We start from the raw sequence: 72,089 nt of genomic DNA, 5'->3' as shown, positions 1-72,089 counted from the left end.
GTGCGAAGAAGCTTTCAAGGGGGCAGATTTTCTTGTGTGGCCGCAATGAGTGTGCGCAGGCATATGCGAGTATAAAAAACCTACAACCACATGCATGAGGGTCAGGTACAGCAGGCTCAGGCTCAGATGAACATGTGCATGGACATTTAGCCTTTGGCTTTGTCCTGTCCGTCATCCAGAGAGCCGAGCCTCTGTGGGATCTCTTAGTTCGCTTGTACGTTAAGGGAGTGTGAATGTCCATTCCTACCCCACCCATGTCAGATTCAAACATAATTTGAAAACAACTGGCTCATGGTGAGATGATTGATTCATTTATTAAAGTCTATTTCTGTGTATCTATAGGATCATTATGGTCATCTAGTCAAAGCTCCTGCATAACATAGATTAATGGCCAAATTCTCCACTGAGGCCAATAGAATTACACCGGCAAAGAATCGGGCCATGAATTGTTGCTGCTGGGCCAGTACTGATGTTCCTGGCATTAGCTGGCTTCTTAGGACACTGATGTTCCCCACTTTCTCTACTCAGATAAGGGAGAGGCTTGTACACACTACCACTTAGGTCAGTATAATTTATGTCGATCAGGGGTGTGAATAAGCCACACACACACACACCTCCCCCGAACGACATAAGTAACACTGACCTAAGTGGACTGCGATATGTCGGCGGGAGAGCGTCTCGTGTAGACTAGCCTGTAGAGGAAGATTCAGCAATGACCTCTGTTATGGTGTGAAGAGAAAGGTCTACATGCCATAAGCCAATTGGAATCAAGTGGCGAGCCAAGTGCTCAGAACCTCTGAAAGTCAGGTCCCATGAGGTTTCAAATGGGGTCTAAAAACTGACCAAATTCTGGCCAAATTCTCCACTGAGGCCAATAGAATTACACCGGCAAAGAATCGGGCCATGAATTGTTGCTGCTGGGCCAGTACTGATGTTCCTGGCATTAGCTGGCTTCTTAGGACACTGATGTTCCCCACTTTCTCTACTCAGATAAGGGAGAGGCTTGTACACACTACCACTTAGGTCAGTATAATTTATGTCGATCAGGGGTGTGAATAAGCCACACACACACACACCTCCCCCGAACGACATAAGTAACACTGACCTAAGTGGACTGCGATATGTCGGCGGGAGAGCGTCTCGTGTAGACTAGCCTGTAGAGGAAGATTCAGCAATGACCTCTGTTATGGTGTGAAGAGAAAGGTCTACATGCCATAAGCCAATTGGAATCAAGTGGCGAGCCAAGTGCTCAGAACCTCTGAAAGTCAGGTCCCATGAGGTTTCAAATGGGGTCTAAAAACTGACCCACCTAAAGCCAGATGCCATCATGGAAGATTTGGGGCCATAATGTTTCAGGTAACCATACGTGTTGGAATAGAAGTGGGGTTGGAATAGAAACAACAGGCCCAGCTCTCCCATTTGAGTCCTCCTTTACTCTGCAAAGTCCCACTACAGCTCATGTGGCTGCTTGCTCGTGTTCAGCAGGGCCTGACTGTGAAAAAGTGACAAAACAGGCTCCGTAGACATGGGAGATGGAAGAGGCCTAGGTCGTCCAGTCCAACCCTGATATCCTAGCTTGAAATCTCTAGTCCTAGACCATTCTTGCCTCCTTGAATACAATTAACCCCCCCCACACACACACACAGTCCCACTCCCGCCTTCAAGGATTACTGGATGCTTATCAGCATTTGCAATCCAAAGATTTCTGCTCAATGAGCAACTGGAGGGAGCCGGGTGGAGGGAGGGCTGTCTGGGTGCTGGGAGTTCTTTAAGACAAAAAAAGGCAGAGCGGAGGGAAGAATGGAGCATCCTGTCTTTTCAGAGAGGAACAGAAGACAAACTCTCGGCCTTCCACTCCTCCTTTCATATCGGTTAACGTGCCTCTGAGGATTTTGTTCAGATCATATCTTAAAGACGGCGTATTCAGTCAGGCCTGTAATGATAGGAACTGAATGTGCTTTTGGTTTCCCCGTTGAATGGATCCCCCTCATAAATGAAGATTTTGAATGGGAGATTTGACCACAGCATAGGATAGCCTAGCTCTACGGTATTTATATTGGTATTACACATTATCAGGCTTTGAGACAAGAAGTTACATAGAAAAATCCTTTTGTCCAGGACCACATAATCTGTTTTTTTGTTCAAGAGGCCAAGATAATTGGAATTTAGAAACACCACCTTAATGCTTTTCCAGTGGTCATGGACTTAATTCTGAGGAGAATAACTCCCTGCAGTTATTGCTATAAAGCAATGCAACAATTCAGATAAACCTTTTCAGGCTCTGATGCCTTCGGGCCCACCCAGGCTCCAAGAGAACAAAGCTGTCCTGCCACAAGCTGGGAGGGTTGAGAATCACATGATCAGAACCACATGGTCTACTGCCAACCGCAAGGGATCAACCGCAATTGGATCATTATGGAAATATTAAGGGGGCTTCCCCCACCCACCTACCCAGCATTGTAGGTCGAATCCAATTAGATGAGGACAGATGCTGCTTAGGGACGCTGGTCTCTTTAGCCTCATTACAACTCACATTCATATTGTCCCTTTCATTTTTATGAAATTTAAAAGGGTTGGGGGCGGAGGAGGGGGTTGGCCCCTTTGTTTCCTACCCAGATAAAGGATCCAGGGAGGAAAGGGAATTGTGTGTCAGCCTAAGGCTTAAAGAGAGGCAGTGGCAAACATGACTGGCCGGGGCAGACCTCCACCCTTCTGATTTCACATGGTGTTTGCTTGTTCTCTGTGCTGCTCTCAAAGATTTCAGTCGTGCTATGAAGCCCACAGACTGTACTTTGTAGCACAGCCCTCCCACCGCATAGAGCAAGGTAAAGTCTGGCTGCAGTTAGGGGAAAATATCATGCCATAAGGTCTGGCCATCATCAGAAAAGTGAGTGTTAACAATGACACCCATCCTGGTCAAAATGGGCGAGATTCACTGGCCAGTCCACTCAGGTGGCCCAAAGAGCATAAATCATTTGCATCTGTCTAGCTGGGGATTCTCCAAGTCTGGAGAAGTTCCCAACCAGTCTAAGAGCCAGTGTGGTCAATTCCTATGCACTCCCACTGCAACCTGAGTGCAGGCAGCGTGGTGGATATGTGGAGGGCAGGCCAGGGTTGTCACTGGAGTATAGCAATTCAGCTACTCCCAACTGGCAGACAGTCCCTTGGGCAGAGGGCAGACAGTCCTATGACCAACCAAGCAGAGAACCAGGAAGCTGTTAAGTGGCTTCCTGGCATGGTCCTCTCTGCTACACTCAGTGGATCTCAGATTCAGCAAAGAAATCTATCCCGATATCTTCTCCATCTGGGTCTTGTCAATTAGTACCACTAGCTATGCCGACAAACCCCCTTGCAAAGCTAAGGGGGGATGGAGCTGAATTACATTCTCTCTTACATATTATCAACAAAGTTCTGGCTGCAGAACACTCATTAAGGAAAGGAAGGAGTGAGAGCCACAGAAAGACAATGGACTTCAAAAAAGGCAGACTGTAACAAATTAAAGAACTGGTGCATAAGGTCCCGGGGGCGGGGGGGGGGGGGAATCCAAGGGATAAAGGAGTTCAAGAGAGCTGGCAGTTTCTCAAAAGAGACAATATTAATGGCCCAACTGCAAACTATCTTGAGGCGAAGGAAAGATAGGATGACGAACGAATAAGAGGCCAGTATGGCTCCATCAGGCTCAATAATGACCTCAAATCAAAAAGGAATTCTACAAAAAGTGGACACACAGGCAAATTGCTAAGGAAGAGTAACAAAGAATAGCATAAGCATGTAGGGACAAAATCAGAAAGTCTATGGCACAAAATGAGTTACACCAAGGCCGTAAGAACAGGTTCTAGAAATACATTAGGAGCAAGAGAAAGATGAAGAAAAGTGTAGACCCATTAGTTACCAGGAAAGGAAAGGTAAGAATGGATGACATCCAAGAAGGCGGAGGTGTTGAATGACTATTTGGCTTCGGTCCTCAATAAAAAGGTAAAAATTGTGACCAGATACTTAACACAATTAATATTAAAAACAAGGAGGAAGGAACGCAAGCCAAAATAGGGAAAGAACAGGTTAAAGAAATGTAGATAAGTTTGATGTATTCAAGTCAGCAGGACCTGATGAAATTTACCTTAAGTACTTAAGAAACTTGCTGAACCATTAGAAATTCTTTTCTGAAAACTCATGGAGCATGGATGAGGCCCAAGAGGACCGGAGAACAGCAAACGTAGCACCTATCTTTAAAAAGGGGAGCAAAGAGAACTGGGGGATTATAGACCCTTCAGCCTAACGTCAGTACCTGGAAAGCTACTGGAACAAACTATTAAACAATCAATTTGTAAGCACCTACAGGTTAATATGATTATAAGGAATAGCCAACACAGATTTGTCAAGAACAAAAAATGCCAAACCAATCTAATCTCCTTCTTTGATAGGGTTACTGACCTAGTAGATGGGGGAAGCTGTAGACAAATTTGCAGATGACACTATGCTGGAAGGACAGGATTAGAATTCAAAACAACCTTGACAAATTGGAGAATTGGTCTGAAATCGACAAGATGAAATTCAATAAAGACAAGTGCAAAGTACTGTATTAAGGAAGGAAAAAATCAAATGTACAAATACAAAATAGGAGTTAACTGGCTAGGCAACAGTATTGCTGAAAAGGATCAGGGGTTTACCGCGGCTCACAAATTCCACATGAGTCAACAATGGGATGCAGTTGCAAAAAAAGCTAATGTCATTCTAGGTGTATTAACAGGAGTGTCATATGTAAGACACCGGAGATCATTGTCCCGCTTTACTTGGCACTGGTGAGGCCTCAGCTGGAGAACTGTGTCCAGTTCCGGGTGCCACAGGTTAGGAAACATGTGAACAAACTGGAGAGAGTTCAAAGGAGAGCAACAAAAACGATGAAAGGTTTAGAAAACCCAACCTATAAGGAAAGGTTCAAAAAATGGGGCGTGTTTAGTCTTGAGAAAAGAAGAGTGAGGGAGGACCTGATAAAAGTCTTCAAATATGGTGAGGCTTGTTATAAAAAGGATGCTCGTCAATTGTTCTCCATGTCCACTAACGATCGGACAAGGAATAATGGACTTAATCTGAAGCAAACGAGATTTAGGTTGGATATTAGAAAAAAAAACTTTCTAACTATAAGGGTAGTTAATCTCTGGAATAGGCTTTCAAAGGAGGTCGTGGAATCCACATCATTGGAGGTTTCAGAGAACAGATTGGGCAAGCACCTGTCAAGGATGGTTTAGGTTTACGTGGTCCTGCCAGAGGACTGATCTGATGACATCTCAGGTCCCTTCTGGCCCTACATGTCTATGATTCTCTGTTTACCCGTGATAATTGGCTGAGCAATAACCATCTGTTTTTAAGGCTCCTATGGAAGGGGCTCTTAAGCACCACACAAGTCCATTTATTCCTTATCCAAGATTCCTTGACATGAAGGCCCCTTTACACCACTCTGGAAGCATTTACACCCACTGTTTACCATGCTGACAAAACAAAAGGGACGTATGGTCTGTGTAAATGCTTCCAGGGAGGTGTAAAAGGGGCCTATGTGTTAATGAGAATCTGGCCCTTGGTGTTCAGCATGTCCATGTTTGATCTTAGCTGTCCAAGCTGGTTTTGGTCCCCAGCCGTCTCTCATCGACCCCATTGGAAGATGGCCACGTGGGGCATTGTCACAGGAGAAAGCTATAGCACTGCGGTTCTCAAACCTTCAGCCCTAGTGTCCCGCATCTGACAGCCATACTTTGGTGTTCCACCTTCCCCGCAGTCATTCGAATGAACTGATTTTTTTCCGTAGAACCAACCCACACACTCGGTATCACTGTCTGAATACTGCTGCTCTTGATCTGAATATCCTGGCCTTGATGTGACAAACATGCAGGAGGCAGATTGGGTCCTGCTCAGCTTTCAGATCCCAGGCTGACTTTCCAGGCCTGGCTCTTAGAAAAGGCACTTGCTGCCCTGCAAACAGAGCAGGAAGACATGGACAGAGACTAAATCCACAGCTACACAATGTCACAGTCACACTCCAGCGTATGAAGTAGGCGGAAGTTTGGCCATTGACTTCCGCACTGCCAAGATGTGTCCCTATAACTACATTTTAATGCAGTCACTTTAGACCTGTGATGGGACCAACCCCATTTCCCCCCAGGAGTTCAATATGCAGCATGGAAAGGCGCAGAGGGTGCGCCTCCCCTTCTGTAATCAAGGCTCCGTGAAAGGAGAGGAAGGATGGTCCAGTGGTGATGGGACGTGGGAGACTTACCACCAATTCCCTGCCCTGCCACAGACTTACTGTGTGATGTTGGGCAAGTCACTTAGTCTCTCTGCCACCCGTAACATGGGGATAATAGCACTTCCCCACCTCCAGGGGCGCTGTCAGGACAAATCCATGACAGACTGTGAGGTGCTCAGCTGCTATGGTGATGGGAGGCATCGAAGTATCTAAGTACATGAGATAGACACAGGTAGCCCAATGCACTGCATCACGCCATTCCGATCCATTGAACCAGGGTCAGATGACATCAAGAGCACTTGCTGCACATGCACAAGGCTTAAGAAGGCCCATGAGCATTTCCCCCAGGGCATTAGCTTCATGGAGGTTTAAGTGTGTCGACTCGAGGAAGGAGTCCCTAAGCCGTGCATGAAAAGGGTCCCTTCAATGCTTTAATCAGGCCTTGTAATGAGACAGACACATGGCCATGCCGATTTAGGCTACAGTTTGCCAAGCTTATATAGACATTACAGCCTAATCCAAACTAGATCCTGATCATGTGGATTACCAGGGATCGCTAGTGGGTCTATTTTGTATCCTCTAAATTACAGTAACCTGATAGGTCCTGATCCTATAATTGGATCCACACAGGCAGACTTTCATATGCCCTGATCCAGCAAAGCACTGAAGCATGCTGGTCATTCACTAATGTCAATGACTCACGGGCTTTTCTGGATCTGGGCCACGGTCGCATGGAATCCCAGCGAAGTCAGATGGGCTCCACACCCATAGGGAATTACCCACACGGCTTCACTGGGGAGCGAGAGGGAGACAAGACCTGTAGCTACTCACTATTCTGCACTGCCACATATATTCATGCCTTGCTTGATCAATACTTTCCCTAGGTGGTAGCTGCGCTTTTGTGCAAGCCACAGGGGGGAGGAGGGAGGCAGAAATTAAATTTACCACAAGCCGCAGCTTGTAAATAAAAGAACTCTATGAACATCTACAAAAAGAAAAGGAGGACTTGTGGCACCTTAGAGACTAACAAATTTATTAGAGCATGAGCTTTCGTGAGCTACAGCTCACTTCATCGGATGCATCCTGTGGAATATTTGTTAGTCTCTAAGGTGCCACAAGTCCTCCTTTTCTTTTTATGGATACAGACTAACACAGCTGCTACTCTGAAACATGAACATCTACAGATTCTCTGATCCCATCGTGTCCAATATGTTAAACACCATATTAATACAAACGTTTCCTGAAAAGAAACAGTGCCTATTGTCTGTGCTTTGCCAAGAACATTTTCATATCAGGTCACGCTCTGACATCAGTTCGCTGCCTGACGATAACAGCAACTGTCTAGAAACTTAAATTAACTTCATCAGAAACAAAACTGTCCGGGAGAGGAACTCAAATGCCTTCAACTGGGATGGCGACTTGGCTCTCCTGCCTCAGCTGAATGTCTGTATTGTGTATGCACAGCCTTATCTTGAAGCTGGGACGATGTATATGAGCACACAGCCCAGGGGACACCTGCAGACCGAGGCTCAGCCTGCACCAAATAAGATCTCTCCCCTGGTCTGATAAAATACTACCTGTCTGCATCTCTTCCTACTTTCAACTGCTGCTGGGTGAAAGCAAACCTGCCTTAGATACTGTACCGAGCAGAGGCTCCCCCATTTTTAGTTTGGAGCAAGGCTATTGTTGGGACTAAGGAAATGGCTTGCGACTCAGAAGATCTGGGGTCAATGCTCAGCTCTGCCACAGACTGCCTGGGTGACCTTGGGAAAGTTACTTCTACCTCTCCAGGCCTCAGTTCCCCCACTACAAAATGGGGATGATAATATTTCTCTCTCCCACCCTTTGTCTTGCCGGTTCAGGCTGCAAGCCCTTCCGGGACTGTCTCAGACCATGTGTGGGTCTAGAGCCTCACACAATGGGGTCCCACTCCCAGTCTCACTTGGGAGCTCCAGGCACTATCATAATTAGGGCCCTACCAAATTCATAGCCATGAAAAACGTGTCGCGGACCGTGAAATCTGGTCTTTGGTGTGCTTTTACCCTATACTATACAGATTTCACAGGGGAGACCAGCGTTTCTCAAACTGGGGGTCCTGCCCCAAAAGGGAGTTGCAGGGGAGTCACAAGGTTATTTTAAGGGGGGGGGGGGTCACGGTATTGCCACCCTTACTTCTGCACTGCCATCAGAGCTGGGCAGCCAGAGAGCAGTGGCTGCTGCCTGGGTGCCCAGCTCTGAAGGCAGCACCCTGCCAGCAGCGGTGTAGAAGTAAGGGGGGCAATACCATGCCATGCCAACCTTACTTCTGCGCTGCGGCTGGCGGTGGCTCTGCCTTCAGAGCTGGGCTCCCGGCCAGCAGCCGCCGCTCTGCAGCCACCCCGCTCTGACGGCAGAGCCACCGCCAACAGCATTGCAGAAGTAAGGGTAGCAGTACCGCAACCCCCCCCACACAATAACCTTGCAAACCCCACACACACACACACACACACACACACACACACACGCTCCCTTTTGGGTCAGGACCCCTCCAATTACAACAGCGTGAAATTTCAGATTTAATTATCTGAAATCATGAAATTTACGATTTTTAAAATCCTATGACCGTGAAATTGACCAAAATGGACCATGAATTTGGTAGGGCCCTAATCATAATGCAAGTAGTTTTCAGAGACATTTCTACTGCCGTAGTATCTGTATTATATAAAAAGACCCTAGGTCCAAACAACAGTCCTTTCCCACCAGCCCCTGCCCGGGGTTCACGTCCTGTTCATACAGGGGTGGAAGGGGAGACTCATCTAACCCTCATGGGAAGCTCCCCTGTGGGGCCCCTAAATAAAACCAGTACCCACACTGGACCTCCAGCTCAGACCAATACTGCACTGCCCCAGGCCTTTTACTTCACCCCTCCCTGGGGCTTTCTACACCCTGCCTCCTGACAAGCTCTCCTGTATGAACTCTAACTGTCTTGACAAAGCAGCACTACGAGCCTATCCCTCCTTCCAGGGCCGGCCTTAGACCAAATGGTGCCTAAGGAGAGGAGCGTCTTCGGCATCCTCCTTCCTTTTGTTAAATTTTCGAATACCTTATATTTTATTGCATTTGTAGCCCATTTCACACCTTTGATGCACGATTTGCATTCATGATTTATCCCTGTCATAGAAGAAGATAAATTTGCATGCTAGGATCTGTAAATCTGTATGTATTCTTGCCATATATAAGCAAATAAAAAAAATTGTTTCCTCTGAGCTTACAGAAACTTTTTAATTTTAAGAATAATTGAAATGTAGTAACATCAAGGAACTGAACTGGGCACCAACATTAGACCAGTGGACCAGTATTAAATCAAGTTACAGTAGGTGACAGCCTCAGAATGTTAACCCCGGTCCTTTAGTTCCAAGGGGTGTTTTTCTTGACTTTGCCCTCGCGATCTGAAGCACAGTGTCAGAGAGACCCAAAGGCTGGCCAATGGCATTTTCAAGTGATAAAATAGCAAGCCATGTCAGTCTCTTGTTGGCCATCATCAATCAAAGATATGTTTTAATGAGCCTGAGCTTCGAAAAGCTATGCTCACCACTTGCGATTGTGACCGGCAGCGTGAGCAGAATCCGCAAAGCTATCCACACATTAGGAAAAGTGTCCTTCAGCTCTGCATCATGAATTGGAGAACTTGGAATGGAGAGTGCTTCCTGTGTTGCAAAATGTGATGGATGTTGTCCAATTCAACAGACGTCTTTACGTCTTTATCATTGACGCCCAAACATTCTCCATGTGTCGATGTCTGGTGAAGGTCCGTACAATTGTTCAAGGGTGTTTTCCTGTCCTCCAGCACCTTTCTAAGGTCAGACAACAACCCTCAGGTCTTTTTGTGGTGCTTCATTTGTCCAAACCTTTCTTTGATGGACACTCAAGCCGTGTCAATGAACGAGCAAAAAACTCCCTCTTGAATTTTTTTTCTGAGCTTCCCATTACCTCATCTCTGCCCTCCTAACCACACTGTCTCTTCTTCCAATGAATATGAGTTTTCTTGAAGATAGGCTCAACTCCTAAGTTTTCCACCATTTCTTTTGCAGCAGTGATGGCATGTACAAATCTGTTGTCTCTATAGGCCACAACGAGATCAAATCAGCTTCTTATCTAAGTAGAAGTGGGCGTGATGTCCATCCACTGAGTTTGTAATTCCTTGCTTACAATGTTTCCTTGGAACAAGGTATTGGGCCAAACCACAACTGAGACCAGAAATTTGAAGTCAGTGATCTGATTTGCCAGGCTTTGCACCTCGTGTCAGATTCCAGCCTCGGCTTTATTTGACTGCACCAGTTCCATCAGGGTATTGTAAACCTCAGTCACTTGGTACCTCACTGGCCTTATGCTGTTAGTGTGGCTCTCCCAGCGAGTGTCACTTAATGGCATTATGGTCAGATTTGTAACATTGTCCGTGAGGATCTTCCACCTGATAGTTGATGCTGGAAACAGGATATATATCCTTTGCAGTACTCCGAAGAGAGATACTGACTCTAAAGAAGATGACGCTGCATCTGACACAGCCAGATTGAGGGAATGGCAGCCACAAGGTATGAAGAAATCTCTTGGATACAGTGCAAGGATCCTTGCCTGGACGCCGCTGTTTCTTCCCTTCGTGTTCTCCCCGTTGTCATGGCCTTGGCCACAGCAGTCCTGAAGCTTTATTTTATTCCCTTTCAAAACGTTCAGAAACCATTCTGTGAGGCCTTCTCCAGTACAGTCATCCACAGGCCGGAACCAGATAAAGTGCTCCTCTGCTTGGAGACAGCCATCCTCGTCATCAACAAATCTTACTGTAAATGACATCTTTTCACTGTGACTAATGTCGGGAGTGCAGGCCATTATTACGGCGTAGCACTTTGCTTTGCCGAGCCACATCAATATGTTATCAGGCACCTTCCTTGCCATAAGGTCAGTCAATTCGTTTTGAATTGTTTTGCTGCAGTGTTGGTCCCTAGCTTCTTTATGAACTTTTTGACATCGGTGCTCACGCATGACAGTGTCATGTTTCCCAAGGAGCTCTGCCAAACTGAGGAAATTACCATTATGTTCAGTGAACAACTTATCCGATGAGCCCCTGCAAGCCACATTATTCTTTGCAAGGAAGAGGGTGATTGAGATTGGACGCCCAAGCACGTTCCTCCAATGCTGGGTTTCTACATTAATAATGCGCTGGTTTTCTGCGGCTATGCATGTATTCAGCTGGAGCCCGGACTCGACCTCCGTCCATTTGGAGCAGGCTGTAAAATGGCTGGGTGACTTTTTTGCTTCAGAGCATCAGCTAAGTTATGCCAGTAATTGTACCCGGACAGCGCTGGCATCCTTGTCAAATATTTTGCAACAAAACCAGAACACTTTGTCAGTTGAATTCAAGTAATCTAGCCAATGCCGTGTCAGTGTCTCACCATTCTCGAGCACTCTTTCACAGTGTGACTTTTTGAGAAGTGTCACTTCTGCTCATTTACTGGAACCGTCATAGCGTCGATTTTTCCCAGCCCATTCCAGATTGTACAGTCAATATAGGCAGAGTTTAGGATCACCGGCCATAAAGCAGGATCTGATGTAACAATTCGTGGCGTCCAATTTTTCTCACTGCTGTTTCTGTCATCATGCTGATTCTTCTTTATCGTTTCTCTTTTTACATGACCTTTTCATGTAAGCCAGATTTTTCTTTGTCATTACTCTCCTTTTTCTTGTAAGCCACATTCTCCTTTATCATCACTCCCCTTTACACCACCAGGAAAACTGGACGATTCTCCATCACTTTCCTCACATTTCCATTCCTCTCCAGGTATATCTGCTAATAGGACTTCCATCATTTACACTTCGCCCCTCAATTTCTTCTCCACTGGGACGATCACTACTGCTTAAAGCCCAGTCTATGTTGTTCCGTTTCAGATGGATCTTGGTTCCTGTGAATACTCACAGTGCAGAGCAGATCCGGTAAGTTCCCTTGCAGAGTTTCCTTCCCATTATTTCTTTGGGAAGGTGGAACACAGGGTCTTCCTTCCTCTTCACCAAGGAATGAGCTGTGGGTCCCTGACCCCCCTCCCCAGATTCTCAACCCCCTCCCAGCCCATTTGTCCATTTCACCCACTTGTCATGTCCTCTCTGATGAGCCATTGAGGGCTCTTTGTTAACTGGCTGTACAGCGCCTAGCACAATTGGATCCTACCCCCAATGGAATTCCTAGGCGCTCCCATGGTACAAAACAATAAATAACAATGGCCAGTTCTGGAATAACTTACCCATAGAAATGTCTTCCTAAGCCCTGAAGCATGAGGTTTTGCATCCCTGACAAAAATTCTCCCAATGGGCAATTTCTATGGAACTTGTCACTGAAATGTCAGAGTGTCTCAGGGGTGGGAGCTTGTTTACATGGCAATTTAGGGGGAAGCCAGCATGTAAAATCAGCAACGCACTAGCTTGCCATGCACTAAGTTGCTGTGTAGACCCTGCTACCACACACTGAAAGTTCCCATCATGCACTTGGAAATGGCAGTCTGTCAACGTGCACTAGAGAACTCTTGCATCTACACTGCAATGAACGACTTGCAGCCTGGCCACAGCTAGCCCGGGTCAGCTGACACAGTCTTGCGGGGCTCAGGCTGCAGGGTTATAAAGCAGTGTAGGTGATCGGGCTGGGACCGGAGGCTGGTCTCTGTGGGTATGTCTACACTGCAGTTAAACACCCCTGGCTAGCCTGTGTTGCCCAACTTGGGCTGGTGGGCTGCCGGGCTATAAAACTGCAGTATAGACATTCCAGCTTGCGCTGCAGTCCGAGCGCCCTCCCACTTCGCAGTGTCCTAGAGCCCAGATGTTTACACTGCAATTAAACAGCCCCACAAATGAGCCCCAGGAGCCCAGCCATGTGTTTCGATTGCAGCATAGACATACCCAGAGTGCGCAATAGCAGGGTCCACATGGCCAGGGAGTGCACGGCAAGCCCTATACCCTAGCAGCTCCCCAGTGCTGTACATCAGTAATATTATCCCCATTTTACAGACGAGAAAGCCAAAGCACAGAAAGGTGAGGTGACCTGCCCACGGCCACACAGAATCAGAGAATACAACCCAGATCTCCTGACTCCTATTCCTGGGCCTTCAGCACAGCCTCTCATCCCTTCTCCCCTACCAGTCCATCCCCCCACCCCACACAGATCTTCTATGGTAAATCTATAGAGTGTCCTAACCCTGTCTTGGGAAGTTGGCTGGTATTTGGGGACTCTCTCCATGACCTGTGAAGGTCCATGTGAGAGCATGAGCCACACGTAGCACTGCGAAATGTCCCAGCACATGCACTGCACTCAGACTGGACACGGCCCTAGGGCTGAGTGACTTCAGTGCTGCCCCAGTGCCGTCAACACCCTCCACCATCGGGCTGAGGTGCATTATCCTCCTCTACAACGGTGAGCAGCATTAAGGAGCCCTCTGTCAAAACACTGGCAGGTTGAAAGTAAAAGGGGTGCTGTGACACTTGCCTCCCCCTTGGGCCCTGTCCAAATTCTGCTGCTCGGTTGAGTTCTGTCACTCTAGGGGAAGGCCTGGGCACTTGAGGGCAGCACTAATTGGCTCCTAGATACTCCAGTGCTAGGTGCGATGGAGAACCAGAGATGGGGAGATGGTTCCTAAGCAAGCCACGTAAGTCAAGGCAAACCCCAGGAGAGTGTGTTGTCCTACAGTCTCAGTGAGGGCAGTTATTGGTATCATAGCTCCTAAGACTGAGCAACAAAATGAGTGATTGGGCAACAAAATGGCAGATGAAATTCAATGTTGATAAATGCAAAGTAATGCACGTTGGAAAACATCATCTCAACTATACATATAAAATGATGGGGTCTAAATTAGCTGTTACCACTCAAGAAAGAGATCTTGGAATCATTGTGGATAATTCTCTGAAAACATCCACTCAATGTGCAGCGGCCGTCAAAAAAGCTAAGAGAATGTTGGGAACCATTAAGAAAGGGATAGATAAGAAGACAGAAAATATCATATTGCCTCTATATAAATCCAGGGTATGTCCACATCTTGAATACTGCATGCAGATGTGGTCGCCCCATCTCAAAAAAGATCTATTGAAATTGGAAAAGGTTCAGAAAAGGGCAACAAAAATGATTAGGGGTATGGAACGGCTTCCGTATGAGGAGAGATTAATAAGGCTGGGACTTTTCAGCTTGGAAAAGAGACAACTAAGGGGGGATATGATAGAGGTCTATAAAATCATGGCTGGTGTGGAGAAAGTAAATACGGAAGTGTTATTTACTCCTTCTCATAACATAAGAACTAGGGGTCACCAAATGAAATTAACAGGCATCACATTTAAAACAAACAAAAGGAAGTATTTCTTCACACAACACACAGTCAACCCGTGGAACACTTTGCCGGAGGATGTTGTGAAGGCCAAGACTACTACAGGGTTCAAAAAAAAAAGAACTAGATAAGTTCATGGAGGACAGGTCCATCAATGACTATTAGCCATGATGGGCAGGGATGGTGTCCCTAGCCACTATTTGCCAGAAACTGGGAATGGCTCACTTGATGATTACCTGTTCTGTTCATTCCCTCTGATGCACCCAGCATTGGCCACCATTGGAAGACAGGCTTCTGAGCTGGATGGACCTTTGGTCTGACGCAGTGTGGCAATTCTTATGTTTTAGGAGCCACAAACAAAGACCAGGACCCCGGTGTGCTAGGCTCTGTACTACGGTATGACCAGGCAGGTTATCCTGCAGCCCCTGGTGGTGGGATGGATGATTGGTTGGTTGAAGAATGGGTTTCTTTTGGCCCTTGAGCTCCCTCCTGGGGACCAGAGACTGGGCCTCTGCCTGATTGCTGCTTGTCTCCCCTAGTTAATGTAGGTGATCCAGGGAGGAAGCAGCTTCCCCCTGAGCAGTTGTGGGAGTTAGGGAAGGAGAATCAGGACTCCAGGATTCCTCCTGGCCTCCATTCTTCAAACTCCAAGCTGGGGCTGGGCAGGCAATTGCCAGCTCAGGGATTCCCAGGCTGGCCCTGCCACTGCCCTTACCTCCACTTCATGTGCTATGGAGCCGCCAGCGGGATGGGGGTGCGGGGTTGCAGGGGCTGCATGGTGCATTCCTGGTGAGAGATGCAGAAAGGGGGCGCTCTCTAATGCCCCACTTCACCCACTGAGGCCCCTCTCCCTGTGCACAGCCACAACTCACTGCGTGGCTTACACTGTGCAAGAAACCCTAACCTAGCCCTCAGTTCCACAGTGAATTTCATCCATAGACAGTGAACTTCATTGTCATAAACGAACTATTCGCTTAGTTCTGGCACAGCATATGTCTACACTGCAATGTGAGCCCAGGGTTTGAACTCAGGCTGAGCCCAAACCCCCTTTCCGTCTACACACAAATCGTGCTAAGCCAGGGCTTGGGCCCAGGGGCCCAGGACTCTGCAGAAGGTCGGACTCGGGCCCGCATAACGCAGTGTAGACACTGGAGGCCCAGGTTGGGACCTAAGGTTCAACAATTCCTGACCTCGGGTATGTCTACACAGCAAGGAAAACCCTGTGGCTGGCCCATGCCAGGTGACTCAGGCTCACGGGGCCTGGGCTGCGGGCTGTTTCATTGCTATGTAGACGTTCTGACTCAGGCTGGAGCCCGAGCTCTGGGACTCTCCCACCTTGCAGGGTCCTAGAACCCAGGCTCCAGCCCGAGCCCAGCAATGAAACAGCCCCACAGCCCAAGCCCCACAAGCCCTAGTCGACTGGCACGGGCCAGCCGCACGTGTCTAGTTGTTGTGTAGACAAACCACTAGAGGCCTCAATCAAGATCAAAGGTACTCTGTGCTAGGTGATGTACAGATAAACATTCAGGGGCAATAATGTCCTGAAGAACTTTCAATCTAAATAGAAAAAAAGGAATCAAACAAACGAATCCATAAGTAGATTCATCAGACACCTGATCACGTACACCATGATCCACTGGATCGACGGTTGCCTACAAAGAGGGAACTGAAGCACGGACAGATTAAGAGACTTTCTCAAGGTCACAGAGAGAGGCATTGAACCTACGTATCCTGACTTGCACGCCTGTGCCTTAACCCCAATGCTCTCCTTCCTGCCAAGGTGTAAAATGCTTAGCAAAGCTTGGCACTGCAGAGAAGGAAATCCAAAACAATTCTAAATCGGCGATCTTCCACCCTGAGACTTGTCAGTCATTTCTACTTTCAGAGTCCAGCACACGGCTCTCTCCTGGGATCTGAGTCAGGCATCCCGCATTGTCCCGACCTAGACACCTGCTGCCCTAGGAATTGTAGGCCCGATCCGCAGTTGGTGTAAATTAGCCTTTACTCCACTTAAGTTAATGGAGCAACATCCCCCTCCCCCAGTTGAGGGTCTAAATATCCCTTTGCTCAGGCACACGCCACGTTTGTGCTGGTAGCTGACAAAGGGAAGTGGCACACGGCAGGAGGGCTTCAGGCAGCAGCAAAATAGATAGAACCAGACCTCGAGAAATGCCAGACATTTCACTGCAGCTCAGAGTCAAACCTTATGTAGCTCTTATCTGCTCCGGGCTGGGCTGCATTCAAAATCTCCTTGACTGGGGGTGAGGGGTGCGACGCCCTCCCATGCTGATGCGCTAGCCCACTGATCCTTCAATGTCAGAGGCTGAGTGTCTATAAGAAAACACACCCCGGCCCCGGCCCTAGCTGATGTTTGCGGTGTAGTGGATGCTGCATGGGATTGGTTCAAATTTAACCAGGGATCCATAGTGACCAGGCGTTATTACGGCATGACGGCTGTTCGATCTCAGTCCAAGTACTTCCTCCAGCCATCTCCGGGACACAAGACCACTCCCCACAGCTGGCACCCTGGAGGAAGGTCTCAGCTTGCCACGGAATGACCCGCTGCAGACGCCCCTCTAAAGGTGATCAGGGTTAAAGTGCGTTGGTGGGGCTTGAAGTCTGAGTGAGGTTGACCTGTTTGTTGCACCTTGTTCTGTAGGTCAGAGGAGTTGTCCTGTTTCCAGGGCTGTCAGTCCAGCGTCCTGTATACTCACCACCATTTTTTGTTAAACCCCTCGTGCTTTGTCGATTTTTAAGTCGTGTAAAAACTTGGCTATGTTTCATTAAAGCCACTGTCAACAGGTGCTTCAGGTTCGCTGTAATTTGCCCTCTTAGTGACAACGGGCAATTATGTTACTGTATCTGCAGAACATCTGTGGCGTCACAGTTGTGATTTTCTTGCTTCAGACTGGGCTGTCTCCCTACACAGCTGTGCTGACAGCTGGAATACCTGCCAGGTGCTGCCTTTTCAGCAACTAAAACTCATTGCTGCCCCCTGCCGGACAGAGGTGTAATCAAAATGAAAGCCTTGACGTTACTGAGCCAAAGAGCCATTGTCCAAAGAATAAAAGATTTGGTTTTGTTGTTGCCACTCACAATTAGTTTCTATATGCTCAATCGGACCGTGTATATAAAATTCATTCAGAACATGGGACACTTCTCTGCTAAGGAAAGCACACTTCAGGGATCAAGGTGGTGGTTTTGTCCTTGACAAATCATTTCCAGGGCTGTTGAGAAGTGCACTGGACCCCTGAAAGCAACACAACTAATATTCTTTATCTATTCACTTCTAAAGCAAAGCTTCTCCTTATTGTCACAGACCCAGGAGGTACCGACGTAGAGGTCTAACATCGTAGGTGGAGAGGAAGAAGATGTCTCTGCTTTGGTTACACTCAGGTCATATTTTGAAGGTTTTCTCTGCCGCCATAACAGGTAGAGACTTATTTTTAAATGAAAACTGAGAGTGGAGAGGCCTGTGCGTGTCACCACAGAGTTAGTCCTTCAGCCCTCCCCATAGGAGTGCACCCTACACTTTGGGAAGCCCCTTTTACCAGACAGGCTCATTGTTGCTCAGCTGTGTGTCACAGACCCCAGCTTAGCAGGTGAGAGCCTCCCTTAGCTCAGGCGGCAGGGGCCTGCCTGCCTTTTGGCGCAGGTAGATGTGAGTTCTGTCCCCGCTGTCCCCATGATGTTCTAAGTGACCTGGGAGTGCAGCCCAGAGATAACCATGATGAACCTGCTCTAGGGGGCCACAGATTTGTTCCAACCCTTATTCACCTGCTGCCTCACAGGGGGTTCTGAGGCTTCATTCATTAGTATTTGCAAAGCTCTCTGAGAACCTAGGACTAAAGTTACTATAGGAGGGGCAGGCCCATCTTTTTGTTGCATTTGTACAGCACCTAGCACCATGGGGGCCTGGTCTGTGACCCCTCAGTGCTACGATAATAGATAAAATGAAGCCACACAGTGGTGGCTTCAATGACCTCACCCTTGTCCAGCCCCGTTAAGAAGAGCCTGCAGCGCACATCTGCAGGCTCTCCAGGTGCTGCTCACCCTGTCCTGGAGAACAACACTAGTTCCATTGTATCCAGACATCTCAGGGCCTACAGAAGGGCGGCTGCAAGAATTCCCCCATCAGGCAGAATAATCAAAGAAATCACAAGGCAGAATTTTAAGGGTACTTTAAAATGTTTCCAAAGCTCCATAGATATGAATTGGGGAGTTGTGTGATGCCCCCATGGGGGCTATCCCCATTTTAGTGATCAGTCCACCAGGGAATGCAGCCAGATGCCATGTATCAAAACTGGAAGATCAGAGCACTAGCCTGGGGGCAGAGACAGAGGGAGGTGCTGGAAACTTCCATCACTCATTTTAGGCTAGCTCTGTCTGGGAGGCTATATGTTTGTCTTTAAATCTGTAGCAGGGAGCCAGGCAGACAGAAAGTTAGGAAAAGTTAGCCCCTCTCCTCCAACCAACTCCTATCCATCTCCCCCTACCACATTTACTCTTGTTTAAAGCTGTTAAAAAAGTCACACCTTTAGTTAAACTTGTACAAGTCTGCATGGAGACTAGGCCTTGGGGTGGGCAAACTATGCGTCCAGCCCATCAGAGAAGCTGGATATGAGTCAACAGTGTGCCCTTGTTGCCAAGAAGGCTAAGGGCATTTTGGGATGTATAAGTAGGGGCATTGCCAGCAGATCGAGGGACGTGATCGTTCTATCCTATTCGACATTGGTGAGGCCTCATCTTGAGTGCTCTGTCCAGTTTTGGGCCCCACACTACAAAAAGGATGTGGAAAAATTGGAAAGCGTCCAGCAGAGGGCAACGAAAATGATTAGGAGACTGGAACACATGACTTATGAGGAGAGGCTGAGGGAACTGGGATTATTTAGTCTGCAGAAGAGAAGAATGAGGAGGGATTTGATAGCTGCTTTCAACTACCTGAAAGGGGGTTCCAAAGAGGATGGATCTAGACTGTTCTCAGTGGTAGCTTATGACAGAACAAGGAGTAACGGTCTCAAGTTGCAGTGGGGGAGATTTAGATTGGATATTAGGAAAAACTTTTTCACTAGGAGGGTGGTGAAACACTGGAATGCGTTACCTAGGGAGGTGGTGGAATTGCCTTCCTTAGAAGTTTTTAAGGTCAGGCTTGACAAAGCCCTGGCTGGAATGATTTAGTTGGGGATTGGTCCTGCTTTGAGCAGGGGGTTGAACTAGATGACCTCCCTTCCAACCCTGATATTCTATGATTCTATGATTCAGACTTTTTAGTCCAGTCCTCAAGCTCCATTGCCCCGCTCTGCCCGCCCAGCGCTCTCGCCGGGGAGCAGGGTAGGAGGCTTGCCCCACTCCCCCTGCCCAGCGCTCCCACCGGGGAGCAGGGTCAGGGGCTTACCCCTCTCCACCTGCCTGGAGCTCCCGCCGAGGAGCGGGGTCGGGGGCTTGCCCCACTCCACCCACCCAGCGCTCCACCCAAGGAGTGGGGTTGGGGGCTTGATGAGGTGGGTGGGCCTGGATGAGGTGGATGGGTCTGGCACAGCGTGTCTTTTCTGATTTTAAAAAAACATGTTGCCGTCACAGCTCTTTTGAAAACGAGGCCCTGCAGGGATGCTGCCGGAATGACGTTATTTCGTCTTTGCAGGAAGTACATATAGTGCAGTGCACTGAAAAGGTTTAGCTAACGTACCATTTGCGTTCAGGCAGGAGCAAAATTGTGTCGTAAAATCAACGAACAGCTCAGTAACGTAATTTTCTAACAGTGCATCGTTCAACAGAATTATTTTAGTCGTGTTGATTTGGAAACAAATTTCTGCCAAAGCATATCTGAAGCTGATATCAGATCAATACCAATATCAGCTCACATCAATATCGTATCCAAGCACAGTTGCAGCTCACTGACATACTTTGCACTGCAGGAAAATTCATTGTCCCCCTTAATAACAAATGATTCTACGTCTTATGGCAAGTTTTTATCGCCATGTTTTGCACCATAGTGCGGCGGATGACAATTGCAACCAGCAGCGGGAAGTTTGCCATTTTCATTCTTCAGATTGGTATGTACTATATACAGAACGATACACACCATAGTGCATTGTTGGTACCATACGAAACTACGTTCTTGAGACTGAGACCGTTCGGCACCTCGCATACGCGAGTGGAAATAGAGTCTGAAGTTTCATTTGAGCCTTCAAAAATATCAATCACACCCTTCTTAAGCCCCTTATCCTTGGTGAAATAGGTCACAGCAATGGGAAAGTATTTTAGCTTTCCCTGTTTTGATGCATCGAGAGAGAGTGAAAAAGGTTTTCCCTCCTATATCTCCAGCATAACTGATTCTACTGCACACGGGCACGACACGGTATGCACAATTGCTTTGCTTTTTGTTCTTCCACAGTGTAAGTTCGTCACAGTTTTGGAGTCTGGAAAGACCTTTATATAGAGCAGGGATCGGCAACCTTTGGCACGCAGCCCGTCAGGGAAATCCGCTGGCGGGCCGGGATGGTTTGTTTACCTGACGCATCCGCAGGTCCAGCCGATCGCAGCTCCCCCTGCCCGCGGTTCGCCGCTCCAGGCCAACGGGGGCGGCGGGAAGCGGCGTGAGCCGAGGGATGTGCTTTTTACTGTAAATGAAATGTGGCATAGATTGCGTCTTGCTGAGGTTGTATCACTGTGGGGTTTATTAAAGGCAGGCTTAAACTTTTCCATTTCAAGCCACACGTCTCAGAAAGAACAAAATCTTTTAACTTTGTCACAAACGGAGTTGATTGTTCATTTGCCACCGCCATTTCCACGTGTAACGGAATGATTTGCAGGCCGGGGGAGGGTCCTCTCCTTGCGGGATTTTATGTCCTCTTCCCTGAAATCCCACGAGCCATGAATCGCCTGTCACATCAGCTGATGATAGATATGTCAAAACGAGACACCAGGAAATGAACTCATGGCGATCCGGGGAAGTCCCGGATGACTGGAAAAAGGCTAAGGTAGAGCCCATCTTTAAAAAAGGGAAGAAGGAGGATCCTGGGAACTACAGGACAGCCAGTGATCAGGAACAGTCAGCATGGATTCACCAAGGGCAAGTCATGCCTGACTAATCTAATTGCCTTCTATGACGAGATAACTGGTTCTGTGGATGAAGGGAAAGCAGTGGACGTGGTGTTCCTTGACTTTAGCAAAGCTTTTGACACGGTCTCCCACAGTATTCTTGTCAGCAAGTTAAGGAAGTATGGGCTGGATGAATGCACTACAAGGTGGGTAGAAAATTGGCAAGATTGTCAGGCTCAACGGGTAGTGATCAATGGCTCCATGTCTAGTTGGCAGCCAGTATCAAGCGGAGTGCCCCAAGGGTCGGTCCTGGGGCCGGTTTTGTTCAATATCTTCATTAATGATCTGGAGGATGGTGTGGATTGCACCCTCAGCAAGTTTGCAGACGACACTAAACTGGGAGGAGTGGTAGATACGCTGGAGGGTAGGGATAGGATACAGAGGGACCTAGACAAATTGGAGGATTGGGCCAAAAGAAATCTGATGAGGTTCAACAGGGACAAGTGCAGAGTCCTGCACTTAGGACGGAAGAATCCCATGCACCGCTACAGACTAGGGACCGAATGGCTCAGCAGCAGTTCTGCAGAAAAGGACCTACGGGTTACAGTGGACGAGAAGCTGGATATGAGTCAACAGTGTGCCCTTGTTGCCAAGAAGGCCAATGGCATTTTGGGAGATATAAGTAGGGGCATTGCCAGCAGATCGAGGGACGTGATCATTCCCCTCTATTCGACATTGGTGAGGCCTCATCTGGAGTTCTGTGTCCAGTTTTGGGCCCCACACTACAAGAAGGATGTGGAAAAATTGGCGAGAATCCAGCGGAGGGCAACAAAAATGATTAGGGGACTGGAACACATGAGGAGAGGCTGAGGGAACTGGGATTGTTTAGTCTGTGGAAGAGAAGAATGAGGGGGGATTTGATAGCTGCTTTCAACTACCTGAAAGGGAGTTCCAAAGAGGATGGCTCTAGACTGTTCTCAGTGGTAGCAGATGACAGGACAAGGAGTAATGGTCTCAAGTTGCCGTGGGGGAGATTTAGGTTGGATATTAGGAAAAACTTTTTCACTAGGAGGGTGGTGAAACACTGGAATGCGTTACCTAGGGAGGTGGTGGAATCTCCTTCCTTAGAAGTTTTTAAGGTCAGGCTTGACAAAGCCCTGGCTGGGATGATTTAATTGGGGATCGGTCCTGCTTTGAGCAGGGGGTTGGACTAGATGACCTCCTGAGGTCCCTTCTAACCCTGATATTCTATGATTCTATGATAAGTGCTAGGCTTAGCTACGTGCCATTTGCAGTTCAACGAATGAACAGGGCATATTTTAACGTAAAATAGCACAAAAACGTAGAATGTACATTTCAGTACTGAACAATATATTGCACTAAGCAGTAAGGTTGTTAGTGTTGCTTATGCATTTCACTTAAAACCGGACATCAGGGCTTGTCAAATGGCAGCCGGACATAGACGCCAAAAACCGGATTGTCCAGTAAAACCCAGATGGGTGGCAACCCCCCCATGGGCCACTTCCTCCCTCCGAGCTCCTTATACTGCTCCCTTGAAGCCTGTGCTTGACACAGCCTCTCCTCCAGTTCCCAGGCTTCTGGCTTCCCCTCAGGGTCTCCCGGCTCCTTCTTTCCCTGGGGAATGCCATCCCCGTAGGGCTGCCTTGCTGTGCCTGGCCCCTGTCCAGGGCCCGCCACAGGGTGTAATTCCAGCCCTGTGGCCTTCTTCAGTCAGCCTCTCCCAGACCGAAGGAACTCCCTGCCTCCTCTCTCCTGGGTCTCCCCTTTGTTCTGGGCCTTCTTCATCTGGTCCCCCTTTCAGGGCTTAGCCCCCTTTTCAAAGCCCTCACCTAGTCCTGCCCTGCTGCCCAGGGACAGTTCCTTCATCTGCAGCCCACCTTTCCTGACTCTTTTCCGGAGCTACTTCTCAGGAGAGGGTCCCCAAAGCCAACCTTCCTCCTGGGCCTCCTTCTCTTCTCTGGCCTGAAGCTGTACCCTAATAGTAGCCACCCTGCTCTCCCGAGCTGGGTCTCATCCCAAATTGGTCCTGACCCCTCCTCCAGGGGCAACCGGATGCACTTACTAAGCTCTCCCATGCCTCTAAACCCCTACAGAGCTGGAGTGGGATTTACAACCCATCCCAGTGCCTCAGTTCTCCATCCGCGAAGTGGGAGAGCAGCCCTGCCCTACCCCACAGGGGTGTTGTGAGGAGAAATACATGAAAGATTGTAAGCGATGAGATATTGTACCGTAGGGTATGTCTATACTGCGATCAGAGGTGTCATTGCAGCACATGTAGACATACCCATGCTAGCCTCCATCTAGCTAGCTCGGGTACCGATAGCTATCAAGCTGTGGCAGCACGGGGGTTCAGCGAGGGCTGCACCTAGAGCCCTGGGTACTTACACAGGCGGCTAGCCCATGCTGAAGTCCGTGCTGCTGCGGCTTCCCTGCTATTGGTACCTGAGCTAGCCAGACTAACTCTAGCTCGGATCTGTCTCCCCACACTGCAGTCACGCCTCCGACTGCAGTACCGATGTCCACACAGAGCTAGAGAAAGCCACTCCTGCCCCTGCTTCAGCGTGCCTCTCCTCCCTTGTCCTTACCGAAATCAGCAGGGTTGTGCTGGTGCCCCTTAACCCAGCCATGGAACAAAGAGAGACCTCTCCCCAGCAAATCTCCCCTAGGCTGTGATCCAGCTTCCGCTGGGCTCACTGGCAAAACTTCCACTGAGGCAGATGCAGGCCTCAGACACTCTCCTTGTGTGGCCCACGTGTTACTTCAGCAGCTCTCAAAGATCTCTGTGGAACTGGGCCAGCCATGACTGTCTCATCCACCTGCACAGGGATCGATTTTTGAAAACATGAAAATCACAGACTCCGGTGGTGGCCCAGGCTTCTTCGGTTGGGGGGAGGCTGTGCCATGAATGGCACAGACCCACGGTGTGTGAGACAAGGTGCAGAGCCAGAAGCCCACCCCCAGCTCATCAGTATTCCCAGTGCAAGATGGGTCAAGAGAGCAAAACTGTCAAAGACTGTCCCTGAAGATTGAGGCTGTTCAGAGCGCCACAGAAGCCAAGCTCACAGGACTCCTCCAGTCCCCATTTCTCCAGGAGCTTCCCATCCCATCCTCGAACACCAGGCGTGAAATCCTGGCCCTCCTGAAGTCAATAGCAAAACTCCCCTGGATGTCAATCAGGCTGGGGTTTCACCCCCACTGTTTATTTAGGCATGGGCATTTGTTTTATACATCGCCTGCCCCAGGATCTAAATACTCGCATAGGCCTTTAAAAAGACCCAAAACTAGAGAATCCCTATCCTCAACACACTGCCCTACCCAACCAGACCTCGCTGCTGCAGACACAGAGCACCCACTCAGCTGACCCAGCACAACACCAATGCCTCATCACACTCCATCCACCCCCTTGGCCAAAGCCTAGGATGAGCTTCCTGGTGCACCTTGTGAAAAGGTGGGTTCTGTTGGCTCAGGGGCAGGTGAAGTCAAGGACAGACATCACCTGGGATGAAATCCTGTCCCACTGAATTCAATGGCAAAGCTCCCACCCTCATCAATGGAGCAGGATTTCGCCCCCGAACTTGGTCCCCTCCTGTTCAAATTTATGGGCAAACAGGTCAGGTGCCTAGCTAAGGTCAGTGGACATGATCCTCTTTATACTGGGGGGGGGGGGGGGGGCAGGGATCAGATAAGTGAGGTTTGGATAATCCTGGTTGCGCTGAATCTCGCTATTGGGTGCAATGCCCCTCTCCCCCAGCCCTAGATTGCCTGGATGTGAGTAGCCAGAGCGTTCCTCGCAGTTCTCCAGTGTCCCTTCATATATGGCAGCTTGGCTAATGTCTAAAGCGGTCCCTGTGGGAAGTTTTGTCTCTGAGATTCACACACTGTAGGATTCCAGCATTGCGAAGGCATTGGTAAGCGCCTCCTTGCCTGCAGCTAGACATAACTCAGTCTGACAAGCGCTCTGAGGCAGTGCACCTTCATTAGCTGGTTTAGAATTACAGGTTTCACACCTCCCGAGACACGGCTTCAGATGCTGGATTCTAAATTCAAGTGGGCGACCTCCAGAATTCTGCAGCACAGAATGGTTCCTGCCTGTTGCTGGCTTTGCCGTTAAGACGCCTACAGTCCGTGCTTTCCTACCACTTTATCTGAAATAAGTGAGATGCCATGGTGATGGGCACAACATAAGAAATTAGATAGGCAGATCCACTGAGCCTTCGACCAGCCTCCCCATCACACAGTTTATTACAGTATCAATACAGCAGGACAGATCAAGGTACAGTCCATCTACTAGCAAATTTCCTTTTTCTTTGTCTATTTTCACTGCATAACTGGAACCACCAGGAAAGATTTTGTAAGTAAGCAGTGCATGCTCCCTGGTCTGGAGTAAAAGGACAAAGGAACAGGAGAGGGTGTAATAATTTCTAGCCCACACAAATTGAATGAGTGCATCTACATACATATTATCTGCAGGAATGTGTGTGCCTAACTCCCTCCCTGGTAAGTTTTAAAATGTTACAGAGCTGAGTCAAAGGGTGATTCATCATATTGCCTTTGTAACCACATCACGGATCCAGGTTAACTGAAATATATTTTGCTAGCATCAATCAAACCTCAACAGCCGATCTGTTTCCCCGGAGATAAGAATGTCATGCATTGGCTATAAATGTAAATGAATAATTGAAATAAATGGGAGTTTGCCTGAGTGGGGACTAAATAAAATCTGAGGATCAGATTGTATTCCTGTGCGGGCAGGGGGCAGGCCAGTTCATGTGTTTCTTGTGCATTCTTCTGCCTGGAGGGATATGAGCACCACGGGAAAGTGAGTCTGGTCCAGTGATTAGGGCACTCATCTAGGCAGGGGGCGATCTGAGCCCTGCTCTGACACACACTTCATGTGTGACCTCTGGAAAGGCACTTACTTTCTCTATGCCTCAGTTCCCCAACAGCACAAGGAGGATAACAGCCCCTCATGCGGTCCTGGGAGGGGAAACGCCTTAAAGATTGTGAGGTGCTCAGATACAACTGTGAGAGGGGCCATGTATGTAGTAAGGTAGATCGCCAAAGGTAATTAATTCTTTAATTCAAGCAAATACTCATAGGGGTTTTGTATTTATTTATTTTGCGGTCTCTGCTCAGCTCTCCCTGAGCCTGAACTCACTCCAACGATATCAGTGGAAAAACTCCCTATGACTTCAGTCGATTTGCATTGGGCCAGCTACAGAGACCCATGATCAGTCTTTACAGGAACGCCTTTGACTTGACTGGCTGCAGCCTGAAGCCAGTTTTGGAAGTGGCCATATGAGGCTTTATATTCTTTGCACATTTATTATGGATACTTTTTGGTTCCACGTCTCAACATGTGTTTACCTACAACGCCTTGAAGGGTGTTCTTGCTGTTCCAGGTTTGTTCTGCATTGAAAAAACCAGGAAAAAGTTAAAAAGTGGAAAGAAGGAAAACACAGACTGGCTGATCTTTCCTGACTCACTTCAGAAGTGCTCTCCGTCTGTTCAGAACGCTTCCTGGAGCCAACCAGCCTATCCCCCAGAACTTGGCCTGAATCCAGCTTGCTTTACTCATCCACAATGACAAGACTGCTCCCATAAGCGAAATGAGCAGGGTTTGACCCTGTCACAGATTTTATCGGGCCAGAAGGGACCACTATATGATCATCTAATCTGACCTCCTGCTTCTGGAACAGCCTCTCTGTATCTCTCCCGCCTTCTCAACCTTCCTTCTCCCTTGAAATCTCAGCTAAACATGTATCTTAGTTCCCTTCCCCCATACCCTTTAACTTCTCTCTCCATCTACTTTTATTTAAGTTTTACTTTAGCAACTGTATATTCTCACATAGCTCCATGAAGCAATCGGTGAGACGGTTTACTTGTATGGAGCTAGTCAGTATAAAGCAGTATCGTAGTGGCCTATGAAGAGTTTCCAACCGATTGTATATTCAGCAAAGTAATGTGTCTAGGTTCACAGCAGCAGGACTCCATGAGCTGCAGTCAGTTTTTTTCCATCTTGCAGGTGTCCCATTAGAGTATGTGACCTGACATTGATGTTATAATTAGGCAAGGTTGCATTTTTCTCCTTGCATCTGAAACAATCAGCATCATTCTTGCGAGAGGTCAAAGTTCACTTCTAGCCAGTGACGGCTGTGACGTTGATTGGCAGGTCCCAGGTCGACTTCTGTCTTCCCCTCTTACGCAGGTTGTCAGTTCTGTGTTTATCAATTAGTAGGTTGCATGGCCTAATGAGGTTCCGATGATGGAAAATAGCAGGAATTTCATTCCCATCTAGGAAAAACGGCTGTGATGATAACCCCGATTCCCCTGGCTTTACAACCATTTATACGTCAGTAGCCATGCCACCTCAGACGGCAGTCCAGACAGCTCTCTGAAGTTAGGCTGTGTCACTGTTCAGTGAGAATCCTCTAAGGAAAAAGCAGGTGCTACAGGAAGTGGCACTGGTGATTCAGTAGCTGGCACTCTTCTCTCTGGTTCTGTACCCAACCAGTGCCCTAGCATAGAGTTACAGTGCACTCTGCTGCTGGAGGCGATGTCTTTCAGATGAGACTTTAAACTCCACAAACTAGGGAAATACATCCTAAATGGAACTACTATAAGGTGGGTGCATAACTGGTTGGAAAACCGTTCCCAGAGAGTAGTTATCAGTGGTTCACAGTCAAGCTGGACAGGCATATGAAGTGAGGTCCTACAGTTTTGGGTCCAGTTCTGTTCAATATCTTAATCAATGATTTAGATAATGACATAGAGAGTACACTTCTAAAGTTTGCAGAGGATACCAAGCTGGGAGGGGTTGCAAGCGCTTTGGAGGATCGGATTAAAATTCAAAATGATCTGGACAAACTGGAGACATGGTCTGAAGCGAATAGGATGAAATTCAATAAGGACAAATGCAAAGTATTCCACTTAGGAAGGAATACAAAATGGGGAATGGCTGCCTAGGAAGGAGTACTGCAGAAAGGGATATGGGGATCATAGTGGATCACAAGCTAAATATGAGTCAACAGTGTAACTCTGTTGCAAAAAAAGCAAACATCATTCTGGGATGTATTAGCAGGAGTGTTGTAAGCAAAACACAAGAAGTAATTCTTCCACTCTACTCCGCGCTGATTAGGCCTCAGCTGGAGTAATGTGCCCAGTTCTGGGTGCCACATTTTAGGAAAGATGTGGACAAATTGGAGAAAGTCCAGAGAAGAGCAATAAAAATGATTAAAGGTCTAGAAAACATGACCTGTGAGGGAAGACTGAAAAAACTGGGTTTGTTTAGTCTGGAGAATAGAAGACTGAGAGGGGACATGATAGCAGTTTTCAAGTTCATAAAACGATCATTACAAGGGGGAGGGAGAAAAATTGTTCTTGTTTGCCTCTGAGGATAGGAAAAGAAGCAATGGGCTTAAGGTGTAGCAAGGGCAGTTTAGGTTGGACATTAGGAAAAACTTCCTATCCATCAGGGTAGTTAAGCACTGGAATAAATTGCCTAGGGAGGTTGTGGAATCTCCATCATTGGAGATTTTTAAGAGCAAGTTAGACAAACATCTCTCAAGGAGGTCTAGATAGTACTTAGTCCTGCCTTGAATGCAGATGACTGGACTAGATGACGTCTTGAGGTCCCTTCCAGGCCTTTGATTCTATGATTGTAGCTACCTGTAGTCATTAAAGATCCTATGGAACTTTGCACACAGCTGCCTACTTGGCATTCAGATACTATAATAATGGGCAATGAAAGAGAATGAGAAAGACATTCTGTAAGGGTGCTAGCTCTGATATCTTCATCAAATTACAAAGTGGGTAACATAGTTCTGCCAGGCTATATCTTCCCATGTTTTCAGTTGGATACAGTGTTCTTCTTCTCTTCACAGATATGGCTGCCTTTCCCTGATGACTGAAGTGTTTCATATGCAGCTTACAATTTACTTTGGGATCTTTTAGGATGAAAACTACTAAATACATGTCAGATCATTATCAGAAGAATTATACTTGGGGATGGTTTCCTGAGCTTCTGTTGAATGCCGTCAGCTGCTTTAACATTATTTCAGCTGTATATAATCAAAGGTGCAATTGATAAAGAAATTTTGAAAATCAGATGTGATTTCTACCTTGGCAATGTCCCCTTCTGCTTCTTAGGGAGGCTATTCTTCCCTGCACTTTGTCACATTCTTGATTTTCCCTCCACCCCCTGAAGATACAGGAACTCGTGGAATTAAAGATAAAGCCTGCAAAAGAGTTAAAGTGCTCTTATTACACTTTCAGTACGTCACTTCCACAGCAACAGCTCAAGATGGCCCTGTCAGTATCACACAGGTGTGGAGGATGGGCAGTATACTGTAGCAAGGATATGCATCTTTATGCCTTTTCACTGCACAGTTGCAAAATATACTTCACAGGCAACTCAAAACAGGGTTCAACGAGACAGCAAGTGTCTAATTATCAGAGGAGAGCTTTGGGTTCCATTCCAGAATTGGCCACCGACTTCCTGTGTCACTTCAGCCAAGTCACTGCATATCTTTGTGCCTCATCTTACCAATCTGTAAAATTAGTATTATAACCATCACCTACGATACCTTTTAGAAGTGTTTTGTGAAGTTTAATTAATTCATATCTACAATGTAATTTGAAATCTTCATATACAAGTTGCACTGTAAAACATAAGTTTACTGGTGGGAAACTGCCAACAAATTTCTGTTTATGAGCAATGGATGAACAAGCTTAGTTGAAGTAAGAATCTTCCCCTGAAATTCAGAATGAACCTCAGCTAAGTGGGTGATCTAGTTTACTTTCAGGTAGGCAAGCATGGAATTACCCAAATGAGCTGTAGCTCACGAAAGCTTATGCTCAAATAAATTTGTTAGTCTCTAAGGTGCCACAAGTCCTCCTTTTCTTTTTTCCAAATTAGAAAGTAGCTAGGACAAAGGAATTAATGCCTCTATCCTTACAAAAAGGCACCAAGGGATTTTTAAGGATCACAGTACGAGAGGACAGTAAGTATTAATTCTTCTCTAAGGGTCTGATCCTACAAATACTTACTACTGTCAGTAATCCTTACTACTGTGGGTACTTGCTGTGTTTGTGACTTCCACCCTTAGAGTACCTGAAAGTAGTTTTCCTGGGAACAATGTTGCAATGCCAGCAATTCTGATTAGTAGAGCTGTGCAGGCACAGGAATTTCCATTGCATGGGAAAATCCACGATTTAAAAAAAAAATTGTTCAAACTGAAATAAAAACACAGAATTTTGAAAAACTAAATGTTTCAGTCTTATCAGAAAGGGTTGTTGTTGGGTTTTGGGTTTTTTTCATTTTTTCTTTTCCTAAACAACATTTTGTTGAAATTGACGTGTTCCTGCAGGAAGCTTTGGTTTACCCCAAACGGTATTTTCTGATGGAATACCTTTCCACTGGAAAAATTTCAACCAGCTCTACTGATTAGCTACCACTGTGGTGAAGTACCCTTCAATGGGACTACTCCTAATAGAAAGCCATACACTTAGAAGTAAGTGTTTGCAGAGACCATTCACAGCACTGCACCCGAAAATGCTCAGGTCCAGATTCTGTACTGCTCAATTCTTGCACTTGATGCAGGAATAAATGGAGGGGGATGTAGATGCAAAGTTGTCTTTAAGCCAGCTTTGCACTTCCCTAAATCTAGGCCATATGAGAGGCTTACTCAGCCCACAGCTCAAATCAGAGCAGCTTCAGGGCTGCTGTAAATTGTGCTCCTTTGTAACAGTCATCTATCCACCGCTGTCTTCAGCAGGGCTACAGGAGAGATGAGTTTGGCTCATAATGTTTAAAACTACATGCATTTACCTGGGAATTAATTTAAAAATTATGGCAATTTGTACATATACCACAGATGTTTCACAGAAACCTGTTTCTGCTATCCGTGTTAGTTCCTGAATCCTGTCAGTGTTAATTGAAGCCAGCATTAACGCCTCTATATTTAAATTGCACGACAGCCGTCTCAGCTCACAGGGCTGTGAACTGCTCTCGCCAAAAAAAATTGAAAAAAATTGATGAGCTTTTTTACAGATGAAGCACATCCCAGAAGACAATGTTAAGGCCAAATACTAAGATCCTTAATCAGTGTTTACTCAAGGAAATAGCTATTGACTTCAGTGGGCAAGGAAAATTCTCACTGATATCACCAGCAGTTTGTCTGAGTAAGGGCAGAGTAAAGCCCTACTTGCCCCTTAACTATGTTCCACAAATACAAACGAGCACTTGAAAGATCTTCAAGGGTACTACTGCGGGGCATCTTCCTCAGGGCCGGATTTCCCATTAGGCACAGCAGGCACATGCCTAGGGGCGCCAGCATTCTAGGGGCGCCTAAAAATTCAAATTTTGCCACTCCCGGGTCCCGGCAGGGGGAAGGGCTGGCTGAAGGGGAGACGGCCCCACACAGCCCTGCTGGAGAGCTCCTGGCTCTGCCCTGCAGACAGTCTCACCTCCCAGCAGGACCAGTGAGTGCGGCTGGGGGGACAGGACGCGAGACAGTGGGTCTCTGTGGGGGGACATGGGGGACTTCTGGGCTGTGAGGGGATGGGGAGCACTGGGCAGTGGTGGGTTTGGGGGAGCACTGGGCAGTGGGGGTGGGGGAGGTCTGTGTGTGTTGGGACACTGGGCAGTGTGGGGTCTGTGTGGGGCACTGGGCAGTGGGAGGGTTTTGGGGGTAGTGTGGGGGTCTGTGTGGGGCACTGGGAAGTTGTGGTGGGGCTGTGCGGGGGCACTGGGCAGTGGGAGGGTTTTGGGGGCAGTGTGGGGGTCTGTGTGGGGCACTGGGAAGTTGTGGTGGGGCTGTGCGGGGGCACTGGGCAGTGGGAGGGTTTTGGGGGCAGTGTGGGGGTCTGTGTGGGGCACTGGGAAGTTGTGGTGGGGCTGTGCAGGGGTACTGGGCAGTGGGAGGTCTGTGAGCAGGGGGGCACTGCAGAAGGTCAACTGCAGGCGGTGGGGAGCTGAAGATGCTGTGCCTAGGGGCACACAAGGTGTAAACCCGGCCCTGATCTTCCTGCTACTCCTGCAACTGAGAGATCTGCTGAGGGGTGTTGCAAGTGGTCAGTTTCCCACTGGAACAGAAATCAGTGACATGGAGTCTGGGTATTTTTCTTGGTGTAACTTGTTTCATTTACACTCTATGCATTAGTTCTGGAACAGAGATGGTCAGAAATGACATGCAGGCACACCCCTCTTTCAGAAATCTCAGCCCAGACACCAGTGTCTAGTATCCAGGAAGCAACTCCACCTCAAGAATAGACTGTAGGTAGAGAGATTAAGGCAAGCTCTGGGGCTGTTTGCAACAACCCCACCACCACCAAAATCATACAGCAAAAACAAATGACAATACAGATATTTCTTCAAAGACTTGCACCCTGGACAAAAAGTGCAAGATGATGTGACACAGCACTATCTGGTGGCTCCCACCAAAATGTTCAAGATGAACGAATGAGTTCAGCTCAAATAATAAATATAACATAGGAATTGCCATATTGGGTCAGTGGTATCACTGAGTTCAGTAAGATAGCTTGTGGAGTGAGGTACTACCCAACGTAAGGAGGGCAGATCCTCAGACTGAGGCTCGCCGGCCACGAGCGGTTCTGTCATGTGTCTCCTGCGGCTCTTTGCAGCTCGTGATATTAAAAGGCTGTGTGATTTAATTATTAACCCATCTAAATTATTAACCAAGCAGGATGCTTTTACTAGGTTATTCATCAATTGTAGAATACTTGGTCAGTCATTTTGCTGTGAGAATAATATATAGTATTAGAGAGAGAGAGAGAGAGAGAGCTATATATATAGCAAATGAAACAATGAATTCACACGACTGTGGCTCTTTTGGGTCATGTTGATCACTAAGCTGGCTCCTGAACCACTGAGGTCCAAGTATCACTGTTGTAGTCCAATATAAAAGCGCTTACACAGCAGGTGTAGTTAGAGATTCTTCTACCAGTGTGTTAATAACAGCCAAAAACCGTAATAATCCCTTCAGATCCATTTTAAAATACGTTGCCTACAGGAAATTAAAATTCAGGTGTCACTGTGTCACATGGCATGCATCCTCTGATGCCCACGGATCCATCAGCTAGAGCTGCCTTACATCATGAACAAGGCAACTTGTGAATCAGTCAGGGAACCACAATGCACACATACCACACAGAGCTTATCACGGTGCAGGAGAGAATCTAGCTCTTAAAAGTGAGTGGGTCTTTCAAGCCAGTGGAGTTCTTGCTGATTTGCACTGGGGTAACTGAGCAGACATTGCTGGGTAACATCTTCTTCCTTTCCTTTTATTAACAGGAAGATGAAACTCAGGATTCAAAACCAAGTTTAATGTCTCCCTCCAGCCCCTCATTCACCAAGGTACTTAAGCATGTGCCTAGCTTTAAGTAGGTGAGTAGCCCCACATGGTACCATTTTGGTGCATTGATATAATTAACCTCATAATGTTAAACTTGATGAATTGGGGCCTTAATGTCCAACTTCAGGCTGTAATGAAATTCATTATTTTGATAGCAGTGAAACTCACAGACAACAACCCCCTGCTACCGGATAGCAACACAACCTTTCATATCCTTGACACATAGAGCTTGAAGCAAATGTCACCCGATCCATCTCTGAAACAAAATGTAGCTAACTCAAATGAGAAACACAAAAATGACCCAACACTGACCCTTGGCAGATGAATTCTAGATGGACAGCTAACACAAACAGCCCAGGCACCTCCAAGCACTAACACAGATTGCGATCACAGAGAATTGTTGGATATGATTAATACAGCAGAAAGGACACTGGGCCTTATTCTCCATCGCCCTCCACCTTGTGCAGTTAGTAATATTAGAAAATTATACAGGTAGTATGAGTACAACATGCAAAACCTGATGTATATTCTTTCAGGGGCAGATTTTCAAATGCATCCAACTCCCATAGACTTTCAGTGGGAGTTGAGCACCTCGCTCTCATTTGTGGTTTTGAAAGTCTCCCTCTGTTATCTTAGATAGGATCAAAGTCTACCTTGGAAAAGACCCATTAATCCATAGAATCCATCCATCTGCAAGGGCAGAATATAGACGCCACAGTATGAGTCTGTATCAGAGATACTGCACTGGGTCTTAGCCAAAGCGGGCTGCAGATGAGTGCATTGAGCATAATGCTGCATGTTTACTTAGCCTGTACATTCTTTGGGGCCGGGACTGTCTTTTTGTTCTATGTTTGTACAGCGCCTAGCACAATGGCGTCCTGGTCCATGACAAAGGCTCCTAGATTCTACGGCAATACAAATAATAATAATAACCCAGTGCAATGACACAGTGTCATACAAGCTGGTATCATGCCTGATGCTGACAGTTCTTCAGGAATAACTTTGTCACCACTGAAATGCAAGTGTTTGTATTTTAAATAATTTTAGAAGTGATATTAAACAGACATCAAAGAAAACGCATGTGAGAAGCACTGTCCGTAGCAAGAACATGAGGCATTGGATCAAGGAATCTCCACCGTTAACAATAGAAGGGATTAAGAGTTTGTAGACAAGTATCTTATTAGAATGTATTATTTATCAACTCCGAAGTAAGAAGATATATGTGCTCAGACATCAATCCCATAAATACAAATTCCCCTGAGATTACATTTTGAAATAATATGGAGCGATTCCTTCTCAAAGAAAACTCTTTGCCTGCTCCTCACAACACACATGCTCAGTCTGGCATTTTGGTAGCATTGTTATAATTACCTCATAATGTTAAACTTGTAGTAAAGTACTGGATGGCTCTGGTGAATGGTAGACACACCTTTCAAGTCCAGAATGCTGGTTTAAAGGCAGGCCAGGTTGTAAGTGACTAAATCACTAAAACTTGTTATTAAGTGATGGATGTTCACAGACAAGGTCAGCTCCCAGACTGCTGCACTGGGCAGCACAGTATGGGGAGGAGGTGAGCAGCCCTCAGTGGTGAAGGAACAGGTTAAGGACTATTTAGAAAAGCTGGACATGCAAAAGTGCAGCGATCTGAATCTAATGCATCCGAGGGTGCTGAGGGAGTTGGCTGATGTGATTGCAGACCCATTGGCCATTATCTTTGAAAACTTGTGGCGATCAGAGGAGGTCCCAGAGGATTGGAAAAAGGCAAACATAGTGCTCATATTTAAAAAAGAGAAGAACGAGAATCCGGGGAACTACAGACCAGTCAGCCTCACCTCAATCCCTGGAAAAATCATGAAGCAGGTCCTCAAGGAATCCATTTTGAAGCACTTGGAGAGAGGAAGGTGATCAGGAACAGTCAGCATGGATTCACCAAGGGCAAGTCATGCCTGACCAACTTTATTGCCTTCTCTGATGAGATAACTGGCTCTGTGGATATGGGGAAAGCGGCGGACATGATATATCTTGACTTTAGCAAAGCTTTTGATACGGTCTCCTGCAGTATTCTTGCCAGCAAGTAAAAAAAGTATGGATTGAATTAATGGACTATAAGGTGGATAGAAAGCTGGCTAGATCATCAGGCTCAACAGGTTGTGATTAACGGCTCGATGTCTAGTTGGCAGCCAGTATCAAGCAGAGTGCCCCAGGGGTCTGTCCTGGGGACGGTTTTGTTCAACATCTTCATTAATGATCTGGATGATGGGATGGATTGCACTCTCAGCAAGTTCATGGATGACACTAAGATGGGGGAGAGGTAGATGTGATAGAGGGTAGGGATAGGGTCCAGAATGACCAAGACAAATTGAAGGACTGGGCCAAAAGAAATCTGATGATGTTCAACAAGGACCAGTGCAAAGTCCTGCACTTAGGACAGAAGAATCCCATGCACCGCTATAGGCTGGGGACCGACTGGCTAAGCAGCAGTTCTGCAGAAAAGGACCTGGGGATTACGGTGGACAAGAAGCTGGATTTGAGTCAACAGTGTGCCCTCATTGCCAAGAAGGCTAAAGATATATTGGGCTGCATTAGTAGGAGCATTGCCAGCAGATCGAGGGAAGTGATTATTCCCCTCTATTCGGCACTGGTGAGGTCACATCTGGAGTATTGTGTCCAGTTTTGGGCAATCCACTACAGAAAGGATGTGGACAAATTGGAAAGAGTCCAGCAGAGGGCAACGAAAATGATTAGGGAGCTGGGACACATGATGTATGAGGAGAGGCTGAGGGAATTGGGATTATTTAGTCTGCAGAAGAGAAGAGTGAGGGGGGATTTGATAGCATCTTTCAACTACCTGAACGGGGGTTCCAAAGAGGATGGAGCTAGGCTGTTCTCAGTGGTGGCAGATGACAGAACAAGAAGCAATGGTCTCAAGTTGCAGTGGGGGAGGTCTAGGTTAGATATTCGGAAATACTATTTCATTAGGAGGGTGGTGAACCACTGGAATGGGTTACCTAGGGAGGTGGTAGAATCTCCATCCTTAGAGGTTTTTAAGGGCCAGCTTGACAAAGCCCTGGCTGGGATGATTTAGTTGAGGTTGGTCCTACTTTGAGCAGGGGGCTGGACTAGATGACCTCCTGAGGTCTCTTCCAACCCTAATTTTCTATGTTCAGTCACCTATGAAGGGAATGGAAAGGCTACAGTTCCTAACAGACAGGTTTCCAAAACACTGGTACTAACTGACATCACTCTCAGCCATCAATCTCAGCATGGGGGGCTAAGAACTGAAAGGACATGAAAACCAAGCTACCTTCTCAGTCCTAGGAGTTGTCCCACCCAGTTACATCAGTGGTGCAGCGTGGAGTGGCTTCCGCTTCTGGTCACCATTATAGCATCTGTTCTGCAGGTAAAGGACTTCACTCTCCAAATCTGTCAAGCCAGCATTTTCACTTGCACTAAATTACATTATAAAAAACATATTTCCTGCTGCAGTTTCTTCTACACACAACAGAGCTGGGGGGCTTGCAGAGGGGCAGGTTCTAGCTTCATGATTGATGGCAGTTCCTGGGAACTGCCATAAAGTACCCACATTGGCTATGGCCCTCAAGGGGTTGTTTGCCAGCAGAGAATAACCAAAGTGCATAGTGCTGTGACCATGTCCCAAAACACTTCCTACCCCAGGGCTGCATGGAGGCCATAAGAACTAGATACAGTGGTTTTACAATGGCTGCAGACTTCCCCAAGCCAGAGCAATTCCCAGCTAGGAAGACCCAGGTATTTCCTAGCCCATATTCATTATCCAAATCCCTATAGATGTCAAGGAGCAATAGAGAATCTAGCTTGAGACTTTTTCCGTGTTATTGGTCAAAAGTGAGAAGAGTTCCTCAAGCAAGAGCTGCTATCCTGTAATAATTTTTAAAACCTCAGAAAATAGTGAATTGTGGGAGTGACTTTTTTCATAAGTCAAATACAAAAGAATGCTATTCAGCACGAAGATTTGTCACACGAATCTCCCCAAGGGAAAGCAATACCAAAGGGAATGTACTGTGGAAAGATTTGCAGAAATCATTATAGATCCTGTTGAACTAGCATTATGTATTTGCTTCAGGTCCACACAAAACTGCCCCTGGAGGAATTCATTTTAATTTGATGTGACTCAAATCCTGAAACTTAACAGAAAAGAAATCAAACATATCATTCCGTCACTCTACCCGCAGAAAGAGGGGCTGTCTCTTTGCATATATATTCATGAGTCACCAGGCAAAACTTTCAACTTGCGTCACACCACCAGTCGTCAGTGACTCAGATTGACAAGAGGCCAACTCTATATAGGCTTTCCCTGTGCAAAACCTGATTGATTCACTGATGTTGGTCTCTTTTGGGGTACTGGGAAGCAGTGTGGTCTGGTGGGCTGAGCACAGGACTAGGAGCTAGGAACCCTTGCTTTCTAATCCCAGCTCTGATAGTGACTTGCTCTGCTCTCTGTTTCCCCTCTGTTAAATCGGAATAATAATACTTACCTGTACATTTATAAGACCATGAGGAGGATTCATTAGTTAATGACTATACAGGATTATACTTGTGCTATTAAACAAGGCTCTGTGTGCTTTGAAGTGAGCTGGATCTAAATTCTGCAGCCACCTCCTTAGATTCTGACACACTCTGTAGCAGAAGTTTGGAAGCTCTGCAACTGCTTCACTTAAAGTAAAATGGGGGATAATTAATTAATTAATTATAAATATGTATAACAGCCTATGTATTATTTAGTTTACATATTTATTTTTACGCAGCCCTCAGAGTTTCAGTTTTTAGCCTGCCACAGATTTTTGCAGGGATAATGCATATCTGCGCCATAGAAACTGTCAGTTGGGAAGCTGGAGGTTTTGCCAGCTGGTTATTGAATAGCTTGAGGATTTTAATACCTGAGAAGTTGTGGAAGGTAATTTGGGAATGTGAGATAAACACGTTAGCTGGATGTTTTTGCTAAAATGATCAGGAGTTAAATAGTTATGTTTTCACGTATGTTACCATCCTAAGGTTTCAGAGTTAACATTGCCACGGTGCAAGTGCAGAATTCACACCTCTGAGCCTTTGTTTCTGGATGCCCGCAAATACTAGAGAACAGCACTGTGCCAGTTTACACTCAGTTAACACATTTTAGGTTAGCCCAGGCCTGTGTGAAGTGAATTTGCGGATCTCAGTCTAGTTGCCAGTGGAAGAATATTCTCTTCACAAAACCTAGGCCAGTCATCTGTCATCAGGCCCTTTGTTAGCAATACAGAAGACTTTCTCAACCCATACAAATAACAGCTCCAGAGTAGAGTTTAGGCTCATTGCTGAGGATGATGGGGAAGTTTGCACCAATGGGAAGCAGTGAGGTCTAGTGGATTGAGCACTGGATGGGAGTCTGGAGAGCTGGGTACTATTTCCAGCTCTGCCCCTGACATGCTGTGTGACCTTGGGCAAGTCACTCTGTGCCCCTATTTCCCCTCCCTCCTTTTGTTTACATTACCTATTTAGACTGTGAGCTCACTGGGACAGGGATTGTCTCTTCTTGTGTGTTTGTCCAGTGCTTAGCACAGTGGCACCCTGATCACAAGGCACCACTGAAATACTGCTATGAATAAGGACTGTATCTGGACTACAGTTATTGGGTGGCTAAATCAATAAGAGTGGCTAAGCACAGAAATGATAAACAGTTGCCTAACTAAGGAATCCCCTCCTCCTTTCTTATTTTGAACTCTGCCCTGAAGCATACCAAACCTGATAGCAGAAGTGCAAGCAGCCTCTCAGTGCAAGCTGTCACCAGCAGGCGTCACCTACATGAGTTTACACCACCACAATCAAAAAACAAAGGGGAATCTCTGCAGAATATAAATAAACAGCACTGTCTGAATGGCATCTCTTCACCCTTCATTATATATAGAAGGTCTCATGTGACAGTCTCTGCCTGCTGTAATAAAAGTGCTCCCCTGAACTGTTTAAATTAAACTGAGCGCCACAAACCGCGAGTGAGCAGTTTCGGGTGTCACCACGCAAAAGTACTTTATAACATCAGGAAGAGATCGGTGGGGATATCATATCAATACTAAAGCTGTACAAATTTTCAGTTCCATTTCTCATGGAGTTGGCTGAGCTCGAAAGTTTCACACTGCATTCTAGGTTCAAAGCACCATGTCACTGGGAGAGTCAAAACTGAAACATGATCTCAATAGGAATTATTCCCACTTATGCCAAACCTGAATTTGAACTTCTAACCTTTGTTCTGATTCCAGAAACTTGGGGCTTTTAGCCTAATGGAGATGGTGGGGGTTTTTTTCAATGAAACTCACATTTCAATTTCCAGCCTTATTGGTAACATGCAAAATACATGACTCTTAAACTCTGTTTCTCCAAACACAAAGCCATCAGATAGATCAGACAGTTCTCCCCTCAAAGAATAATTCTGGAATGCCCATGCCCAAGCTGAGTACAATATTTATACAAATACTCTATAACACATAGAGACGGACAGCTGAAAACCCAGTAGTTTTCACACTACGTCTCTCATCACTGTGAATTGTGAAACAATCTGTTCATGGCAACAGTTGCTTTGTTATTCTGTTCTTTAAGTCTCTCGAAAAGACCCATTTTTCCCATGCTGTCTGTAGTGGATCTGTATTTTTAAAAAATCCATATTTGTTTTTCCCCTTTCCCTAACCTCTGTCTATATGTCTATGTGTCTTAACACTCTGAGGTCCCCAAGGCAGTGGCTGTCCCTCCTTGAATGACTGGAAAGTGCTAGTTAACTGTGGGTGCTACTATAAATAAAATAATTTCTACTAGATGGTCATTTACAGCAGTGGTGCCCAATCTTTCTTTTCTCTGAGGGATTGGAGGATGGATCCTTTTCCTCCCCAGATCCCTTCTAACCATGTCTCAGTAGTCACTCTCCTTTTTTCTATCAATTTTCTCTTTCTTGCCCTTTTCATTCTCTTTTGTTTTAATCCTGTGTTGTTGTGGGAGATATTTTGTTTTCCGTTTGTTGTTTTTCTCTTTTCCTTGATGTGTTGGTGGCTGCAAGGTCCTGGATGCATCTGCTCTTGTGGCTTTGAGTGCCCAACGAGTAGACCTAAGAGGAGTTTGGGCCAGCAGGCAGGGCTGCCTGAGAATATAGCCATGCCCATGTGAGTTGCTCCCACCACCAGTTATGCTGAGGGATACTATAAGAATGCCAAGGGAAGGTGGGTGGCTTTCAAGAAGCCAGCCACTGCTTTAGTAGAGCAGCAAGAGCATGTTTGCAACATGAGGAGTGGTGGATCCAAGAGCATAGAGTTTTCATCACCTCTCCACTCCTATCCTTTGCCTCATGCCCTCCCCATGCCCCCAAATCTACTTCCATGTCCATGGCCTGGGCTGGAAAACTATTAAACTATTAATTGATTTCAATGTAAAATAAAACAATATAAAATACTATTTAAATACTTTCCTGGATTATTTAATAACATTTTTGGTTGCTAAAGAGAGTCTTAAAAGTCAAATTTTGCTTTCCTCTAGTTCTGCAATTTGCAAACTTGTTTGCACTTCATTCACCACAGACAGTGAAACTATAGACTGATCTGTTTTCAGAGTAGCAGCCATCTTAGTCTGTATTCGCAAAAAGAAAAGGAGTACTTGTGGCACCTTAGAGACAAACAAATTTATTTGAGCATAAGCTTTTGTGAGCTACAGCTCACTTCATCGGATGCATTCAGTGGAAAATACAGTGGGGAGATTTATATACACAGAGAACATGAAACAATGGGTGTTACCATACACACTGTAACCAGAGTGATCACTTAAGGTGAGCTATTACCAGCAGGAGAGTGGGGGGGGGAGGTAACCTTTTGCAGTGATGATCAAGGTGGGCCATTTCCAGCAGTTGACAAGAACGTCTGAGGAAGAGTGGGGGGGGGGATAAACATGGGGAAACAGGTTTCAGAGTAGCAGCCGTGTTAGTCTGTATTCGCAAAAAGAAAATGAGTACTTGTGGCACCTTAGAGACTAACCAATTTATTTGAGCATAAGCTTTCGTGAGCTACAGCTCACTTCATCGGATGCCGATGAAATAGTTTTACTTTGTGTAATGACCCATCCACTTCCAGTCTCTATTCAAGCCTAAGTTAATTGTATCCAGTTTGCAAATTAATTCCAATTCAGCAGTCTCTCGTTGGAGTCTGTTTTTGAAGTTTTTTTGTTGAAGAATTGCCACTTTTAGGTCTGTAATCGAGTGACCAGAGAGATTGAAGTGTTCTCCAACTGGTTTTTGAATGTTATAATTCTTGACGTCTGATTTGTGTCCATTTATTCTTTTAGGTAGAGGCTGTCCAGTTTGACCAATGTACATGGCAGAGGGGCATTGCTGGCACATGATGGCATATATCACATTGGTAGATGTGCAGGTGAACGAGCCTCTGATATTGTGGCTGATGTGATTAGGCCCTATGATGGTGTCCCCTGAATAGATATGTGGACACAGTTGGTAACGGGCTTTGTTGCAAGGATAGGTTCCTGGGTTAGTGGTCCTGTTGTGTAGTGTGTGTTGCTGGTGAGTATTTGCTTCAGGTTGGGGGGGTGTCTGTAAGCAAGGACTGGCCTGTCTCCCAAGATCTGTGAGAGTGATGGGTCGTCCTTCATGATAGGTTGTAGATCCTTGATGATGCGTTGGAGGAGAGGAAAGTGATCAGGAACAGTAAGTATGGATTCACCAAGGGCAAGTCATGCCTGACTAATCTAATTGCCTTCTATGACGAGATAACTGGCTCTGTGGATGAGGGGAAAGCGGTGGACGTGTTGTTCCTTGACTTTAGCAAAGCTTTTGACAGCAAGTTAAAGAAGTGTGGGCTGGATGAATGGACTATAAGGTGGATAGAAAGTTGGCTAGATTGTCAGGCTCAACGGGTAGCGATCAATGGCTCCATGTCTAGTTGGCAGCCGGTATCAAGTGGAGTGCCCCAAGGGTCGGTCCTCGGGCTGGTTTTGTTCAATATCTTCATAAATGATCTGGAGGATGGTGTGGATTGCACCCACAGCAAGTTTGCAGATGACACTAAACTGGGAGGAGAGGTAGATACGCTGGAGGGTAGGGATAGGATACAGAGGGACCTAGACAAATTAGAGGATTGGGCCAAAAGAAATCTGATGAGGTTCAACAAGGACAAATGCAGAGTCCTGCACTAAGGACGGAAGAATCCCATGCACCGCTACAGACTAGGGATCGAATGGCTCGGCAGCAGTTCTGCAGAAAAGGACCTAGGGATTACAGTGGATGAGAAGCTGGATATGAGTCAACAGTGTGCCCTTGTTGTCAAGAAGGCCAATGGCATTTTGGGAGGTATATGTAGGGGCATTGCCAGCAGATCGAGGGATGTGATCGTTCCCCTCTATTCGACATTGGTGAGGCCTCATCTGCAGTACTGTGTCCAGTTTTGGGCCCCACACTACAAGAAGGATGTGGAAAAATTCGAAAGAGTCCAGCAGAGGGCAAGAAAAATGATTAGGGGACTGGAACACATGAGGAGAGGCTGAGGGAACTGGGATTGTTTAGTCTGCGGAAGAGAAGAATGAGGGGGGATTTGATAGCTGCTTTCAACTACCTGAAAGGGGGTTCCAAAGAGGATGGATCTAGACTGTTCTCAGTGGTAGCAGATGACAGAACAAGGAGTAATAGTCTCAAGTTGCAGTGGGGGAGGTTTAGGTTGGATATTAGGAAAAACTTTTTCACTAGGAAGGTGGTGAAACACTGGAATGCGTTACCTAGGGAGGTGGTGGAATCTCCTTCCTTAGAAGTTTTTAAGGTCAGGCTTGACAAAGCCCTGGCTGGGATGATTTAGTTGGGGATTGGTCCTGCTTTGAACAGGGGGTTGGACTAGATGACCTCCTGAGGTCCCTTCCAACCCTGATATTCTATGATTCTATGATATGGAGAGGTTTTAGATGGGGGCTGAAGGTGATGGCTAGTGGCGTTCTGTTATTTTCTTTCTTGGGCCTGTCCTGTAGTAGGTGACTTCTGGGAACTCTTCTGGCTCTGTCAATCTGTTTCTTCACTTCAGCAGGTGGGTATTGTAGTTGTAAGAATGCTTGATAGAGATCTTGTAGGTGTTTGTCTCTGTCTGAGGGGTTGGAGCAAATGCGGTTGTATTGTAGAGCTTGGTTGTAGACAATGGATCGTGTGGTGTGGTCTGGATGAAAGCTGGAGGCATGTAGGTAGGAATAGCAGTTAGTAGGTTTCCGGTACAGGGTGGTGTTTATGTGACCATCGCTTATTAGCACCGCAGTGTCCAGGAAGTGGATCTCTTGTGTGGACTGGTCCAGGCTGAGGTTGATGGTGGGATGGAAATTGTTGAAATCATGGTGGAATTCCTCAAGGGCTTCTTTTCCATGGGTCCAGATGTTTCACACTCTGTTTAATAACACTTTCCAGTGTTGCCAACGCTCATGTTTTTACGGAGAATCTCATAATCATGAACCCCAGTTACTGGAGTTATGTGAGTACATCAGAATCTCAGCTTTCATTTGTTAAAAAATAAGTTTCTAGCCTTCACAGTGGCAGATAAAAGCTTAAAAATGTGACCTCTGTGTACCTTAAGGCCATCAAATCAGAAGACAAATAAAAATAAACCTAAAGTTTTTTTTTAATGTCATTATTTTTAAGCCAGTCTCATGAGCTTCATGTCACTGTGAGAGTCAAAACTGAAACATGATCTCAACAGGAATTATTCCCACTTATTCCAAACCTGAATTTGAATCACTAACTTTTTGTAACATTTGGAGTTGGCGATACTGCTTTACACGTGTACATAGCACCTTCCCTCTCAGGCTCTTAAATTACTTTAGATATTCATATCATTTGAGGTGAGATAGGTAAGTATTATTATCCTCCAGATGGGGAAATTGAGGCACAGGAAGGTGAAGCAACTTTGCCCCAAGTTCACACACAGACGATGTGGCAAAGGTAAGAACAGAACCTAAATCTCATGGCTTCCAGTCTTCCGACTTTCTCCATGTGTTTAGTCATTATAACTGGAACTGTGGTGACAGCTTAGTTAAGGCTGTCTAACCCAGGCCTTCTCAAACTTTAACATAGAATGGGTGGACCATATTTTAATAGAGAACTACCTCCCCTCCCACCTCATATCTCCGCTCCCATTCACAACCACATAACATCCCTATAGCAACTCCAGACAATGTTTACTTAAAAGAGGAATATTAGGAAAGTATGTCCCCTTTGCTTCCTCTACCCCACATGTGTTTCTCTGCTGCTTGGTTCTTCCATGATTCCCCTGGATATACTCCCCAACCTCAGTCTCTTTTCCCTCTACTCCCCCGCACTTGTTGCTCAGTTTCCTGACACCACTCTCCCCTGCTCCTCGGGATGTTGCATTCTGGTGAGTAACAGCTCCAGTCCCACTGGTGTTTCCCATGCCTGATGGTGGTCCTGTTTTTTCTCCTTTTCTGCAGCTGCAGCTTCTAGTAGAGGCACCTAGGCTGACTCCTCATTGTTTTTATCTGCTTTTACAGGCCATTTTTGCAGTTGGCAAGCCTGGATGCTTGTGGCAGCAGCTGGAAACAAGGAATGCCATCATGTGATTCAATACACACCAACAGCAAATGCTCTGTGGACCACTGGCCTAAATATTTCCATTCTAATTATCCTTTGTAAGCTGTTCAGACATTTCTAAAATGTTCACCTTTCAGCCTGAATTTTCTGCCTGAAAATATTTTTGGAGGGTTTTTAAGTTTGAGCAAAACCAGTTCAATGAACAAAGCGTACTATTTCCACTAAAAAAAAAAAAAAATTGCAACATTTTTAGAACTGCGCTAGTGCTGAAAAGGTGAGGGCAAGAAGTTGAAATCTGGCAAGGAAATAGCTCTGATGAAGGAGAAGTAAGTGCCTTTCATTGTCCTGATGAAAATCTGTTTTGATTTCACCAAATGGTGAAAGTTTGAAAACCATAGTCTGTGGATGCACATTCATCTTCTAACAACTTTGAGGCCTTTTCCAGCTGCCTCCCAACATTCTAAATATGAAAGAGGGGTGTGCTTTGCATGGACGGCATTGATAAATTGGTATGGCAGTAAAACACGTGGTGAGCCCTTCCTCATTCAATGCAAGAGTTCAGGTACTAAAGGAAGATCAAGAACAATAAGCTTTTTGGGGTAGGGAAGGTCGTTTTGTACAGCACCTAGAATAACGGTGTCCTGGCCCACGATCTAGGGCTCCTAGGCTCTACAGTTGTATCATATGATACCTTGATGAATTGGGGCCCTAATCGAGGTTTGAATAACAACGTAGCCCCAGGCATGCTCCTAATACACAATGAGAAGCTTGAGCTATTGTGATAGATCCCAACGGTGCTTTGGGAAAACCTCATTGTGCTCCATCATTAGCATCAACAGACAGTAATGTGAAACATCACAAAGAGACACCAACGCATGAAAACAAAACCGTGCCACGGTGCCGCAATACATCACCTCACCACATGAAAAAGTCACTGTGACACATCAAAATATCACAGTGACAGCACACCAAAACGTCACATTTGTGCTTCAGTGCACAAATACTTCACATCACCACTGTCAGTGACCAAGTCGTGGGTGGTCTGGCCTAATGATTGTAGTGACAATCTACCCTTCTAGTTAAAGTTGACTCCAGTCGGGGTGGGGTCCTGGAGCAAAGTCAAAGTCAAATACAGCTTCTGACTGTGTTCATTAAGTTGCCAAGTGACTGGCTCTGCCACAAGCTGGCCCCTGCGAACCACAAAGCATAGTTTTATCTTCACAAGGCATGAAGGTCTCCCTGAGGTGTGACCATTTCACAAGAAGGGTGTGAGGCATAAACAAGGCATGAATCACTATACGGTGGCTCAAGTGTGAAAAGATGACCACATGGCATGAACTTGTACATGGGGCAGTGCAAAGCATGAATGTGACAGTGCAGCAACATGGTGCTTAAATGTGTCACCATGAGGCACAAAGTACGTCTGTGTCTTCATGAAGCATGTGCATGTCACCAGTGTGATGTGTCACCACGTGTGTGTCACCATGAAGCAGGCCCATCATCACAAGGGGTGTATGTTTCACCACAAGGCATGATGTGTGCCAATGTCACCACAGGGCATGTGCTTGTCACCACAAACCAGTAAGTGCCAGTGTCACCACAGAACATGATGTGTTCCCATGTCTCCATAAGGTGTGTGCTCTCACCACAAGATGTGTGCGTGTCACAAGCGTGTGTCACAAGATGTGTGCAAGTCCTACAAGGCATGAAGCATTCCCATGTCACAAAAGATGTGCGTCACAAGGTGTGTGCATGTCACCATGATGCGTACAGCATGCCCATGTCACCAAGAGGTGTGTGCTATCTCCACGAGGTGTTTGTGTGTCACTACAAGGCATGGAGTATGCCCATGTGACCACAAGGCATGTGCTGTCACCACAAGGTGCGTAGCATGCCCATGTCACAAGACGTATGCTGTCACCATGAGGTGTAAAGCGTGCCTGTGCCACCACAAGGCGGGTGCATGTCACCATGAAACGCATGTGTCACCATGTGGTGTGAAGCATGCCCATGTCACCAAAAGGCATGTGCTATCACCAAGAGGCGTGTGCATGTCACGGCTACCGGTCTGAAACCTGTCACCAGGGGTGTGCGACTCACAAGTCATGTGCGTGTCACCACAAGGGGTGTGCTCTCACCACAAGGGAAGTATGTCACCACAAGCCATGTGCGTGTCACCCCAAGGGGTGTGCTGTCACCACTAGCCATGTGCGTGTCACCCCAAGGGGTGTGCTGTCACCACAAGGCAAGTATGTCACCACAAGCCATGTGCGTTTCACCACAAGGGGTGTGCTATTACTACAATACAAGTATGTCACCACAAGCCATGTGCGTGTCACCACAAGTGGTGTGCTATCGTCATAAGGGAAGTATGTCACCACAAGCCATGTGCGTGTCACCCCAAGGGGTGTGCTGTCACCACAAGCCATGTGCGTGTCAGCACAAGTGGTATGCTATCACCACAAGGTAAGTATGTCACCACAAGCCATGGGTGTGTCACAAGGGGTGTGCTAACACCACAAGGGAAGTATGTCACCAGTAGCCATGTGCGTGTTACCACAAGCAGTGTGCTGTCACCACAAGCCATGTGCGTGTCACCCCAAGGGGTGTGCTGTCACTACAAGTATGTCACCACTAGCCATGTGCGTGTCACAAGGGGTGTGCTATCACTACAAGTATGTCACCACAAGCCATGTGCGTGTTACCACAGTGTGCTGTCACCACAAGCCATGTGTGTGTCACTCCAAGGGGTGTGCTATCACCACACGGGAAGTATGTCACCACTAGCCATGTGCATGTCACCCCAAGGGGTGTGCTGTCACCACTAGCCATGTGCGTGTCACCCCAAGGGGTGCGCTGTCACAAGCCATGTGTGTGCCACCCCAAGGGGTGTGCTGTCACCACTAGCCATGTGTGTGTCACCTCAAGGGGTGTGCTGTCACCACTAGCCATGTGTGTGTCACCCCAAGGGGTGTGCTGTCACCACTAGCCATGTGTGTGTCACCTCAAGGGGTGTGCTGTCACCACTAGCCATGTGCGTGTCACCCCAAGGGGTGTGCTGTCACAAGCCATGTGTGTGGCACCCCAAGGCGTGCAAGGTGCTCGTGTAAACCCAGAGGCGAGGCGTGCGCATGTCGCCAGGCGCCGGAGGCTTCGCCAGCAGGACGCACCGGCCCGCTGTGCCCCGGGGCCGCCGCCGCCGGCCCCCTCTTGCCCCCTCACCGCCGCTGGCCGGCGGGCAAAGTTCGAAGGCAAGGGACACAACCACCGTCCCCTCCCAGGCCCCGCCCCCGGCGCGCGCCTCCCTGAGGCTCTCGGCTCCGCCCCCTCGGCGCGCGCCACGGCGACACCGCGAGCCCGCCCCCTCGGCGCGCACCACCTCCTCACTCCTGCCCCCGCCCCCTCCCCTTTCCGCACGCCGAGCCGGGGCGCCGCGGGAGCTCCGCCCACCGCTTCCCTCCTCGGTTACCCGTCGTGCTCCGCGCGGCCCTGGCACTGACGTGGCTGCCCGCAGCCGCCATCTTGTGAGCCTGGGCGGGGAGCGGGAGAGAAGCGCAGGAGGGAACCGGCCCCGAGCGAGAGCCCGAACGAGACCCAGAGCCCGGGGCAGCCAGCGCCGGGTAAGCGGCGACATCCCCCTCGCGCCGCCGGCCCAACGGCCTCCCGCCCCGCGCGGCGGCCTGGGGCCCTTCGGCGCCGGCGGCTGGGCTGCGCCCCGGGCCTGGGGGTGGAGGCCGCTGGGTGGGGGAGCGTCGGGGCCCGGCCTGCCGGGAGCGGCGGGGGCGGACCGGCGTGTTGCCCAGGAGGGGAGGCACCAGCAGGCCGCGGCGCGGGCCGCCCCTCCCGGGGGAGCGTGGGGCGGCCGGGGAGCGGCGAGAAGGGGTCCGGGGAGCGGTTCAAACGGTCGCTGCCCGCGTGGGGTTCCAGTCCCGCCTCCCCGACCCGGCCTAGGGACCCGACCCCGGGACGCGCCCCCCCCCCCACCGCCCCAGCCTGGCCGCGGCCTAGGCACCCGACCTGCATGCCCCCTCTCCTTCCCCCCCCCCCCCCCCACAGCCTGGGCCCGGCCTAGGCAGCCGACCTGCCTGACCCCTCATCTTCCTCTCTTCTCCCCCCCCCCCCCACAGCCTGGGCCCGGCCTAGGCAGCCGACCTGCCTGACCCCTCATCTTCCTCTCTTCTCCTCCCCCCCCCCCCCCCCACACAGCCTGGGCCCGGCCTAGGCAGCCGACCTGCCTGCCCCTTCTTCTTCTTCTCCCCCCCCCCCCCCCCCACAGCCTGGGCCCGGCCTAGGCAGCCGACCTGCCTGCCCCTTCTTCTTCTTCTCCCCCCCCCCCCCCCAGCCTGGGCCTGGCCTAGGCAGCCGACCTGCCTGCCCCTTCTTCTTCTTCTCCCCCCCCCCCCCCCCCAGCCTGGGCCTGGCCTAGGCAGCCGACCTGCCTGCCCCCTCTTCTCCCCCTCCCCCCCCCCCCCCCCCCCCGCAGCCTGGGCCCAGCCTAGGCACCCGACTTCGGCCCAGCCAGTTTTAGGGACTCAGTCCGGAATCTCCCACCTTGGCCTGGCTAGCTCTACAGACCTAACTCCACAACCTTGGCCATGTCAGGTCTACAGATCCAACATCCTCCCCCGGCCGTGCCCCCCCTCCACCCCTGTGGGGGAGTTGGATGGGGGCGGTCAGGTCAAATCTCTCTCTCTGAGTAACTCGGAGCTGGCCCAGGGCATATGATTCTTCTTTCTCAGACCGTTGGCTAGCTTTAGGTATTTAATGACTGTCCAGTCCTGGGAGTGTGATCTGGGATGTGTGTGCGTTCATTAAAGGTTTGAGGGTATAATTGCTTAATTCTTATAGTGCTTGGGTTGGGTTTTGTGATGGGATGAAATGGTGAAGAGTACAGTTGCTGTCTTTACCCTAGAACAGAATTTCTTTCCAGTCTCAACTGCTTGGGTGGGTGACCCAGGAGGTCAGCCTTCCACTACTCTGCATGCAAGGCTTCCTTATATCAGATTAGCCCTTGGCCTACAAAATCCCATCTGCCTTTTATCTGTGGCCCATATATGACACTCCAGGAAGGTAACCCTCTCCCACAATTCATTTCACCAGTAGTATAGAATTCATTGGTCATGAGGCATGATTGGATTTACCCCATCTTAGTATAATTAAAACTTTGTCACAAAATCATCCAGTCACAGTATTTGACTTTGTCACTCTGGCACTTGGTACCTACCAAAGCAAATTCTTCAGGTTGACTGAGTGTATGCAGAAGTTTTATTTTGAATCCATCAGCTTAATCTATAGCTGAAATGTTAACTATTCAGGTAATATTTTGAATTTTGCTGTGCAACCACTGAGCCTCACAACACCTCTTTGAAGAGCATTATTATCCCTGTTGTACAGATGAGAAATTGAAAGCTTAAAGTTGAGGGATTTGTCCAAGGTCATTTAGCAGAACAGTTCTATTACTGTTTTTGCCACTCTAATAACCCAACAGGTTTTTATCTGAATTTGGGTATTCCCTGTCATAACTTTCCTTAAGGGAGTTAAATTTTCCTCCAAATACTCTTTATTTCTTTGTGGACTTTCTACTCAAAGCGGTACCGTTATATACACTGTTAAGCTTGTAGGTATGGAAGGAAAGAGATTTTCTGAAAATGTACTTAGAGGGTTGGTTTGATGCCATTATTTCCTCTACTGGACACCCATAATTGCTGCAAAGCTTGGGAGCTGACTACTTCCCCCAAGCCATTATTGTAATGGTAGCCCTGAATGAAAAGGTGAGGAAACTTATCTGACTTGAAGCTCTTAATTTGGCTGGCTTGACTGTCTTCATTTGCCATGCTTACTGACACTTCTGCTCTGGCAGAGCAGCAAAGCCAAGAGATGGTTTAAACAAATGTCACTTCTACCTGCTCAGCAGCTTTGGGTGCTACAGCAATGGACACTGGTTAAGAAACACCTTTAAAAATCAGGTGCAGGGTAAGTTGTGCCCATAAATAGGTGGCTTGACTGATCATGGTGTCCACTTATTTGCTGTGGGTTCGTAATTCAATAACCTTAAATTGGATATAGTGTCTGTTACTAATCTCAACATCAGTCTGTATCAGCAAATCCCTTAGTATAAAGTTATCAAAGTTTTTTTTTAAAAAATTCTTATCTGAAAAGGGACTATAAAAGTGGTACATTCTTACTCAATAGATCTTTGTGTAGGTCTGAGTCATACTTGTTGAGTCTGTTGACAAAATGGAGAGTTTCTTAGGCTTTGAAGCTAGCAGAGTTAGGAGTGGACAGGATTCTTTTCCTTTTTGTGACTCAGCAGAATTGTTCACTGTGGTTGTTACCCCTGTGTAAAACTGTCCCTAGGTACTAGAATTGCATGGGTACAACTAAGGGCATAATTACCATGCAGAACCCTTATTACATAAATTGGTGGAAGAAGGAAAGAAACCCATCTTGACGACAAGATTGGTTGAATTTGGAATGATGGGAGTTAAGTAAAATGACTTTTTTTCTATCAAACCTGCTCAGTAGAAAATCACTGAGATGCCAATATTTACATTTCAGGGTAGAACCACACTTTAGTTTCATCATCTGTTATGAAATATTTTATCAAGTGTAGGTCATTCTCATGAGTATTTTAGTGTTCTGGATTCTTTACAATGGGTATATTTGGTCAGCATAGCCTATGGCTACACTATAGCTTAAGTCGACATACGTTACATTGCTCAGTGGTGTGAATTGGCCACCCCCCTGAGCAACATAACTTGTGCCTAGTTAAGCACCAATGTGGACAGCACTATGGCAGCAGGAGAGCTCCTGCTGACATAGTTGCTGCTACTCATTGGGGGTGGATTAGTTAAGTGGACAGGAGACTCCCGTCTGCTTAGAGCAGTTACGTAAAAGCAGGGGTCTCCAAACTTTTTGAATCGTGAACTGCCAGGGCCAGCTCTGGGGAAGCGCAAAAAAAAAAAAAAGCGGCCGCCGGCGTGCCTCCGAAGACGGAGCGGCGAGAGCTGAGTGGCCGCCGGCGTGCCTCCGAAGACGGAGCGGCGAGAGCCGAGCGGCCGCCGGCGTGCCACCAGCTCTCCTCCTGCTGCACACCCCCAGGGATGGTCTTGCGCACACCCCACTTTGGAGACCACTGCATTAGAGAGCTTACAGTGGCGCAGCTCCATCGGTGCAGTTGCGCTGCTGTAAGCTCTCTCTCACATAGCCATTTCGTTTCTCTTCCCCCCCCGTCCCGTCCGTTGAAGGCCTTGTTCTTGTGGAGACTGTAGAACTAGTGATACAGCTACCACTATCCCCAGCTATCATTCTCTTCCTTGTACTGATGGGCAAAAGTTTTGAATCAGCTTCCTGCTACAACAGCTGTTTTTCTGCATTATTCGGCAGTTTTTCTTGCTGCTTGCAAGTATCTAATTTCATTTTTGTTTCTAATACATGAAAACATTGTGAATATATGGTATTACTTTTGCTGATGTCTCAATTCTAATATAATTCCTATTCATATGCTGATCTTGATCCAAACAGTCAGTTGAGCACTGGCTCTTGGATTTGGTCAAGTGTCAGCTACCAATCTTGTTTCATTTATTCTTTAACTTGAATTTATTCACAGTATCTAGGGTGAGTCTAGTCATAGTGTTGAACTCGTATAGTGAATGGGGATGGGGTAGTATGTCAGACATAGTTTAAAACTTGAGCAGTTTTAACTTATATAAGTATTTTGCTATTGTAAGTCTGAGCCACATTCTGTTTAAGTGGAAGTAGTTAACACTTTCTGCTGGTTAGACTGAGCACAGTGTTCTTAGGTTTCACCATTTTTGAAAGCAGATGAAGCTGTAATCAAATTACTTTAGATGTGCCTTGACTGGGTAGGAGACTACACTTAACTCTGACATCCTCGTTCAGGCAATTGGGGGCATCCAGAAGGAAAAAATAGAATAGCCTTCTGCTTCTGCCCAGAAATCTCATGATTGTAGTCAAACTCCTTCCAGTAGAGTGAATTCCTTTCCATTTTTTGCCAACCTTTTTTTAAAGGAAGATACAGAAGTAATGATCCAAATGAGCCTCTCTAAACTTAATATCTCTTTGCAAAAATGTGGGCTGCCAAAAGCTGAGAGCCCACTGGATTACTGTGGAATACATTAAATTGTTCGCCTGTTTTTTTTAGATAAACAATATTGAGTTATCCCTGTTTTTTGTCTTGATACACAAACTGTTCATAATATTTTAACGTGGTTCAGGGTTTTATTTTTGAAACTTAGAAGTACATCACTACTTCTCGTGCATTAGGTTGAACTTGAAAACAAGAACCCCAGACTAATGTGGCTTTTGAATAAAATGTTAAATGGTCCACCTTTTGTCTCCATGGGTTCTAGAACATTGTGCAGTCTACTTCTGTTCCCATTACTGCAGGAATGACTAAATCTTTAGTGCACTAGGGCAATATTTAACTGTTCATGCGCATGTCCCACCTATTTATTTCTATTACAGTAGCACCCAGGGGCCCCATTATGCTAAGCGCCGTAGGAACACACAGTGTGAAGAAGGTCTCTTCCCAGAACTTACATTCACCTGTCTACTTAAATTGTAACAGACAGAAGAGATGTGATGGAATTTAGGTGAACTCATGTTCCTTAGGAGTCATGTTTCATTCTTGTGCAGAAGCAATTGAGAAGCTGTGGCCAAAGTCGCAAGTAAGATCTACTGTCAATGAAGAACATCATCTTGATTTGAAGACATGCCAAGCTGTGTTCAACACCTGCAACAGTTGCATTTATTTGGTCCTGATATTTAGCTGCTCTTGTATGGTAGTTTGGCAGAGAAGTTCAGTTGTGGTGCTCAACATTTTTTTTAAAAGGCTTAGCTGCGACTCTTGGTTGAAAATAACTTACAGTATACATGGTTTTCATCCAGCCCATCTGGGGACTGGCATTGTCTGCTCTGCATGACTCTTCATCTAGTTTCATAGAGTGCCCTGTTCATCAAGTCTTGGAGAACATGAAAGCCACATTTAGATCAATCTTCAGTTACGCTTAGCAAGAAAAGAATACATTTTGATGGCTCTTGTGGTACCATGAAGAAGAATCACTTCAAATGGGCACAGAAGGGAATTCTTAAAGCTGAACTGTGAAGCAAAGACAGAATTCCCTTTACTGTACCATGTCTTTATAGACAGCTTTCAATTGGCTTTTTCCAGAAGGAATGGTTTATTTTACGTTAGAAACATCAGGAATGTCAGGTCTCTGCTTTCCTTGTGTTGGTTGGTAAGTAACCAAGATACTGTAACTTTTTAACTGTTTTTCCTTCCTTTTCCAAACTCAGCATCCACTCCCACCCCCTTCAGTTGGAGATAGGGAAAGTTGCAGCTCTGGTTATGGCATTATGTGTGATCAGCCATTTAAGATGCACAACAGATCTTACCAAATACCTCCATTAAAGAGAACAGAGGGCTTAATATATTGTAACAAGTTGTTGGTGGAAGGGCAGAGGAGGAGTGTAGAGGTAGTCTTAATACATCATGGTGAGAGTATTAAATGATACCATCTCTTGTTTTGCAGCTCATCTTTAAATACTCTGTACATGACTCATCTTTAATTCTAAGACTTCATAGAAAGTTAGATTGCCGATGATGATACATACTTAGACTAAAAATTCTGAAAATTAACATGACTTCTATATCTAAAACTTATGCTTAATTTTAGTCCTGTAAATAATATCTTGAAAGTAGTAGTCTTGATTTCAGTAGAAAAAATTAGAAATCCAAAACTATAATTCCAGCTTCAAAGAATTCGTTGAGTTGGCTACAACTACTTGCTATTTAGCCATCTTTCATCCTTTGCTTCATAGGTGAAAGGCCAGTAAACAACTTCTACAAACAGTTAGGTATAACATGTGTTTAGTTACATAGTTGGCAGTATTCTGATCGGGGGCTAGTTCTAAAATTTGCTGCAATAGAACATTTTAAGCTAAAGGAAATTCTTCAAGTACGAAAGCATGCAGGTTTGTTTAATTGGCTATATATCCATTTCAGGTGTGAAATACTGTGCTGCTAGACTACGTTGGCACTAAAACTTCTAAAATGGTTTATCCCTGTGAAAGTTAGAAATGACCCAACATCCAAACAGTACTTTACAGGTCAAAGGCACACCAAGGAAAACTAAAGAGGTTGGGTAAAACTGTGTTTCTTTACTCTGTGCATTTGTTAGCACTTCGTATAAGTCCATGCAAATAAATTTTACTTAGTCTTCAATGAGGAAGAGTGCCTTTGATATGTTGCGGGGGGGGGGGGCGGAAATTGGTTCATAAACCTGTCATTTGTGCCCATTAAGCATTTAAGTAGCTGGCAAAACATTTGGACACAAGAAGCAGTTTCTAGAATTACATTTTGGTTATACTGTTGACAAGAAAGCCAACATAGGCAGTTGGGCATGGAGAAAAGGACTGCTGTGAAAAATATTTTAAATACATATCTGAAATCACAAGTTTAATATTACATTTCAGACCGATAGTGCTGTGGCTTCAATATGGTCAGATCTTTTATACAAAGGAGGCATTTTAACTAGTTATATTGTAAATAGCATGTTGTGGTGCACAAGAATGTGTGTACATTAATGATACTCTTTACCAGTTGTAGCTATTGGAAGAAAAAGCTAAAGGAAAAACAGCTGAAACTGCTAGTGCTGGCTAAGGGTTTAGCAAGTCTTCAGAATGCCTTCCTTACAGCTGCTTTCTCTTTAACAGACATGGCATGTTTGTACTCTGAAGTAGGGAATTAAGCTTTTCTGCAGTCAGTCTTATTTGCTAGCAGTGCCTTTCCATCTTTTTTATGTTGGTCATCATCAGTAGTAGAAGGCAGTTTGTGAGCAAGATGCTTATACTCCTGACCAATAGCTTTTCTTGCCATGGTTTGAAACAGTGGACATGTGTAACATCAGTTTAATTGCTGCTGAAGCTCCATGTGAGTGTGGTTATGGAGGAGCACAGATGTAAATATTTTGGTTTTGCATCTAACATTCTACTACTCAAATTGTGAAAATGGCAGAAGGATGTTGGATATCCAAGTTTTTCCCCACCCTATTGCCTTAACGCAGTGGTTTTCAAACTTTTGTACTGGTGACCCCTTTCACATAGCAAGCCTCTGAGTGCGACCGCCCCCTAATAAATTAAAAACACATTTTTATATATTTAACACCATTATAAATGCTGGAGGCAAAGTGGGGTTTGGGGTGGAGGTTGACCGCTTGCGACCCCCCATGTAATAACCTTGCCACCCCCCAGTTTGAGAACCCCTGCCTTAAAGCATTCTACAATATCTTTTCGTTAAAACAGTGTGAAATTACAGGAAATGGCGACTTACAGCACAATTGCTTTTTTATTTAGTCAATAAAGAAGTTGAATCAGTTGTACATGGCCAAATGGAACTGTGCCATGAAAGACTAAAAGACTGCATTCCAGTTTTCAAAGATCTTAAATCCCAGTTAAAACATCAATAAAAATACGCACCTTTCTTGGCAGATTATTTACAGCATAGTTTGAATTAAAATTAGTAGACTGGCTTTATTCAACAACTATTGGATAGCATACAAGCAGCAAAAGGAGGAACATACTGAATTTCTAAAGGCACGCAAGTAAAATAAAATGCCATTAAAACTGGTATGGATGCTAAAGTATAGAACACTACTAAACGTACCTTTTAGTCACATCCCTTTTATTTTAGATAATGTAATGCTTAAAGGTTAACATTTGTCAGTGGTGCCATATACCACTTGAGCAAACTTCTAAAATGAATTCTGTGTAGTAAAAGCATTACTATAAGACTCAGTCACTCTAATTTTAACTTTGCTATGACTTTACCTAAGATACATCACTTGCTAGAAATGTACCTGAAGTTTGAGATATATTGTACTTCCTGGTATAAATTTGCAGTCTTACCCAGAAATGAGTCTTTGTTCCTCTTACTGCTTACCAGTGACACGCAACATCTTAACTGAACCTGAATAACAGGTTTCTACCACTGTGCAAACCTTGTGGGAGGTGCTATAGAATGCAACATCAGAGTAAGGGTGTGCTCTGTAGTGCTCAGGGCTTGTCTATACTTACAACGATGCAGCTGCCCCGGTAGCACTTAGTGAAGACCCTACCTACGACACAGAAGAGCGTCTCCTTTCAGCGTAGGTACTCTACTTCCCTGAGTGGCAATAGCTAAGTTGACGGGAGGAGCCCTCCCATTGACATAATTTTGTCTACACCAGGGGTTTAGTCAGTATAACTACATCACTCGGGTGTGGATTTTCACCTAAGGGATGTAGTTATACCAACATAAGTTTGTATGTAGTACAGGGCTGGGCCTAATGAGCAGCAAAACAGGAGTAAGAGTAGCAAAGGCATATTCAGAGCTGGTGAATGGTACTAGGTTTCAGCCTCCATGGATGTCAGTCATGTCTACAAAATGCTGTTGGCACATTTAGCAGCAGCTCAATCTGTAACATCAGCCCTGACCTGGAGGGCCGTACCTTACAGGTGATAGAACAACAGAATCTGTTAATTCTCTTGCATCTCTTCTGAGGATGCTAGCTGGGGACTTGCCTATATACAAAAACTGCCTATTGCTGACAGTGGGTGGTGCTGAATGTGGTTTGGCTGCATATGAAGACAAGGATAAACCACATTAAGGTAACTTTTGTCGTGTAGACAAGCCCTGGCTGAACTACTTGTGGAGGTTATACCTGTGCACTGGGAACTAGACAGAGACCACCAAACTAGCTTCACATGGACTGTCAAACTGTTAACAGAAGTAATATTTGGGGTCTCTACTAACTTGAGTTAAGGGAAAAGAAAACCGGACTAAAGGAAGATTCTTTACTTAAGAATAGGCCATATATTGGGTAGTTAAGACTCACTTTAGTATAGTTTGCCTTTTCTCAGGTAAGACACGTAATGGCACACGTCCAGACATCTGGAAGAGGCGAGAATGAGAAGACACTGGTATGTCTACACAGTAAACATGCGTGGCTGACCCGTGTCAGCTGACTGACTCAAGGAACTCAGGCTGCAGGGCTGTTTAATTGCAGTGTAGACATCTGGGCTCCAGCCCAGTCATCTATACTGAAGTTAAACTGCCCAGTGAGCCCTAGTCAGCTGACATGGGCCAGCCATGGATATTTAGTTGCAATGTAAACATAGTTTTCATGGGCCTTTTTGGGTAAGGGTCTCGCCATATGGAGTGGAGAATTCAGAAATTGTCAGTGTTAATAGTTAGGCTGGTGGTCTTCATAAGTAGATGTGCTAGGGGAAAGAACTAGAAGACAGTTTATATTGCTATAGTGCGAGATGCCCCAGTCACAATTATGTCCCTGTTATACTTTGCGCTATACAGACACATGAAGGTACAGAAGGCATGACTGAATCTCTTCCATTAATAATAATTATGTAAAAATAGCACTAAAGCCTGTCTTTAAAAAAAAAAAAGAGAGAGAGAGATTATAGGGTGGTGAGAGAATGGAAGTTATGCTGATTGATACAAACTGGAAGATGAGTTAGTGGAAGGAGACAAAAGGGGAACTGGAGACTGGAAGAGGCGTAAAATAATAGAAGCTTCCCTCTTTCCAGCAGCCATGGTAGGGGGTAAGTTTATCTAACATCTAGCCAGAGGCAAATACAAAAGAGACCCCCAAGCAGGGTCCAGGAATAGCACCAGGAATTGCATAATTAACACAGGTTTGTAGCTGGGTTTCTCTATAGAGCATTGCTACTAGTAAGTATTGCTTCTGTCTAATGGGTACCTAGTAAATGTTTCAAGTTCTGACTTTTACACAGATGGAAACTAGATTGTAAATATTTTTATGCCATTAAAAGGACTACAGCTATATGCTCAAGTATTGTGTACAGTTTGGGTGCTGCTATAGAGAATATTGGACAAGACACAGAACTGGGTAACAATTGTGGTAAAGCATACATTGTATCCAAGGAGAGGAGCTAAGTTTATATTCAGTAGAAAAGATCATTTAAAATGGAGACATAGTGAAAAGTGTAAAAATCTGAAGTTGAATAGAAAGGTGGATGTCATAAAACTACTGAGGAGGATGATAGTTCTAATTTAGGCTTAAATGGGGAGCACAAACTTATCTGCCACCAAAAGAATTCAAGGAAAATCCTCCTGTCTCCATAGTTTGTGGAGGGGAAGTAGCAATGGAATTTAAGTGTAAACATAGCCCTGGTCTACACGGGGGTGGGGGGTTGACCTAAGATACGCAAGTTCAGCTACATGAATAGCATAGCTGAAGTAGGTGTATCTTAGGTCAACTTGCCTGGCCGTGAGGATGGTGGCGAGTCGACTGCTGCCGCTCCCCGTCAACTCCGCTTCCCCCTCTCACGAGCTGGAGTTCCAGAGTTGACAAGGAGCGCGTGTGGGGATCGATTTATCACGTCTAGATGAGATGCGATAAATTGATTCCCCGGTAGATCAATCACTACCCGCTGATCCAGCGGGTAGTGAAGTCCTGCCCATAGAAACTTGTTACTGTAAGACAACCACAGATTGTATGCCTCTTTTGAGGCATGGGAATACATTAAGAATCTCAACTACATGTTAACTGAGTATCCAGTTTTAAATGGCTGCTGTCAAGATAGTCATAACCTAAATTCAGTTATGTCTTTAAACATGTAAAATATTTTTTAAAAATTTACTCCACTTCTTTACAGGGCTTGTAAAGTAGCCTAATAGTGGTGGTACTCAGCCCTCCAGCAGGGGTGTAGTTATAAATGCCTATGTAACAAAATAAAGTCCAAATCTTTTTTTTTAGTCTGGTATAGGGATCTGCTGTGGAGGCAGCACACTCCTGCCCAGTGGAATGCTTCCTGTCATTCACTCCCCTCACCAAATAAGGATTGACATTGTCTGCTGCGAAAGGAGGCATCTCCTGTTCTTGTCTGGAAGACTGGTGACAGTGTTTTGAGGAAATGGGGGCTCTAGAAAGAAGGAAATGCATTCCTTTGCAAATGAGTCATGCCATAATCTTTCTGTGTGATACAACATTCATAAGTTGAACTACAGTTCTCTCCAGTAGCTCAATATTTTGGCTTTATAGGAATATGAAAGCATTAAGCTTTCTTAAGAGAAAGCATCTCTTTTTAACTATGACAATAAAACAGATTTTAACTGGAAGTAAACCTAACAGTTTCCACGCCACATCTTATTAAACTTAAGCGAATTAAATGTTGGTGAAAGATTCCAGAATGACAGCCATCGAGACTGAAAACAAACATGGACAGTGGTGCAACAGAAGCATTCCACTGTGCCGATCCTAAACTTTAGTCTATATGTGAAAGAGAATGATAGCTTCTTGATCATTCTGAGACTAATAAGGATCCCTTTGACAGAGGGCACTGGGATGCGCAAATCTTTTTTGGGCGCTACACTGAGTCATATTTAGTCTAACTTCCAATATTTATATATTGGCTTCAGTAATATTCAGTAATTCCACAATTATTTTTAAAACTTTGGTTTAAAATGTATCGACTAGAACATCATTTTTAAGAACATAATTGCTGAGAACCTTCAGTGAGTTTTGCAGCGAAACTATACTATTCTTAACACATTGCTAAACAAATCAAGGTAGATTCTGGTCTCTTTGCATTACTCATTGCTAAGTATTTTGGGGTTGGGGAAGTGTAATAACTGACATGTTTTAGTCATCAAAAGGAAATTGAGTTCTGTGACATGGACTATCTTAAGAGTTTCTTAAATTCGAGGGACAGTCTTAAGTCTCCCTTGCTTACTGCACATGTGCAGTAAACTTTCAGATGACCGATTCATTGGTAATGTGTTAACAGAGTACACATCATATTATATAAAGAATTTGGCTTATTGTAGTAAACAGAAATCCTCTAAAAATCATGCCGTTTATGACTGTGTATTCCTGCTGTCTTTTTTGTTCGAAAATGTATACCGTAATTTTAAGTTAACTTTTCCATTCGTGATGGTCATCTCTGCATATATCAATGTGCATTCGAGACCTCAGTTTCCAGGCAAAACAGTAACAAAGTGAATTATGTCACCAGTTCAGTGTAATGCAGTGTCACCATCTACTAGTTAAGGAACGTAAAAAATGTTAAGCTTTTGTTTTTAAATGCCCTTAAGTTCTTACCCTTTCTCTCTGGTAAAATTTGTCGTGGATGCTGTTTTCAGTTGAACGCAACATACAGTGATATTTGTTAGAAAAATAATAATTTTTTATTGCCATAAGCGGCAATAATTCCTATCCCTAGAATGACATGGTAATATCTTTTATTGGACCAACTTCTGTTGTTGAGGGAGACAAGGTTGGTCCGATAAAAGATAATACTTCACCCACCTTATCTCGCCAATATCCTGGGACCCACACAGCTACAACACTGCATATCCTTAGAGTGTAGTACTGAATTTGCTGATAGCAACATAATGTACCTTTTTAATGGAAATATAGCAGTGTATCAGATACATAGGTGAACTGCAAAGGTTTTGCTGAAAATGTAACCCTGTGGGTCAGGACTTAAAAGTAGAAAAGCAGATATCTGTTAAAACTGTCTTGTATTTTAACAGCTTCAGAGCACTAGTTTCCTCAAATCCTAAAGAATCATATTCTGAGCTATTCTTTTGGTCTTCCGCTTTCATCTCAACTTCAGTGCTCACTTGTAGATAGGATTAGAGTAGAATGATTAACACCACCACCATTTTCTCATATTGTCCTTTTGACTGATACTTTTGCGTACCCAATCTCGACCAACAGTCAATGATATCTCATAGAAAGTTTCAATAAAACCAGTTGATCCACTTTTGAGAAGATTGTCTGTCTCAAAGATGCAGGTTTGGTGTTTAGCAAAGCCTCAGCCAATATGTTCACATTGCAAATTGGCTTCCTCGTATAAATCAATCCGCTGGTGAGGAGGGAAGCAACTGTTAAAGAGCAGGGAAACATGGTGGGCTGTGTCAGGGGGATTTGTCACTTCCCATGTCTTTGTTTAGTGCACAGAGTAGTGTTAGTGTTTGTGTTTTTAAAAAAAAATAAAAATAAAAAGGCAGCCCAGGTCTTAACATCTTCTAGTCAGCTTAGAGTGAATGGTATATTTATCATTTTGAGGTAATATATGTGCTATGAGTAACCCACACAAAGCGTTGAGGCACGATGAAGTAGTCAAGTGTGTTGTTCATGTTGATAAATCACGTACACTTCAATGTTTTCTTTCACTAAAAATTAATACTTAGCTTTTGTATAACTTTTCAGCATTGGAAAAGGATGGTGATGCTGAGTATGTCGGTAATTGAAAGACATAGCGTAAGCACACTAACAAAAGATTCAGGACTACTTATGGTAGCTGTCTTATAATTAGGACTACCTTTTCCCCCATTTGTCAAAGTCCTTGCATTTTCCATAGTTAGGCAAAACAGTTTAAAAAAACCACTAATCTGTATCCAGTGCATTTTTAAAATCCTGAAAAGACCATGAGCTCCTGACAGCTTTTGTTAGAATTTGTGTTCAGCTGCTAGTCTATAGCTGTTCTTAGCCCATGTCACTATGAAGAATGTTGTCAGTAGTTATACATGCAGTAACTTGTACATAAGACCAGATGGGATTCACCCAAGAGTTCTGAAGAAACTCAAATATGAAATTGCAGAACTACTAATTGTGGTATGTAACCTTTTGCATAAATCAGCCTCTGTATCAGATGACTGGAGGATACTAACATAATGCAAATTTTTGAGAGGCTCCAGAGACAGTCCTGGCAATTACAAGGCGGTAAGCCTAAATTCAGTACCAGTCAAATGGGTTGAAAATAGAGTAAAGAACAAAATTGTCAGACACATAAATGGACTCAGTATGCTGGAGAAGAGTCTGTGTGGCTTGTATAACAGGAAATTATGTCTCACCAATCTGTTAGAGTTCTTTGAGGGTGTCTGCAAACGTGGTCAAGGGTGAGCCAGTGAATATGGTGTACTGGGACTTTTAGAAAGCTTTTGACAAAGTCAGTCTCCAAGGCTTTTAAGCAGAGTAAGCACTCATGGGATAAGAGGGAAGGTCCTCTAATGGATCAGTAGCTGGTTAAAAATAGGAAACAAAGGTTAGGAGTAAATGGTTTTCACAGTGGAGAGAGGTAAATAGCAGAGTCCCCCGAGGATCTGTACAGGAACCAGTGCTGTTCAATACATAAACTTTCTGGAAAGAGAGAAACAGTGAGGTGGCAAAGATTGACAGACAATAAAAATTACTCAAGATAGCTAAGTCAAAAGCTGACTGGGAAGAGTTACAAAAGGATCTCACAAAACTTGGTGACTGGGCAACAAAATGGCAGCTGAAATTCAGTGTTGATAAATGCAAAGTAATGCACTTTGGAAAACATCTCAACTATACATATAAAATGGGGTTTTAATTAGCTGATACCACTCAGAAAGATCTTGGAGTCATCATGGGTTGGTCTCTGAAAACATCTGTTCCATGTCCAACGATAGTCAGAAAAGTGAACAATATTAGGAACCATTAGGAGAAGGATAGGTAATAAGACAGAAAATATCATAATGCCACTAGATGAATCCATGGTACGCCCACACCATGAATACTGCGTGCAGTTCTGGTCACCACGTTTCAAAAAAGATACAGAGAAGGGCAACAAAACTTATTAGTTTCTATGTGAGGAGAGATTAAAAGACTGGGACTGTTCAGCTTAGAAGAGATGACTAAGGGGGGTTATGATAGAGGCTTATACAATCATGACTGGTGTGGTGAAAATGAATTAGGAAGTGCTAGTTACCCCTTCACAGAACACAAGAATCAGGGATCACCCACTGACATTAATATGCAGCAAGTTTAAAAAAAACATAAGGCAGTACTACTTCACACAGTGCATAGTTAACCTGTGGAACTCGTTGCTGGGGATGTTGTGGAGGCCAAAAGTATAACTGGGTTCCAAAAAGAATTGAATAAGTTCACGGAGGATTGGTCCATCAATGGCTACTAGCTGAGATTGTCAGGGACACAACCCCGTGTTCTGGGTGTCCCTAAGCCTCTGACTGGCAGAATCTGGGGCTGAACAACAGGGGATCGATCACTCAATTACTGCCCTGTTCTGTTCATTCCTGTGAAGCCACTGTTAGAAGACAGGATATTGAGCCAAATGGACCATTGGTCTGACCCAATATAACCATTCTTATGTTTTAATTGTCTTGAATTTCTTCTTTCTAGATTTCATTGGCCAGTGCGGGAACACCATATTTCAAGCATGGGAAATATTTTTGCTAACCTCTTCAAAGGCCTTTTTGGCAAAAAAGAAATGCGTATTCTTATGGTTGGTCTGGATGCTGCAGGAAAGACCACTATTTTGTACAAACTTAAACTTGGCGAAATAGTAACTACTATCCCTACTATAGGTAAGATATTTACATTTTGCTTGCTTTTTTAACCATTTTGAGATGCTGGTCCCTGTGGCACATTGTTCACATACATCGGTGTCTTGAGTCTGTCATGTGCTTTGCTGGTTTCATGGCTCGGTTGCAGTGCTGCATCCTGACTTGGCTCTAGTGACAGTTCACCTCTGAAGGGTTGGGATGGAAGCAGTTACCTCTTTAGGCCTGGGAGGAGAAGAGAACCTATGACCAATGTTCCCTCTAATTTTTTACATCCATGTGCGGAATGAATTTTGTTATGTGCACTAATATGGAGGTGATGTGTGGTGGGGGTGGGGCCCAGTGGTTCAGAGTGTGGCGGGGGGCAGAGGGTTGGGATGCAGTGGGGAGAGGTTTGGGGTGCAGGTTGCAGAGGGTAGGGGTGTGGAACAGGGCTCAGGTCTGGGGCAGGGAGTTGGGGTGCAGGGGGCTCTGGCTAGGGATGAGGGGGTTGGGGTGCAGGCTGTGGTGGAGGGGAAGGACCTTTCTTCTCTCCCTCCCCCTCCCCTCCTCCCCCCCCCCCCAATCTCGCTGCAGCGGGCCAGGGGAGAGGCACCTTTTCCGGCCGCAGCAGCTCCGGGGCTAGGGCAGGGGGAGAGGCGCCTCTCCAGTCTAGGGCCCCTGTGGTTGCACGCTTGCATGGCCCTTGATAGCCTGCCGTGTGGCCGCACAGCTTACAGAGAACTTAGCATATGACTGCTTTTAATTCCATTCCTTCCTTCTGGCCAGTGTGTGGAGCAGCTTTTGATAGGCTGGGGAAGTTTGTCTAACTTTTCTATGCTAAGGGCACCACAAACATGAATCATTTGTGGGGGGGGTAGGGATGGAAAAACAGAGTGGCTCTTCTGGGGAGATGGAATGGTCAGAGGTTAGAATCAAATCAATAAAATCTGAAGGTAAGGTAGGAAGGAATATATTTAAAAGTCCTTTTAGTTCCTCTTACAGTTCCAGCCGCAGAAGTTTCAGTTGAGGAGCCATTCATACACACTCATTACTGTCTATTTTAGGGGACTTCAGAAGGTAAGAGAAACGGCTCGTAACCATGTTGAGGTCTTGAGAGGAAAATGTGAAAGCATCTAAATTCAACTTCATATACTTGTCTTTTATGGTTACTTCTGAGCATGAATTGGAGACAGTAGTATATATTTTCCTGCTTGATCAATTTTTTTGTCACCATTTCTATTTCAGGTTTCAATGTAGAAACAGTAGAATACAAGAACATTAGCTTCACAGTGTGGGATGTAGGTGGTCAGGATAAGATCAGACCTCTCTGGCGCCATTATTTCCAGAATACACAAGGTGGGTCCTCAGTTAAATGACTGTCTATGGTAAAGAAACTTGTGTGTGTTAAACTTTTTTTTCCTGAATTGCTTACTACATGAAAACATAAGCCAAAGCATCAAAAAACTGTCCATTCAAGGGTTTGGTAAGTGGGTACCAATCCAAAACTTCAGTGTTTTTGTTTCAGTTCCCAAATTAGATTAACGTAGATGTAAAAATGACAACAGTTGCTCCTTTAAAACACTTGAGAATCAGCTGTTTTGCTTGCCTGTCAAAACCAGAGTTCAGAATTCTTTCCTCTGGAAGAGTTGAAAATCTGCTTTTAAACTAATGGAGAAAATATGCTCCTTTTTAAGTACTTGTCGTCTACTACAGAGCTAACATAAAACCAGGAGTGAAGGACATGAGATAACTAGAGGAATTGATGTTAAAGCATGTAAAATACAAGTCTTGTAGCAACTCTCCTGCCCTATAACAATTCTTTTTTTAAGAGAACTTACACTGTGTGAAAATATTTTTTTGTAGTTCTCTGTGTGTGTGTAATTTGAAATCTGTTCTTGGTCCAAAATTGGGAGGAAAATCTATGCATAGTCAGCATTTGCTGGGATTTGTCATTATCTCAAACAAAAGATGTTCTAGCAGCCAGAGACACACGAAGTGGTATGTACGTATTGATAAGCTGTTTGCTTTATCTTCGTTAAAACTTCAAAATACTTGATTGTTCTCCAACCCTCCCCCCCCCGCCCTGACCTGAAAAAAGCTAGGATTTTTTTAAAAGGAGAATTTCTGGTGTGCAGCTAGTTGGGTTTTTTGTAATGATTGTTTTTGTTTTATAGGTTTGATTTTTGTGGTTGACAGTAATGACAGAGAACGAGTGAATGAGGCCAGAGAAGAGCTTATGAGAATGTTGGCAGAAGATGAGCTGAGAGATGCTGTCTTACTAGTGTTTGCTAACAAACAGGTATGAGTTAAAGGCTTCTATTTAAAAAACAATTCTGAAGAGTCATGAAATAGTTGTGTAAAAATGTTTGGTACACTGCGATATGGCAGTCTTCAACATTCTTTAGTGAGAGACTGAAAGGGTACTCAGTAGAATACCATATTGACACTGATCTGTAGCTCCACGGGCTTCAGCTAAATTTAAAGTGTGGGTCCTTCTCTGAAAACTGACTCCATCAAAGTGACATCATAAATCTGCATATTTGTCACACTAATTTCCATACCAGATTCTCAGCTTGCTAGTAAAGAATGCTGCCAACTTGAATTTAAGTTAATTTAAAAGTATTCTGCTATTGCAGCTGTCTGAATTTCCCCATGCAGTCTGGAAACTGACTATAAATAAATATTGCCAAAGCATACAGTAACCTGAAGATAGTTTATCTAATTCATTAGTTATGGTAAATTTAGGTGTCCCTTGTAATTCTGTCAGTTGACTGCCTTTGTGGTATCCCTTTAAAAAAAAAAAAAAAAAAAATTGAATGGCAAGCTCTGCAAACTCTCCATAGACTCAGTCTAGCTGGGTTTTCTGTCTCATGCATCACCACCAGTAGTGCATGGCTTGGTCCAGATTAGGTCCTCCCTAAAACTCATGTAACTGTATTGCAAATTTGAACACATGCAGCTAATTAACTTTTCTGTGTGTAAGAATAGAATTCAGTTGACTCAGCTTTATTGGCTACAGCCATTAAAAGCAATAAGTAGTCATTGTTAGTCTTCAGGCAAGACTGAAGGTAGGCAGGGAGCAGAGCTGTTAAGAGTGCTATTTATGTACCTGCTCGTCAGAACTGCACTTCAAGTTTTTTCAGAAAAATCCCGTTTCCTCAGCTGTGAAGAGAACCTCGTGACTAAATGGGAGCTGACATTGTGAGGTCTCCCAGATGGCCTGAAACAATAGCCCTGAAGTGTGAACTGTCTTATCTCAGTACATGTTAATTCTGAACCTTAGGGCTTGTCTACGCTACCCGCCGGATTGGCGGGCAGCGATCAATCCACCGGCAGTCGATTTATCACATCTAGTCTAGATGCGATAAATCGACTGCTGAGCACTGTCCTGTCAACTCCGGTACTCCACCAGAACAAGGAGCGCAAGCGGAGTTGACGGGAGAGCGTCAGCTATTGACTTACCGCAGTGAAGACACCGTGGTAAGTAGATCTAAGTACATGGACTTCAGCTATGCTATTCACATAGCTGAAGTTGCATATCTTAGATCAACCCTGCGTGGTAGTGTAGACGAGCCCTTAGTGAGTTTAAATGTCAACATTAACCATTTCGCTGCTGATCTCTTAGCAGAAGCATCCAGCAATTATAGAATTGTAGACAGCTTGAATAGAGTTCCACCCCTTTTTCTAATTTGATCAGACTGTAAGATTCTCTTTTTTAAAAAGCACATTACCAAAGTTAAAAGATTAAACAGAAAGCTGTTACTTTAATCTACAGCTGAGAGAAAGCAGAATCTTAACCTGAGAGCAGAGATTTTCAAAGGTGTAATTTAAATTCTTTAAAATTGCTAAATTAAAATGTAACTGCTAATTTAATTAAAAAGGTAAATCTTTAGATATCCTTGCTTTTCCATTTAAGAAAATGAATTCTGCACTTCAGTTCTGCATCACCAGCTTCCTTTTTCTTATACAATACAGTACTTTGGGGCAGTTTCGTTTCATAGGATGAAATAAATACTTTTCATTGACTTGTGTTAAATTTTTCTGAAAACTCATTGAGTTAGGATAGTTACATACTAAGGTGTTATGCAAATACTTCTGGTGTTCATTTAAGTATCACTTGGTTTCGTACCTTCTCATATGTGAACACTTGAACTGAAATATGTAAAGGATTTTTGTAAGTGGAAAATGACTTCCTTGTTTTCCCACATTCAGGACCTCCCTAATGCAATGAATGCAGCAGAAATTACAGACAAACTTGGACTCCATTCTCTTCGTCACAGGAGCTGGTATATCCAGGCAACCTGTGCCACTAGTGGAGATGGTCTCTATGAAGGACTGGACTGGTTGTCCAATCAGCTCCGAAACCAGAAATGAAACCATAAAACTTCCTCTTCCCTCTTTTTCCTTCCCTCCCTTTTATTTCCTCCTCTTCGCCCTTCGCTTTACTCTAATGTGGCAAACTGTGCTACTTTGTGGTATTGAGTGCCGGAAGCTGTTTTCATTACTTTTGTCACAGTATGTATTGCACCATGCTGTAAATGTGGCAAATACAAGCCTGAAAACAGGTTTCTTATTTAATGTAAATAGTTTTTGTTTCCAATGAGGCAGTTTCTGGTACTCCTATGCAATATTACTCAGCTTTTTTTATTGTAAAGAATCAACTCACTGTTTAGTACTGGGAAGGGATTTAAGCGGATTAACATATGGGTTGCCAGTAGTCAATGTACAATAGAGCTGAATACTGTCCCTGTTGGGTTGTGAGATCTGTGTTGAGATCCATTTGGTGGTTGGTTTTTAACCTGAATGCTCTATTTTTTAAAAAGCTACAGAAAAGTAAAACACTTGAGCACATAAGAAGTATGTTGGACATAATTTCTGTGATTCCAGTTTGAATATCAGTGATTTTTAATTCCTTTGACATGGCCAAGCAGAAATGAAACCAAGCTTCATCTGATTAAAATACAGATCCATGTAACTGCTAGATCTCTGGATCTTTCTGTAGTTCATAGCATGTGTGTTCAAAGGTTTGTTTGAACTGGTTTAGAGCAGTTTGAAAATTTGTTCATGCAGCTTAAACCTCTGTGTTTTGCTTCAGATAAGGTTGATATTGTGATCTTCCATCAGACTTGAATAATTTCTGGGAGGGTCACATTTTTAACCTCTTACATCCTATGTGAAGTGTTTTGTACTTTTCTTGTGTGTAAACCACTCCAGAAGGCAAAACCTTTCCACAGAAAGGACAGCCTACGTCAGTCCTAAGCTCTATAGTCGGAAAGTACTGTACGTAAATAAGAAATGCCATGAACAAGTCACCAAACATCTAGGTATAGTGTCTAGAAAAAAGCATGAGAGTCTGGAGAATCATTCCATTCTAGAAGTATTAAATCCCATTTTGGAACAATCCCATATCTGTATATGTGTGAAAACCCTGGGCATCCCTCATACTGCAAGGTTCAGATTTGCCATCAGAAAAAGATCTCTTTACTTTTTTCTTTTGTATTTTGATAAACACTGAAGAAGCTGGAGCTGTTGAAAACATTAAACTTGGGGAACTATCAGAACTGGTTTGTTTAGTGTTGCGGAAACCTTTATGCTTTCAATACACAATTAGTAATCAAACTGTTTTGTATACTTGTTTCAGTTTTCATTTTGACAAACAAGCACTGTAATTAAAGCAATTAGAATAAACTCTTAACTATTTCATGTTTTTATGTCTTGCTGTTTATTTGATCACCTTCGTAGAATCATAAAGAAATACTTGTTGAATAAAATGTTTCCTGAAACTTGCACTAGTATTATTCATAGATCACAATGATCCCTTCCAGCCTTGGAATCACCTTGTCTGGCCTCCTGTATAATGCAGGCCATAGAACTCCCCAAAATAATTCCTACAGCAGATCTCCTAGAAAAACATCTACTCTTGATTTAAAGATTCAGTTATTTGTGGTATGCCGAGTTACATCACTGCCTGACCTGTAACTGAGTCACATTTCTACCTGAGCAGTAAAGAATCCTCTCAGGGAGGTGTTAGGCCTTAAATTTGCTGAAATCCAGTGGGGGTTGCTCACTGGGTTTTAATCTACCCCTTGTCATACTTCTAAGCAGTAACTTAATGTGAGATCTGAAAATAAGCCTTATCTCTTAGTTTGAACAAGGTGGTTAATAAAATCTCAGCATCCCAACAGTGTCTCCTGGAGTTTGGTTGAGTCCTGGGGTGAAATCCCACTAAAAATGTCCCACCTGTCAGCCACATGTTACAGCGTAGCTGCTGTAATTGTTCCTAGGGGACTGCAGTGAACCTGGCTGTGGGCTGGAGCAAAGCCCATATCATCCAGAAATACTGCAGCGCATTGGCTTCTGATAGTAGACAGAGCAGATGCGGAGCAGGCAAAACAATGCCTCTGAGGAGCTGATTTCAGATTAGTTCCTGTGGGTACTGGGGTCTTCTGCACTGCAATTGCTTCCTGCTTCAACAGAGAGGGAAGGGAAGTCTGAGCTTGAGAAAAATCCAGTGAGCTGAGGGGATTCAGAGCAAGGAAGGAGACTAGTACCCAGCCTGGGGGCTGGAGCAATTTCTAAGATGGGGCAGTATTCTGATCTGGGAGGGGTTGGCAGCTGGCTTGCACAAGTTGAGTGGGAGAATTGATTGTGGATGGACTATTGTAAGTGAGGTGGTTGGGCTGGGGGAAGACAGGAGGAGGAAATGGGAGCACAAGCATTGGATTCGAGGGCATATAGAAAACAGGTCTGTGGGCAGGAGAAAACCACACAGGAATCAGGCCCATTTTAAAAATATCCCCCTTATCTCTGAACTCTAAACCAAACCCCACCTTCAGGTGACTTCACTTCTGCAACAACAGAACAGTCCTGCCCTGACATGGTGTCAGTTTAATGACCGAAGACTCTTCCTTTTGCCATTGTGAATTATGATCAAAGAAAGATGGTGCTCATTTTCTTCTTTCCCCATCTGGCACTGCTACCCATTCAGCCATAGCTGACACAAGCAAGTTCTTACTCTGCTTGTGAGCGCTCTGCGGGAGATACTGGGGCCTGACCTGGATTCACTTTGGTTTTGTTTCATTGTGATGAGGGTGTTTTACCCCCACAATTGCTGGAAAGGATTAATGCAGAGAGAGCAGGGGGCTAATTAACCCCACAG

At 45.4% G+C, this 72,089-nt stretch overlaps 1 protein-coding gene across 1 annotated transcript; it reads left to right on the top strand.

Annotated features, from left to right (window-relative positions):
- The first annotated feature begins 49,047 nt into the window (after window positions 1–49,047).
- On the top strand, window positions 49,048–70,625 carry ARF1 (ARF GTPase 1). Its single transcript, XM_074946436.1, has 5 exons — window positions 49,048–49,196; window positions 64,788–64,972; window positions 66,176–66,286; window positions 67,105–67,229; window positions 69,143–70,625. Exons 2-5 carry the CDS (start codon window positions 64,825–64,827, stop codon window positions 69,302–69,304), a joined length of 546 nt encoding a protein of 181 aa, XP_074802537.1. The 5' UTR covers window positions 49,048–49,196; window positions 64,788–64,824; the 3' UTR covers window positions 69,305–70,625.
- Window positions 70,626–72,089: the final 1,464 nt, after the last annotated feature.

This window comes from Natator depressus, chromosome 2 (assembly GCF_965152275.1).
Source record: "Natator depressus isolate rNatDep1 chromosome 2, rNatDep2.hap1, whole genome shotgun sequence".
Classification (NCBI taxonomy): Eukaryota; Metazoa; Chordata; order Testudines; family Cheloniidae; genus Natator; species Natator depressus.
The sequence above is the reverse complement of the archived record's forward strand: the minus strand, read 5'-3'. Positions and strand labels throughout refer to the sequence as shown.

Coding starts and splice junctions, on each gene's coding strand:
- ARF1 (XM_074946436.1), top strand. CDS start 64,825: ATGGGAAATATTTTTGCTAACCTCTTCAAAGGCCTTTTTGGCAAAAAA. Junction 64,973..66,175: donor AACTACTATCCCTACTATAG/GTAAGATATTTA, acceptor TTTCTATTTCAG/GTTTCAATGTAGAAACAGTA. Junction 67,230..69,142: donor TAGTGTTTGCTAACAAACAG/GTATGAGTTAAA, acceptor TCCCACATTCAG/GACCTCCCTAATGCAATGAA.